At 57.8% G+C, this 64,035-nt stretch overlaps 6 protein-coding genes across 20 annotated transcripts; 4 read left to right on the top strand and 2 right to left on the bottom strand.

Annotated features, from left to right (window-relative positions):
* The first annotated feature begins 279 nt into the window (after positions 1-279).
* Positions 280-8,997, top strand: HSD17B8 (hydroxysteroid 17-beta dehydrogenase 8). 8 transcript variants are annotated; one of them, XR_014173569.1, is made up of 9 exons: positions 280-398; positions 477-667; positions 765-881; positions 5,738-5,833; positions 5,974-6,063; positions 6,816-6,900; positions 7,371-7,413; positions 8,502-8,576; positions 8,701-8,721. XR_014173569.1 is itself a non-coding variant. In XM_081932752.1 (9 exons), the coding sequence occupies exons 1-9, from the start codon at positions 353-355 to the stop codon at positions 8,715-8,717; spliced, it is 750 nt and encodes a 249-aa protein (XP_081788878.1). In that variant the 5' UTR covers positions 280-352; the 3' UTR covers positions 8,718-8,997. The 8 variants fall into 8 exon arrangements, 6 of the variants coding, with proteins under 6 accessions (XP_081788878.1, XP_081788877.1, XP_081788882.1 ...); XR_014173570.1 differs by having other exon boundaries at positions 5,668-5,833; positions 5,978-6,063; XM_081932752.1 differs by having other exon boundaries at positions 477-661; positions 5,978-6,063; positions 8,701-8,997.
* LOC309381574 (uncharacterized protein) lies at positions 1,895-4,616 on the top strand (the record flags this gene model as incomplete). Of its 2 annotated transcripts, XM_081932733.1 has the most annotated exons (3): positions 1,895-2,974; positions 3,658-3,797; positions 4,075-4,616. In XM_081932733.1, the coding sequence occupies 3 exons, from the start codon at positions 1,895-1,897 to the stop codon at positions 4,112-4,114; spliced, it is 1,260 nt and encodes a 419-aa protein (XP_081788859.1). In that variant the 3' UTR covers positions 4,115-4,616. The 2 variants fall into 2 exon arrangements, with proteins under 2 accessions (XP_081788859.1, XP_081788858.1); XM_081932732.1 differs by having other exon boundaries at positions 3,658-4,616.
* A 9,942-nt stretch (positions 8,998-18,939) lies between the features above and the next one.
* On the top strand, positions 18,940-23,770 carry RING1 (ring finger protein 1). Its single transcript, XM_081939262.1, has 7 exons — positions 18,940-19,101; positions 20,039-20,214; positions 21,351-21,511; positions 21,615-21,830; positions 22,326-22,622; positions 22,868-23,036; positions 23,313-23,770. Exons 2-7 carry the CDS (start codon positions 20,137-20,139, stop codon positions 23,412-23,414), a joined length of 1,023 nt encoding a protein of 340 aa, XP_081795388.1. The 5' UTR covers positions 18,940-19,101; positions 20,039-20,136; the 3' UTR covers positions 23,415-23,770.
* A 1,543-nt stretch (positions 23,771-25,313) lies between these two features.
* On the bottom strand, positions 25,314-29,099 carry LOC309384187 (class II histocompatibility antigen, M beta 1 chain). 2 transcript variants are annotated; one of them, XM_081937411.1, is made up of 6 exons: positions 28,953-29,099; positions 27,818-28,102; positions 27,236-27,517; positions 26,353-26,469; positions 25,897-25,939; positions 25,314-25,535 (listed from the first exon to the last, which is right to left on the bottom strand). In XM_081937411.1, exons 1-6 carry the CDS (start codon positions 29,002-29,004, stop codon positions 25,511-25,513), a joined length of 804 nt encoding a protein of 267 aa, XP_081793537.1. In that variant the 5' UTR covers positions 29,005-29,099; the 3' UTR covers positions 25,314-25,510. The 2 variants fall into 2 exon arrangements, with proteins under 2 accessions (XP_081793537.1, XP_081793538.1); XM_081937412.1 differs by having other exon boundaries at positions 25,901-25,939.
* Positions 29,100-31,141: 2,042 nt separating this feature from the next.
* Positions 31,142-36,938, bottom strand: LOC309388816 (HLA class II histocompatibility antigen, DM alpha chain). The gene is made up of 5 exons (XM_081946490.1): positions 36,804-36,938; positions 34,683-34,949; positions 33,257-33,538; positions 33,032-33,160; positions 31,142-32,315 (listed from the first exon to the last, which is right to left on the bottom strand). The coding sequence occupies exons 1-5, from the start codon at positions 36,874-36,876 to the stop codon at positions 32,311-32,313; spliced, it is 756 nt and encodes a 251-aa protein (XP_081802616.1). The 5' UTR covers positions 36,877-36,938; the 3' UTR covers positions 31,142-32,310.
* A 5,230-nt stretch (positions 36,939-42,168) lies between these two features.
* BRD2 (bromodomain containing 2) lies at positions 42,169-52,433 on the top strand. 6 transcript variants are annotated; one of them, XM_081936239.1, is made up of 12 exons: positions 44,027-44,204; positions 44,575-44,875; positions 45,758-45,895; positions 46,412-46,553; positions 46,666-46,889; positions 47,074-47,448; positions 48,646-48,774; positions 48,882-49,160; positions 49,253-49,452; positions 49,648-49,967; positions 51,277-51,399; positions 51,511-52,433. In XM_081936239.1, exons 1-12 carry the CDS (start codon positions 44,176-44,178, stop codon positions 51,639-51,641), a joined length of 2,391 nt encoding a protein of 796 aa, XP_081792365.1. In that variant the 5' UTR covers positions 44,027-44,175; the 3' UTR covers positions 51,642-52,433. The 6 variants fall into 6 exon arrangements, with proteins under 6 accessions (XP_081792366.1, XP_081792368.1, XP_081792365.1 ...); XM_081936238.1 differs by having other exon boundaries at positions 44,575-44,896; XM_081936241.1 differs by lacking the exon at positions 44,027-44,204 and adding an exon at positions 45,264-45,344 and having other exon boundaries at positions 44,836-44,875.
* The last annotated feature ends 11,602 nt before the right edge of the window (positions 52,434-64,035 follow it).

Raw genomic sequence — 64,035 nt, 5'->3', positions numbered from 1 at the left:
ACTCTATTCTCCTATATTTTTCTTTTCTTCTATATTTCTATTCGATACTTTCATTCTATATTTCTATTCTATTTTATTCTATTAGTTTTTATTCTCTATTTCTTTTATTCTATATTTTTCCTTTATTCTACTTTTCTTTTCTTTTATTCTATATTTCTATTCTATTCTTTTATTCTATTCTATATTTCTAATTCTATTCGCACCAAAGGAGGGGGGGGGAGAATCTGGGCAGGGGAAGCTGCCTCGATTTGCGCCTGCGCGCGTTCCGCTCCGCTCCCTCGGGGGGGGAGGACAGAGGCCACCGAGAGCGCCCCCTAGAGCGTCTCCCCCTTCCGGGAAGGGGCTTCCGGCCATGGCGGCGCAGCTGAGGCTCCGTGGGGCGCTGGCGCTGGTCACCGGTGAGGGGCTGGGCGGGTGAGGGGCGGAGGGGGCGTCCAGGTGAGGAGGGGCCTGACGGGGGTCTCCCTCCCTCGCAGGGGCCGGCAGCGGCATCGGGCGGGCGGTGAGCCTGCGCCTGGCCCGCGAAGGCGCCTCGGTGGCGGCGGCGGACGTGGACGAGGCCGGGGCGGCGGAGACTCTGCGGGCGCTGCCGCCGGGGGACCACCAGGCCGCGCGGGTGGACGTGGGCTGCGCCGGGAGCGTGGAAGAGCTGCTGCGGAAGGTGCAGGTGGGTGGGGCCCTTGGGGGGGAAGGGGGAGGGGCCTGTGTCCCTTGGCCCTGCCCCCTCCTCACCCCTCCTCCCTCCCTCCTTCCTTTCTGCGCAGGCGCACTTCTCCCGCCCGCCCACGGTCTGCGTGAACTGCGCGGGGATCACGCGGGACGAGTTCCTGCTGCGGCAGAGCGAGGCCGCCTTCGAGGCCGTCCTGAGGGTCAACCTGAAGGTGCCCCTCCCCTCCCTTCTCCCACCCACAGAGACACCCCTCTCCCCCTCCTTTGAATAAAGGGGGAGCGCTAGGTCCTCTTCCTTGCAGACGTCTCATCACCCAGCCAGGGAATGGCATCAGCGCTCACTGGAGGTGGGAGGGAGGGAGGGAGAGGTTGGCATTTCCTGATGGTCCTGAGTGGTTCCCCCCACCCCCACCCACCCCCTTTAATCAGCCTTTGTCTCTCCCCCCAGTTATGGGGCCCTTTGGCCTTCCAGCCCAGGAGCCTCGGATGGATGGATGGATGGATGGATGGATGGATGGATGGATGGATGGGTGTGTCCGTGTGTGTGTGTTGGATGCACCCTTACCCACAGAGGAACCACGGGAGGGGAATCTATGCTAGTAAATGGTGCATTTCATAGGACGAGGATCCTTTGGAGGCCAATGGGAGGCTTTTAAGAAGAGGCTGGACAGCACTTCGTCTGAAATGGTCTGGGGGTCTCTTGGTCCGGCAGGGGGGGCTGGACTAGAAGACCTCCAAGGTCCCTTCCGCCTCTATCCCCATTCCTGTTTCTAATTCTATTCTATTCTATTCTATTCTGGTCAATTCTTATTCTTTTGTTCTTTCCTGTTCTTATTCTGTTCTACTTCCATGCTGTTTCTATCCTTATTCTCCAACGTTGGTGGAGACAGCAGTCATGCATGGGTTAACTCAGTCAGTAACCAGGAGACCTGAGTCTACCAAAGTGATGGCACCGCCTCACAGGAGGGTCCTCCCGCTTTTCACAACTCAGTTCCATCCGAACTGGCTGTGCTAACTGCTTTCTCCTCAACTTTAGTAGATCAAGAGCCACCAGGCCTCGGCTTGGGCCATTAGGGCGGGTGCCTCTGCTTCCTTCTTGAGTCGCTCTGCTCTCTTACGGCTGAGGCAACTCCAGGCGAGGCTTCCGGCCGGGGATTCTAGGACTCGCCAGGGATATCAACTAGATAAAGGCGGCCCTAAGAATACACTGCAGACGCTTCCTTGGATGCGGCCCGTTTTGCCTCCAAGGGCCACAGCATCCTCCACCTCCACCCGTCGCCTGCTTTGGCTCAAGCAGTGGCAGGCGGAAGCCCGTGCCAAGTGGAGGCTGCCCTCCTCTCCCTATTCTCCCTCCCTTCTCTCTGGGGCCCCTTTGGATCCTCTGTTGGTAGAGCCCAAGGGTGGGCGGAAGGTCTTGCAGCCGGCCACTAAGAAACAAGAGAGCCGCAGTCAGTCCTTTTATCGCAGGCAGCCCTTTCGGGGTCAGGACGGGGGTTCCTCCAGCTCCCGTCCGCAACGTCAGGCTTCTCTCTCCCCCCCCCCCCCCCCCCCAGGCAGGGCCCTTCCTTTTCCAACAGGGCAGGCAGGAACAGCCAGGGATTCCAGCCCAGAAAGTCATTCAGGGACAATACCAACCGATCCTACAAGAGGCAGAAGTGGCTGCCTGGAGGATCTCCCCATAGGGGGACGTCTGTCGACCTTCGCGGATCATTGGGACGACATCACCAACGACGCGTGGGTCAGGTCCACGATCAGATTCGGCCTTCTCTTGGACTTGCGCTCCAGCCCTCCCGTGCCCCATATCCAGGGACCCTCAAAAGAGGCTCCTGGTGGAGCAGGCCGTCCGTCATTCAGGCCATTCAACCTGTGCCTCCAGGCCAGGTGGGAAGGGGGTTCTACTCACCTCTTTATCGTGCCAAAGTCTTTGGGGGGCTGGAGAGCGATCCTCGATCTCAAATTCTTAAATCGATTCCTCAGGTACAGGAGGTTCAAAATGCACTCTCTCCTGTCAATCCTAGAGAGCGTGTGCAAACACGATCTCCTCACGTCAGTGGACCTCACGGAGGCTTACCTCCACGTGCCCATTTGCAAACAACACAGACGGTTCCTCCGATTTGTCTATTTTCAGTATCGGGCCCTCCCCTTCGGGCTATCCTCAGCCCCGAGGGTCTTCACCAATCTCCTGTCAGTCGTAGCAGCCCACTTACATGCCAGACCCATTCGGATCTTTTGCTGCCTGGACGACATCCTCCTGTTGCCCAGGTCTCGCACCCAGGCCCTGCGGGATCTTCAGGACACCTTGCAGGTACTTCAGGAGGTGGGATTCTCCATCAATCAGGAGAAGAGCCGCCTTGTTCCCACCTCTCGTCTAGTGCACTTGGGGGACCCTTATCAACTCCGCTCAGGGGAAGGTCTTCCTGTCTCGGGAACGACAGATCAGCCTCAGGGACTTGGCCTTCGAGGTACGGAGGAGACAGCAGGCCCCTCTTCTCCAGCTGTCTCAACTGCTGGGGAAGATGGTCTCTTGCTTCTCCATCGTCCCTTGGGCGGGGCTTCACAGCCGCTGCCTCCAGGGGTTTCTTCTGCCCTTCCAGAAGACCAACAGCAGCTGTTCCCTAGCGACAGTCAGGTTGACTCCAGAGGTCCTTCACTCTCTGCACTGGTGGATCTCCCTGGCCATCTCTCAGGGGTCCCTCTTCAGGGAACCACCTCGTCTTGTAGTTAAGACGGACGCGAGTTTGACGGGTTGGGGCGCTCACCTGGAGGATCAGATAGCTCAGGGTCTCTGGTCCGACTCCGATCTTCCCCACAGTATGAATTGGCTGGAGTTGAGGGCCATCCATCCACCTAGCTCTCCTTCAGTTCCCATCTTCAGTTTGCGGCACACACGTGCTGATTCGGACAGACAGCACGACAGCCAAGGCGCATGTCAACCGCCGGGGGGGGGCACGAGAGCGGTTTCCCTCATGGAGGTTGCCTTTCGCCTAGGGATCTGGGCTGAAGCCGACCTTCCCTCCCTCCACGCCGAACACATCTCGGGCTCCAACAACCCTAGAGCAGAGCCGCAGAACAATCAACCCTGCGGAGTGGACCCTCAACCGCCGCATCTTCAAACAGCTGTTGACCAGGTATGGGATGCCTGTGCTAGATCTCTTCGCAACGGCATCCAACAATCAACTGCGGAAGGGACGGACGCCTTGAGGTGCAGGTGGCCCCACGGTCTCCTGTGCTCCTTCCCTCCCTTCGCCCTGATACAGAGGGTCATTCAGAAAACGGTAGAGGCAGAGGCCGAGCTCATCCTGCTCGGCCCCCCATTGGCCGCACCGCCCATGGTTCGCGGACCTAGTCAACCTCTCAGTGGGCCCAGAGTGGCGTCTTCCCCTGATGCTGTCCCTCCTTCACCAGGGATCCATCCACCACCCCGACCTATCTTGGCTCCGTCTAACCGCATGGAGGCTGAGCGGGAGGTCTTGAGGGCGGCAAACCCCTCCGAGACTGTAATCCTAACTATTCAGGCTTCTCGACTCCCGGCCACTCATAGGATCTACGGATCAACATGGCAGACTTTCAGCACAAGGTGCCATCTTGTAAAAGGTTTAGCCCCTAAAAGCTTCGGTCCCTCAGGTTTCGGAGTTCCTGCAACAGGGACTAGATAAAGGACTTGCGTCTAACACCTTACGGAGGCAGGTGTCGGCCCTCTCCTCGGTTCCCTCTCTTCATCGAGATGAGCCTCTCTCCTTGCACCCTCATTAGGGCTCGTCTAATCTCTGCCCTCCTGTCAGTCACCAAAGCTAACCAAAGTCCTTGACTCTCTCACTGGACCACCCTTCGAGCCCCTGCATCACCTGATGTTGAAAACAACCTTTCTGGGGGCCATTACGTGTGCACATGATGGGTCTCAGAATTGGCGGCCCTTTCCATCCGTTCCGACTTGTGTACTTTCCACTCAGACCGCGTGGTCCTTCGACTTGATCCCACCTTTGTCCCAAAGGTCAATTCGGCCTTTCATCGGCCTCTGGATCTCACCCGACCGAACTTTTGCCCTCATCCCTCTCACGGCCTCGAGCGCAAATGGCCCAGGTTAGACGTCAGAAGGGCTCTTAAGATCTATATTGGCAAGACGGCCATCTTCAGGCGCACCGAAGCGCTCTCTCTGTCTTTCCATCCCACAAACAAGGGTCTGAAGGCTTCTCCATCCATGGTTGGGCGCTGGATCCGGTCCACCATAACTAGAGCTTACCTGGCGAGTAAACCTCACGCTTCCATCCAACATCACGGCGCATTCCACACACAGCGCGGATACCTCAGCAGTGTGGACAAGGCAGGTCTCGGTGGAGGAGAGCCGCAAGGCGGCCGCCTGGGTGACCCCCAATTCCTTTATCCGCCATTCTAAGACGGACAGATACGCGTCGGTGAATGGGGCGTTCGGACGGCGGGTGCTTCAACAGGTTCTTCCCTCTTCAAGCTCCTAGTCCAGTCTCATTCCCACCCAGGGACACGCCCAGCTTTGGTCCATCCCATGCAATGGCCGCTTTCTCCCACCACCGTTGGAGAATGGGGAGGGAGGTCGTCGGTTCTTGCCTGATACGCCCCTTCTGGAGGCTGGTGGAGACAGCGGTCAGTCCCTGTCCTAGTTCGCGGAGGGATTTCTGGAGCTAGGCTGGGGTTTCGGAGGATTGAAAGCAGTCGACTAACGCACAGCCATCTACTCATCTCCTTCATCACAAAAGCGGGAGGACACTCCTCTGAGGCCATGACATCACTTTGGTAGACTCCGTTCTCTCGGTTACTGTGACTGAGTTAACCGCTGACTCTACCTGCCTCCAGAAGGGGCGCATCAGGTAAGGACCAGCGCCCCTTTCTATTCTAATCCTATCCTATCCTCCTATTTCCAATTCCTCCTATTCTATTCCGTTATTCTATCCTTATTCTTACTTTATCCTGTCCTCTCCTCTCCTCTCTCCTTATCCTGCCGATCCCTTCCCCTTCCATTGCAAGGCCTGCAACAAAGCCAGAAAGCCCAGAGCCCACCAAGGACCTCCCTCTCCCTCTCCCTCCCTCTTTGCAGGGCGCCTTCCTGGTGACGCAGGCCGTGGCAAAGGCGCTGGTGGAGAGCGGGGCCGCTGGGGGCTCCATCGTCCACCTGGGCAGCGTGGTGGGGAAGGTGCGTTGGCCCTCACTTCCTTTTGGGGGGGGGACTGGCAGGGCAGTGGGGGGGGGAGGAGAGGCTGGGCCCCTCCCTGCCAGGTGGGCCCCCTCCCCACCTCCTCCCTCTCTCCCTCTCCCCTCTCTCTCTCTCCCCAGCCAGGTGGGGAATCTGGGCCAGGTGAACTACGCGGCTTCCAAGGCCGGGGTGGAGGCCTTGGCCAAGACGGCAGCCAAGGAGCTGGCCAGGTGAGGCTCCCTCTGGGGGTGGGGGGGGATTGGGCCCTCCGTGAAAGACACTCCCCCCATCTTCCCCCTTGACTCCTGCCAGGAAAGGAGCCCCTCCCCTCCCTCCCCCCCTCCTCTCCTTTACCTCTGCAGTCTTTGGCCAATGAGCCCTGACCTTTTATGCACCGGGGGTCCTCAACCTACGACCACAACGGAGCCCAACATTTCTCTGGCTAAGGGAGGAAATTGTTAAGTGATTTTTGCACCATTTTACGGCCTTTCTCGACACGGTCGTTAAGTGGATCGCTGCGGTTGCTAAGTTAGTAACCTGGTTGTTAAGCGAATCCGGCTTCCCCATTGACTTTGCTTGTCAGAAGGTCTCCAGAGGGGGATCACGTCACACACACACACACACACACACACACACACACACACACGGGATGTTGTTATAAATGCGAGTCAGTTGCCAAGGATCTACCTTTGCATCGTTAGTACCAGGTGGTTCCGAAGTGTGGGAAATGGTCCCAAGTCCCTTTTTTCAGCGCCTTTGTAACTTTGGTGGCTAAATGAACCGTCGTAAGTCGAGGGCTGCCCGTACTCCACGGGGTCTCCTTTCAGAGGGGGCCTTTGGGCGGGAGAGGCGAGGACAAAGGCTTGAATTAACGTTGGTGCTGTTGTGCGAAGTGGGTGGTGGGTGGGGGGAGGGTCCCCCCTGAGAGAGAATCACCATCCCCCCCTCCTCCTCCTCCTCCTCTTCCTCTCCCTTTGCCCAGGTACGGCATCCGCTGCAACACCGTTCTGCCGGGTTTCATCCGCACCCCCATGACGGACAAGGTCCCCTCCAAAGTCCTGGATAAGGTCAGCACCTCCTGCAGGACCTCTGTGCGTGTGTGTGTGTTTGAGAGGGAGAGAGAGAGAGAGAGAGAGAGAAAGGGACAGAGAGATAGAGAGAGAAAGAGGCACAGGGAGGAAGGGACAGAGAAAGAGACAGAATGAGAGAGAGAGACAGAATGAGAGAGAGAGACAGAATGAGAGAGAGAGAGATGGAGAAAGGGACAGAGAAAGACAGAATGAGAGAATGAGAGAGAGAGAGAAAGAGACACACAGGGAGAAAGAGAGAGAGAAAGAGACAGAGAGGGGAGGGAGGGAGGAAGAGTGGCAGAGAGAAAAAGAGAGACAGAATGAGAGAGGGAGAGACACAGGGAGAAAGATACAGATAGAAAGAGAGACAGAGAGAGAGAGAGAGAGAGAGAGAGAGAGAGAGAGAGAGAGAGTGAAGCTGGGGTCCCAGGGCCTTGTGGCCGATTTCCTTTCATTTCTTCCCCCAGTTTGCTGCGATGGTGCCGATGGGACGCCTGGGGGAGCCCGAAGGTGAGGCCCTCGTCCTGCTGCTGCGTTTTGGGGGGTGGGGACCGGGAGGGGAAGGGGGCCCCTGCTCACCCCCAGAGTGCCTCCCTTGCCTGCTGCTCAGGGGAAGCTGCCCCTCCCCGTCTCACCTGGGCCTGGGGAGACATTCGGCAGAGGTCTTCTCGGCCTCAGGCGCCCCCACCCATCCATCAGGGCCCCCCACCTCCCTCCCCCAAAAGAGGGGCTGGCGTCTGCTGTGGGGCAAAGAAAAGTGGGGAGAAGAGGCATCCCTGCTGGAGGGGCTGAGCCAAAGGCCTCGCTCCCATCTGGGTCCACGGAAGATGCTGAACAAAATCACAGAGGGAAAGGACCTTGGAGGTCATCTAGTCCAACCCCCCTCCCCCCCCCCGCGCTCAAGCCGGAGACCCTGCACCACCTCTGACAGATGGCAGTCCAGCTTCTTCCTCCAGGGATGGGAGCTCCCACGACCTCCGAAGGCAACTTCTCTTCCATGGGTTGATGGTTCTCCCTGTCAGGAAATTCCTCCTTACTTCCAGTGTGAATCTCTCTCCTTGGTCGCTTTCCATCCATTCCTCCTTGTGTGGCCTTGGGAAAACAGGCTGACCCCCCCCCTGCCTTTCCTCTCTGTGGGGCAGCCCCTCAAATATTGGGAAGGCTGCTCTCCTGCCTCCCCTGGTCCTCCTCTTCCCTAGTTCATCTGATGTTTGAGCCTCCAGTCCCCCCTGCACTCTTTCTAGAGGAGGGGTCTCCTCCACCCTTGGCAACTAGGAACTCTGGGAGTTGAAGTCCACAAGTCTTTAAAGTTCGGAGACCCCCCCCCTCTAGAGTCCCAACGGAGCTGGCAAGGCATTGTGGGAGAGGCAGACCTCGGAGGGCGGAAGCCCCTCGCCCAGAGTTTTTCCAGAAGCTCCTTCCTTAGGAATAATACTTCGGCTTTCCGGATCCTTCCGAGATCTTGCAGCTGGGATTGGTGGCTAGGAGAAGAGCCTGCTTGACCCACCCTGGGCATCTGACGTGGGCTCTGCCCTTTGCTCTCTTCACTTCTGGGGGCGGCTCACTCTGACACACACACACCCTTCTCCTTCCCCCAGATGTGGCCGACGTCTGTGCCTTCCTCGCTTCAGACGAGAGCCGGTATATCACCGGTGCCAGTCTGGAAGTGACAGGTAGAGCCGGGCTGGGAGTGGGGGGGGGGCAGGGGGGGGATGTGTCTGGTCCAGCATTGATCTTCCCAGCTCTGACCTCCTCTTCCTCCACCTCCTCTTCCTCCACCTCCTCTTCCTCCACCAGGGGGCCTCTTCATCTGAGCCTCTGCCGCCCCCTGCTGGGGAGACACGAACACACTTCCAGGAAGGACTCTGGGCCTCTCAGTGGATGCTGCCCTCCACGGACGGACCTGGTGCTCGGCCGATGCCCGTCACTGCCAGGGGGCCGTAGAGGATGGGCCCTGGACTTGTACGGGAGGGGGCCTCTTCCGGCCCAAGCTCCACCCCCCCCCTCCCCCAGCAGAGAGCTGCAATTGCCATTTCAGGAGTTGTTTTCTAATTCACCTGTGGATGGATGGAGTAAAGGTGCTTTTTAAAAGACGAGCTGGAAAAGGGGCAGAGTTTGTGTGGGAGCGAAGGCTGCGGAGGGGAAGCAGGTTCCTTCCCAAATCCAGGGGCAGCCGGGGAGCCTGCAAGCCACGAATGAGCCACCCACGGAGAGAGAGAGGTGGTGGGTGGTACGAGGGGGCCTGGGACTGGCAGCAGAGCCGGAAAGCAGCCTTTCCCCCCCCCCCAGGGGGGTCTCGGGGGAAGGCTGAACCGGGTCTAGTGCAAATGCCCCCCCCCCCCCAATTGACGGAAGAGGAAATGGGGGTCGTCCACCAAAGGCCTTTCTGGGCTCTGGGAAACTCCTTGCCAGAAGGACCCTCCCCCAGCGCCCCCCCTCTGGGCTCTCTTGAATATCGCTCACCGTCTCTGCCATCACAGCAGCCCAGCTCAGAACGTTGCTGAGGGATGCAAGCAGCCCGATGATCAAGACCCTTCACGAGCCCCCCCCTCTCCCCTTGGTCATATGTCCAGAATCAGCAGGCTCCCCCAGGGCTAAGCAGGCGTTGGGAGGGCTGGTGCCAGTGCCAGAAGGCCTCCCTGGTCAGCTTTCTCGGGCCGGGCTCTGCCCTGCGGTTCAATTTCAATTGGGGGGGGGGAGCTTCTGGGAGGCCCCGCTGGTCCTGGGAAAAATGGAGGAGCCTCTCCTGGGTCCCCACCTTTAATCTCCCAGGGGTGGGCTCTCGGGGGGGGTCTCCCCATGGGATCTACACTGGGAGGATTGGTCCTACTGGGAGCACAGCATGGGCAGTTTTTGAGCCCCCCCCTCCTCTCCCCTTCCGGCTTGGCTGGGGCTTTGCCATGTTTCTGGCCAGTTCATCATCGTGTGGGCACCTTTGCGTATGGGGGATACGCGCCCCGAACTGTCCAGTGGCCTTCCCCCTCCATGGCTTCCCACAGGTGGGGAGGAGAAGAGGGGCCTCTTGGGGGTGGGGCTTCTTTTCCCCAAAGGCTTGTGGGTTGGTGGTGAGGGGGGGGCAGGTGCCATCTGCAAGTTGGGGGGGTCAGCGAGCCCCCTCCTCCCAGGGATTACGGAGAGCTGGGCTGGGGATGCAGGCACACTAACCAGTGTTTGCCCAAAGGATTACTGGGGTGTGCGTGGAAGGACAGTGTGGGGTAGGGGATTAGCAGGGGGGCTCACAGGCCCCTTCAGTCCATTTGGGACTCTATCAAAGATTAAGGGGGGACGGCCTCTCTGGTGCCCCCCCCCCCACTCAGCATGACAGACCAAGCAAAAATGCTCCCCAGCCTTCACAGTGGCTGCGGTTATAAAACACGGCACCCTAATCGCCCCCCCTCCCCCACTAATCCAGGGAGCAAGAACGCAACACACAACTTCCCACAATGCGCTGCCCCATTTCCACCTGGGGCTTTTGGGAGTTGTGCTAAACCGGAGCTTCTGGAATTGGACTACACCTTCCATCACGCCCAGCCAACAGGCTCCTAGGAATGGGCTTCCGTGGGGCAGACCCAGTGGGCTGCATCAGAGGCCCCGTGTCGTGGGACCAAACCCTGGCCTTCCCATTTTCTGAACCTGTGTTTTTTTGGGGGGGGGGATCCCCTATCCCTGCCTGAAGGGGAGGAGGGAGGGAGTGTCAGGCCTGCCTCAGCTCAGCTGCTCAGGAGAGAAAAACCCTCAACTCCATTCGGTTGGAGTGGCAGGGACTTTAACTAAGGTCCAGGGGTTGCAGAGAGAAGTTAGTCCCAAGCGCAAGCTGCACTACTGAGGGAGGGGGGGCTCTTCCCTGGGAGCACTCAGGCTCTGCCTTGGCAGTGGGGGAGGGCCTTCCCGGGGGGGGGGGGACTGGAGGAGAGACCAGGGAGGGCCAGCTGTGGCCCTGGACCTCCAGTTGCCTCCAGGCACAGAATGAGGGGGGGGCAATATATACCGCAGGGTGGCTCTCCTGGGAAACGTCCTGAGAAACCCAACAGGCTGGGCAGTTTGGGGGTGGTCTTCAGTTTCCCCCCCCCCCCAGAAGCAATTCTGGGACCGAGTGGAGCACAGGGAGCTTCTTCCTGCGGAAAGAGGCGGCGGGGGGGTTTCTGGACCAGGCAAAGTTGGGGAGTCAGGAAGAGCGGCCATTTCTCTCTCTCCCAGGTCAGGCCCCAGAGGGGGGACCCAGAGCCTCCTTTCTCCAAATCTCTTAGGGACCTCCCCTCCCCCCGTTGCTCGAGGCGGCCCCACAGGGATGCCAGGACCTTCCCCCACTTGAGTCAAGGAAAGTTTCTGGAGGGGAGGAAGAGCCGCCTCCCCCAGGGGCAGAAGGACCCTTTCCCTTGCAACTATTCCCCTGCCTGCTGCTCCCTGGGGGGTGGGGGCAGTGGGAAGCAGTCCCCATCGTCCCCAGCAGAATGATGGGCATTCTAGTCCAATCCTTTCCCAGAGTGAAAGTGCCCTTTAAAAAATGGTTGCGCAGGGAAGGTTTTCGGTGGCTTCCTGAGTGCTTCACCAGTCGTACTTCCGCCTGGCACAGAGCTGGAAAAGGTAGAGGACGCCAGCCAGACCAAGGAGAGGCAGGCTGGAAGGGTGGGGGGGGGGGGCTTGTGTTAAGAAGGCCCTGTTCTGGTTCTGTCATCCCACTGGAACGGGATGTCTAGATAGGGAGGGGCTGTTCCCCTCTTCCCCCTCCTCCCCTCCCCAGAAGATCACTTTGGTCTCCTTGCTTGTTGGGAGCTCCCAAAATTGGGATATCCACCCACCCACCCCAGCTCCCCCCACCGCACACACACACACACACACTCGGGAAGAAGGCCTGGCAGTTTTCCTTTCTTGGCCGGGATGAATGGAGGGGGCGGGCAGAGGCCGGGGGTGAGGAGGTGGGGAAGGCGGGAGGGATTAGCCCGGGGTCTCTATTCTCTGCGCCCCGATTGAAGCCGCCGGCTCCCCATACCTCCCATTCACCGCCTCGTCACCCGGGGCAACCGCAGAGGGCATAAAAGGGGATGCGAGCGGGAGCTCGTCCGCCTTCCGCCCCCCCCAACCCCAAACACACCGGGGCCCGGGGTGGCTGCTCCCCAACCCCAGGGGGGTCCTCGGGCGCCCTCGCCTCCCCCCCCCGGGCCTTCCTTGGCACCCCTTCCCATCTCCAGGGCAACGGGCGACCCCGTCTCCCTGGGTGGCTCCGGGCCCCCCCTCCTCCTGCGCGGGGACGGAAGGCGGCCTCTCCCCTATTCAGCCGCTCGCTTCCCCTCCCTCCCCCTCCCCTCCGTCCTATTGTGGGCACAGCTGCCCAGGCCCCCCGAGAAGCCAGCCGGGCCAGGGGGAGGCGGGGAAATTCTCCCCCAAGGCGGGCAGGAGAGAAGGGGCAACTTTCCTGACAGCGAGACCCCCAGGAAGCAAAGCTGGGTGAAAACTGAGGAGGGGGCGTCCCATTTAAAAAAAAATCTGCATCCACACGGGAGAGGGGAAGCCCACCCCCACCCCCATTTGGAACCAGAGGGAATAACTTTCTGGGGCCCCTTCCCAACTTCCCATGGGGGGCGAGGGGCGGGCCTGAGCTTTCCCCGGAGTCGTCCGGGGGATTAACGGTGCCGGGAACTTGGAGAGAAGCGTCCGGGCGGCCGTGGCGGAGAGCGGGGCGCGGAACTCCGCGGGAGGCGAGACAGACCGAGAGGCTTCGAGGCGCCGCCGGAGAGGCGCGGGAAGGACGCTCAGGGTCCCACGACCGCCCAGGATGGCCTTGGAGCGGGGAGGCCGCCGCGCCCTCCTCGCCTCCCTCGGCCCCGGCCCCAGGGCGGCACCTGAGCGAGGCTGCCGAGGCGGCGGGGGCTGAGCGAGCGGGCTGAGCGCCCCAGAGCGCCGGGAAGGAGTCGCGGCCGGAGCGCACCAGCCGCCCGGCCACCAGGTCAGTCGCAGCCTCGGCGGGCGCTCTGGCGCGCGGAGCTGGACGGGGGGACAATTTGGGCAGCCCAGCCGGGCGGGAGGACTCAGAAACGGGGGGCGCGTGGCTGGGGGTGGGGTGGGGTGGGGGTTAGAGTCAGGAACCGGGCTGACGTCGAGGGGCTCCCCCACCGCTGCCCTTATTTGGGGGGCTCCGTTCCTCCTAGGAGGTTGCGGGTGACTTGGGTCCCGTGAAATAGAGACGGCTGCCAAGATCTGCTATTCCGGGATAGACTGCCTTTGAATGTGGAGGCTCTGTATAGGCGAGGGCGGCCTTTTGCCCCCTGGCTGTTGGCCCCGCTCCGCTCCTTCTTCCCTCCTCGGAATCCGCTCTCCCGCGTCCGGGGCTCTGGAACAAGGGCGGCCCGCGCCCGGTGGGGGCGGCCTCCTTCCAAGTCTGGGGGGGGGTCGCTCCTGCGGTCTCGGTCGCCCCTTCCCTGCTCTTCTGGAGCGCCTGGAATGTCCCGCCGTTCCTCTGGGGCCGAGCCGCCCCCGAAGCAGCCGCTCTCCCGGCTCCCAACCCGGGGGAGAGAAGGGGCCCCACCGGCTCCCTTGACGCCTCCGCCCCCCCCGCCAGGGGCAGAAGACGCCGTGCGAGGGATGGTCTTGTGCGGGGGGGGGGAAGCGGCGGATGCCGGTTCTGGTCGGGGGGGCAGGGAGCAGCCCCTGCAGGGGAGTTTGGGGGGGCCGAGGGGAGGAAGCGGGTGGGGCTGATCGTGTCATGGAAGGGACATTTTGAAAACGGAGCGCTCCAGTTCTTTCCCCTCTTGAGACGGGACGCCGCTTTCAGACCCAGGGGGATGTAGGGGTGCACCGAAGCTCTCTGACCCCCACAAGGGGAGCTGCCCCCCAACTGCCCACCTCCTTAGTTCTGCCCATAAGCAGATGGGCTGTGGCGGATGGTGCCCAGAATCCCTCTGGTGCTATCCAAGTTAAGGGACTAGCTGGGTGAGGAACACGTGACCGAGGGGTGTGTGTGTGTGTGTGTGTGTGTGTGTGTGTGTGTGTGTGTGTGGCTGGCCTGGTCCCCATATTCGCTGCAGAGACGCCTGTTATTTGCTTCCCTGGACCGAGCAGGGGCTGGACTAGATGGCCTCAAGGTAGGCTTCTCATTCTTAAGCTACGAAAATACTCTGCATTGGGCGACAACTCCCATATGCTAGACGATGGGAACTGTAGTCCAGCCCCAGTGGGATCCCACGGGCAGAGGAGAGGGGCAGCCGGTGGCTCCTTGCCTGTCCCTGATTCCCCTTCCCTGGTCCCCCCAGCCGCCCTGCGTGGGAGGCACGCGTGAGAGGAAACGATCCCAAGTACCGATCTTGCTAAGCTTCCTTTAAACCTGGTTTAGCTGGCCACCGCCGGCTAGTTAAAGGCCTCCAGGCTCCTTCCTCGGAGTCTGGCGCGGGCTGCCAGTCTCGGCGCGCGGTGGGAGGCCAGCCCCGCTCCTTCTTATCTCAGAGTTTCTTAGCGCGGAGCTGACGCGGGTTGGGGAAAGGCGCTTAGTCTGAATCAAGCTATCTTGCGGGTTTCTGCCTGCCGCTTTTTGGGCGGCCCTTCCGAGTCGCCTTGGTCGGCCGGAGGGGCAGGAGGGGAGCCGGTGGGAAGCGGCGCGGGAGAACTTTTCCCGGGACGGCCTTAACCGGGAGGATGACGTCACCCACCCCCTTCCCGCCCGGGTTTCTTTTCAGATATTGCTCCGTGCGCATTTGAAGGCCGGACGGAAAATCGGCGGAACTGGGGCGGCGAGAGAAGCTGCGACGGAGCCCGCGAAGGACGGCATCCCCGGCTGTGGATGGAGCAGCCAATGTAGGGCGATGTCGGGTCGGTGGGGTCCCAGCCAAGGTTGACATCCAGCAGGTTCTGACAGGTTGTGGAGAACCGGTAGCGGAAATTTTGAGTAGTTTGGAGAACCGGCAAATGCCACCTCTGGCTGGCTCAGCCCCCAACTATTCTCTCTCCCTCCCGAGTCCCAGCTGATCGGGAGGAAATGGGGATTTTGCAGGATCCTTCCCCTGCCAGGCAGCCGCCCCCAAGGCAGAGGGGGCCAAAGGCAGCCGCCCCCAGCCCCCTTGCAGTGCTCCATTCGCCAAAGCCATTTTTGCACCCCAATCCTCCAGGGGGTGAGCCCCTGCTTTCCCCAAGGCTGCTTCAGGCCCCTTTGCCCTTAAGGTGCCAGGGCAGAGGGATGCCAGCCTGGGAGGGAGGGAGGGAGGGAGGGAGGGAGGGAGGGAGGGAGGGAGGGAGGGAGGGGATGCGCCAAGGGGAGGTGGCCACCTGGGTCTCTGGGAGGCAGGAAAGGGAGCCGCTTTGGCCGTCACAGCTGCCTTCTGGGTGGTGAGTTTTCCTCCGGGCGGCCAGCAGAACCATCCCCACCACCATGGTCTGCCCAGCAGCTGCCTCTGCCCTTTGGCATCCCCGGGTTCCCCACGCTTTGCTGACCTTTGGGGAGGACAGAGGCCCATCTAGAAAAGACACACAGCTCAGGGCACACAGGTCCATGCAGCAGGGGTCTCCAACCGTGGTCACTTGGGACCTGAGGCTGGGGAATTCTGGGAGTTGAAGTCCACCAAGGCTTCATGGGGCCAAGGGTGTAGACCCCTGAGTTGGAGAGTTTCCTTGTTTCAGGGATAAAAACTTCCCTTTGGACACAGAGACCGGACAGGGCAGCTAGGAGGAAAATCAGAATGCGTGGAAGGAGAGAGAGAAGCCAAATTGATGTGGATTCCCCCCCCCCCCCCCCGCTAACATCATTAACATTTGCAAAATCAAAAAACGTTTAAAAGGGGGGGGGATTTCTGGCACAAGAGGAAGGGGTTAGGGGCCCAAGGTAAGAGACCCGGCCCCTCTGCTTCACACACTTTGAAAACAACGCACAGGACACGCATCCAACACAACACATTTAATCCGTCGCTGGATTCGCTCCCTTTCTGGTGTGGGGAAGCGTCCTAAACCGGAGAGAAACCTCTTCAGGTACATCACAAAAACTCTGCCCAATCGCAGCTTCACCCAAAGCCCTTTTAAGGGAGACCCAGACACACCGGGTGCCCAGACTCCCCACCGGACAGGACGGGAAGCGCACCACTGCAGGTTACGGGAAGCAACCTCCTTGTGGAGGGTCAGCGGGACTAGTGGTTAGAAGGGAAAATGGGATGTCCAGTCTAGAGAAAAGAAGAGTTAGGGGAGGCAGGATGGCAGGATAGCATAGTCTTTGAGGGGCTGCCCCAAAGAAGAAGAAGAAGAAGTGAAAGGAGCCAATTTACTCTCCAAAGCACCAGAAGGCGGGAGAAGAAGCAACGGGTGGAAACTAATCCAGGAGAGAAGCAACCTGGGATTTCAAGGAGAAACATCCTAACAGGGAGGACAATCAACCAGTGGAACAACCTGCCACCAGAAGCTGTGGGTGCTCCATCCCTGGAGGTGTTCAAGGAGAGACTGGACAGCCATTTGTCCTGGAATGGTACATCGGGCTTCCTGTCCGAGCAGAGGGTTGGGCTAGAAGACCTCCAGGGTCCCTTCCAAAACACTGTTATTCTATGGTCTCTCCCTGGAAAGAATCACACAGGTAGAATTGGGGGAAACAGCCCAGGGGCAACAACGGAAGAGCGCCTGCCTTGGGGGAGTGGGGGGCAGCTGGCTGGCACACCACACGGTTCCAGGGCCAGCCGGGGCCCAGAGCGCTGCTGAGTCCAATGGCCGCCTCTCGGCTCTCCCTCCCCCCCACAACCTGGAGCCTTGGCTTGTGATTGTCCAAACGCAATTCTTGTCTCTCCACCCAGAGTTGAGTCTGGACATCAAGAGCCGGGGTTGGTGGTCAGCGGCCCGAGAGGCCCCCGGGGGCCCGGCCCTCCGCAGGATCTGCAGTACAAGGATTCCATTTATTCTTCTGCTGGGGTGGGGGTGGGGTGGGGGTGGGGGGGCACTTAGGGCCTAGTTTTGAAAAGAAAGAGGCAAAGGAATCGTCCAAAGTGCCCTCAGTGGTGTGTCCGAGTGGGCCCAAGCAGCTCTTCTCCTGCCCCACACAGCGCTCCCCAGGCCGACCCAAAAGCCACCTTGGCTGCGACCCACAAGCGCTTCCCCCCTCCCGCTTTGGGCTTCCCCTCCTCCCTCCAAGGAAAAGGGGGTCCCGTAAGATCCGCCCTGCGGCTGCACTGCCCTTTCGTAGAGAGTTGCCCCCAAGTGGGGAATGGCAGCCCCAGAAGTTTCCAGGACCAGGACAACGTCGGGGCAAAGTGGGGCAGCCCCACTGGGAGGGCGTGGCTGTGGCCCAGAGAGAAGCAGAGCCTCTCGCTCTTCCCCGATGCCTGGCCTTCTGTGGAATGCTGGAAACTGACCGGAAGCTGTTCTCTGGGCAGCCTGAGCAAAGAAATGGGAGGATGTCCGTTCCCCCAAATCCCACTCCTCTAGTCGGGTGGTGGGCCCCTGTTCCTCCACAAGCAGAGAGCTTCTCCCTCCCCCCCATCTCTCTTGGCCTCAGCTGCCTGGTGTGTAAAATGGGCTGCAGGCCCCCTTCTCTCCCTGAATGGCTGGGAGGCCTTTGCATTTGACATTTCCCATGTTAAAAAAAATGGGGAGGGGGCTTCCCATCTCTTTGGGTGGGAGGGGGGGCAACAGAGGTCGATCCCCACCCCTGAGCCTCATTCAGCCTCCCCCCCCGTCTCCCGCCCCCCTCCCTCAGGCCCCTTCCTTGTGCCAGAGTGGGCAGGCCACGCCTGGGTGGTCCGGCCCCTTCAGGCCCCTGCCAGCCGCTCGCCCCGTCCAGGCCCACCGGCCGGCCCTCCCCAGCAGCCGGGATTCTCTCTCTGGCTGATCCTCCGCAGAGGAGAACAAAACTCAGAGGCCCCCCCCCACCCCCGAGGCCTTGAGCCCAATTGGTCGCTTTGCCCCCCACACACATTCACTGGGCCGGGGGGGGGGGTTTGAAGCTGGCCTTTAATTTATCCAAGGGTCTTTTCTTTCCTAATCTCCCCTCAAAGACTGGAAGGGGAAAACACACACAAGCCCCAATTGGGAGGGAGGTGGGCGTTTCTGCAGGCCCAGGCCAGTCCCTCTGATTCCCATCCAGCCCCCCCCCTTGCCCACCCCCACCCAGAGGCTGGCTCAAACTTGAGGTCAATCCCCCCGCCCCCCCCTCCACTCCTGGCTCTGTTGGGAAACGGGGAGCTGTGGGAGCCCAGATCCTGGAGGGAGGGCCCCCTCCCCAGGCTCAAAGGGGGAGGCTAACCCGCTTGGCTGCAGCCCTTAGAGGGCACTAACTGGCAGAGGCACTCCTTTGGGGGGGGGAGGGGCATTTGGGGAGGGGTGGTCACTCTCCCACCCAAGAAGCAGCCGGGGGCTTCTCCCCACTCGCCTGGCCAGAGGCAGAAGGAGGCCAGGCCCCCGTGGACACCCCCAGCCCCTGGGTCAGCCCTGCTTGGCAGGAGGCCTCGATGCACCTGGGGCACAGCCTGGGATCCCCTGGTGGTCCCCCATCCCTGCTCTGAGTTCGAGCTCAGCCAGGCGCTCTTGCCTTTTTCCTCCACTCAGATTAAATTGTTGGAAGGAAGAAAAAAGCCACCCCACTTTCCCCCCTTCTTTGGGGCAAACATGTCGGGTTCTTGGCATTTAAAACGGGGGAATAAAGTCAGGGCAGGCGGGGGGGGGGGGGCTGAGGTGGGCAGAGGTCGTCTCCCTCCCCCCGCCCACCCCGCGTCCTTCTTTCTTGGGGGAGACTCCCGATTCCTCCGAGGGAAAAAAATCTCCCCACTTAAAACCAATGGAGAGAAGCCCCCCCCCTTAACCCAAACTTTCTGGGCGGGGGGGGGGGCGACGCCCGAGCACCCCCGCCCTCCTCTGTCCACCCTCGGTCCGGGCCCCCCCGAAGGGCAGGAGCTGCCAGCCCCCCACTCGGGACGGGCCCTCCGCGCCCCTCGCCCACTGGGGGGGGAGGGGAGGGGGCTTCTCTGCACCTGCGGGTCCCGGCAGGGGGAGGCGGGGCCGCCCGCGGAGTAGCTGTCCGGGGGGGCGGGGCGACTTTGGTGGGGGGAAACACCCCCTCTCGTGACGTCACGGGGCGGGGAGGGGAAGTGACGCGCTCGGAGGTTCCCACCCTCTCCCGCCCCCGCTCCTCGTCCCCCCCCCGGCAGGGAAAGACGGAGCGGGAGGCGGAGGACGGAAGAGCCGGGAGAAGCCTCCCCTGCTGCCCCCCCCCCCACAGCCGCCGCCGCTGCCGCGGGAAAGAAGGTGTGTGTGGGGGGTCGCGGCGGGATCCCGAGGGCGGGGCTGCAGTGGGGTGAGGGTCTCGCCCCCCTTCCCCAGAAGGAAGCCAGCCTCTTTTGTTAGCGCTGGGGCGGAGCGGCGGGGACAGCGAGCATGTGCAGAGGGCGCCGGCTCCAAGCTGAGCTGCAGGCGAGGCGCCTCCTGAGCGTGTGCAGAGCGCCCGGGGGGAGGGGAGGCTGGCCGGGGCTGCAGGAGAGCGGCGCCCACGGGCGGGGGGGGACGGGGGTGGGGACGGGGGCGGAGAAGGGGTCCTCTGGGCGTGCACAGAGCGCCGCCCAGCCTTTCCCAGCCAGGGGACGCGGAAGACATCCCGGCCCGGCTCGGGGCAGCTGGGAGCAAACCGCAGAGGAAAATGTGGGGAAGGGGAGACCCTTTTCACCACCACCACCCCGCCAAAATAGATTTGGCGTTTCCCAGGGTCGGTTTTGCGGCCAAGGGGGCGCAGTTGGGACCCCGGATCCTTCGCTCGGCTCCGCTCCCGGAGGGGGGCTGTGGGGGCGCAGGCTCCTTCGATCGGGGGTTTCCGGGGGAGGGAGCCAAGAGCGCCGCCTGCTTCTCCGCTTCCACCAGCCCCCCACCCCCCTGGGCGTGGCTGATGGGGTCGCAGCCCCTGGGGTTCAAAAGCCCAAGGCAGGGGACCCATCCTTCCCGGCCATGGGGCTGATGGGTGAGGGGCGTCTGGCCTTAGCAGCGGAAAATCCTGCTCGGCTGCTGCAAAGCCAATCAGCCAAAAATCCTCTCCCGCTTCCCCCCACCCCCAGCTTAAGCCCTGCACCGGCCACTGTCCGGGCTGGACTAGATGACCTCCTGGGTCCCTTCCAGGTCCTGCGCCCCAGGAGTTTGGGGCTCCTTGGGGCCGTTGCTTGGTAGCTGAGCTGCCTGTCTCTGAATTCCTTTGCAGGGTCGTTCTCGGAAGCCGCAGACACGGTTCGTCCAGGGGGCTTCCCTCTCTGCTCGGCCCCCAGCACCACCCCGCCCCTCCTGGCCCCCAGCGCTGCCATGGCCGCCCCAGCCAACGCCCAGACCACCAGCAAGACCTGGGAGCTCAGCCTGTACGAACTCCACCGCACCCCCCAGGTGAGGGACCGCGGGTGGGGAGAGGACGGGGGGGGGCAAGTGGCAAAGGACTGGCAGGAGAAGGGCAGGGAGGCTTCAAGGCCCCTTCCAGCCATGGGGCCGCTTTCACTGGAGCCCCTCCTCTCCGGATGAGGGAGCCTTGGGGGGGGGGAGCACACAAATTCCCCTCCGTAAAAATTGGGAATGCCTTCAGGGCAGAGAGAGGGCACCGGGAGGCCCCACCCACCCCCCTCCAAACATTGGCATGTGATTGGGGCAGGGGGGCATCTCTCACCCGCGGCTGTTCCCGGCCTGGTCTCTTGATTGGCATGGCAGACACCCAGACACTCAAGCCAGGGAGGGCTTTGGAGGTTGCGACCAGGCCCTTGAGTCACACCCCAGAAGCAACCCATCAAAGACTGGTGTTAACTGGGATCGGTAGGGGTGTCAAACTCAAGAATGCTTAGATCTGGCCCTTCATGGCCGCCCTTAAAGCCATGAGGGAGCAGCCCACGGTGTGCCGGCAAATGTTGCCTCTCAACCTCCGTTTTCGGCTGGGATGGCCTCCTGCAACCCCTCTGCCAGCGAAAACAGAGTTCAGGAGGGCCGCACACGTTTTCTCTGCCCTCTGTTTTCGCTGGCAGAGGGGTGCAGGAGGCTGCCCCAGCTATAAACGGAGCTGAGGAGCCTTTTCTTGCTGGCAGAGGGTTGCAGGAGGCCGTCGCAACTGAAAATGGAGCTCGGGAGCCTTTTTTCGCTGGCAGAGGGTTGCAGGAGGCTGCCCCAGCCATAAATGGAGCTCGGGGGCCTGATTTTTCTGGCAGAGGGTTGCAGATGGTCGCCCCATAAATGGAACTCAAGGCCCGCGGGCTGGATCCGGCCCACAGAATGCTTAGATCTGGCCCCCGGGCCACCCTTGAAGCTGTGAGGGGGCAGCCCGCGGTGTGCCATCAAATGTTGCCTCTCAATCTCCGTTTTTGGCTGGGATGGCCTCCTGCAGCGAAAACAGAGTTCAGGAGGTCCGCCCGCATTTTCTCCGCTTTCTGTTTTCGCTGGCAGAGGGTTGCAGGAAGCTTGGGAGCTGGTTTTCGCTGGCAGAGCACTCTGGCCGCCACAGGCGCCCCAACCCTTGCCGACACCCCTGTCTCTCTGCACAGGAGGCCGTCATGGACGGGACGGAGATTGCAGTGTCACCCCGCAGCCTCCACAGCGAGCTGATGTGCCCCATCTGCCTGGACATGCTGAAGCACACCATGACCACCAAGGAGTGCCTGCACCGCTTCTGCTCCGACTGCATCGTCACTGCCCTGCGCAGTGGGTAGGGAGGGGGCCCGAGGGGTTGGTGGTGCGGCACCTCCAAGGGGGTCCGATGGTGCCACCCCAGCTCCTCCTCCTCCTCCTCCTCCTGCCCCCCCCTGCAGGAACAAGGAGTGCCCCACCTGCCGGAAGAAGCTGGTGTCCAAGCGCTCCCTCCGCCCCGATCCCAACTTCGACGCCCTCATCTCCAAGATCTACCCCAGCCGCGACGAGTACGAAGCTCACCAGGACCGGGTCCTGGCCAAACTCAACCGGCTCCACAACCAGCAAGCCCTGCGCAGCAGCATGGAGGAGGGACTCAAGATGCAGGCCATGAACCGGTAGGGGGAGCTGGGGGACCCTCCCCTCCCTCTCTGGGCTGCCCTCAGCATCTTCTGCAGCCGCCCCCCCCCCCAAACAAAAAAAATTGGGGGAAGCCTCTTTTCATCCGAAGGAAGCAAAGGGGAAGCACTTGGGGGGGGGCTCAATTCCTCGTGCGATTTTTGCCGCTGTGACCGGAAGTCGCTTCTGTTGTTGCCAGAAATATTTTGCGGGGGGGGGGGGCAGTTTGTCACCTGTTATTTGGGATTTGTTTTCTTCAGTGCGAGACCAGCCCTGCTAGAGGGGACACCCCCCCCAGAATCTGCAATGGCAGCACCCCTTGTGTTTTCCCTCCAGGAAGGGGCCTCGGAGGTCCTCTAGACCAACCCCCACTCTACCCAGGAGGCTTTATTCCATCCCAGTTCTCTTCAGGGGCGGCAGGGGGTGAAAGGGGAGACCTGGCGTTACAGTGCCCACTCCCACCCACCCCTTTTTCGGGCTTTGTCCTCCGCCAGGGGGCAGCGTGTCCGGAAGCATCCGCAGGAGTCGGACAACACAACCTTCAGCGGGGCAGAGGACAACTGTGACAGCCGGTCCCACCTCAGCAACGCCTCAGCCCCCAGCCAGCCGGAGGCCGGGCCCAGCTGCAAGCGCTCACGGGCCTCGGACGAGTCGTGCGCCGAGCCCGAGACCTCCCACGAGGGCGGGCAGGGCAGCCCCGAACCCGGGGCTGAGTCCGGCAGCAGCGAGATCGAGCTGGTTTTCCGGCCTCACCCCATCCTGGTGGAGAAGGGGGGCTACTCCCAGACCAGGTGAGCGGACAAGGGGCTCTTCCGTGGGGGGGGCCATTGCGGTTGTGGGGCAGCCTTTCGAACCAGGTAGAGCAGTTTATAGGGGGCTGGAGGTCTTTAAGGGGGTGGGGGCTTCTCCTGGAGCTGGTATGTGTGAACCCCACCTGAGGGGCATCTCCACTCCCCCCTGGCTCTGGCAGGACTGTAGTCCCCCCCCCCTCCGTCCTTTCCTCTTACCGTCTCTCCCTCTCCTCCCGGGCTGGCAGGTACGTCAAGACCACCGCCAACGCCACGGTGGACCACCTGTCCAAATACCTGGCCCTGCGCATCGCCCTGGAGGAGATCCCCGGCCCGGACCCCGAGCCCCCCACCCTGGAGGACGTGAGCGAGAAGCAGTACACCATCTACATCACCACGGCTGGCGGGGCCTTCACGGTGAGGCAGGGGCCGTGGGGGCCGGTGGGAAGAGGTCCCTTTATGGGGGGGGGGCACTTAAGCTTCCCTGCCAGTAGGATCCTCGGATGCTGCCGGTTGGGTTCGTGCAGCTTGTCTCGCTTTCCCGAGTCACCTGTTTCTCCCTGTAGGGAGATGAAGTCCCTTCTTCCTGGGAAGGTTGGGGGTCTGTGGGGGGGGAGGGTTTGGGCCGAGGGGCAGAAGACCCTCTTAAGTGACAGCCCCCCCCTTCCCCCCCGGTCTCCTTCCTTGGCTCAGACGCTGAACGGCTCTGCGACTCTGGAGCTGGTGAATGAGAAATACTGGAAGCTGAGCAAACCCCTGGAGCTCTTCTACGCCCCCACCAAGGAACAGAAGTAGCCGGGGTGGGGGCCCCAACCTGATGGACAGCAACTGGGGGGCGGTAGGTGGGGGGGGCACCCCTCTTGCCTTCAAGGTGCCTCTTCCAAAAGATGCTTCGTTTGGGGGGGGAGCTTCACACGCCCCCCCCCCCGAAGCCCCTCCCAAGGCCAATGGGGGGAAGGGCAGAGAGGCCCTGGCTTTTCGGTTCCCCCCTCCCAGGGAGGCCTGGGGGGGAGGGGGCTCCTGCCCTCCCTGCCCCTCCCTTCCATTGGGGGGGCGGAGGAGAAGGATGGATTGGGGGGGGGCGAAGTTTTTGTTTCCTGCCTTTTTACAGCTGTTTTTGTGGAACTGACGACAATATTTGCTCCTTTGAACCCCTTTCTTTGGCCTGCCTCTTTTTTGTTGGGGGGGGGGAAAGGGTTTCCTGTGTGGGCTGCGAAGCAGGCCAGACTCCAGGGGGGCTGAAGGGGGGGGGGCTGGTCTGCAGGGAGGGGTGGGGTTGGAGATCCAAAGTTTTGAGTTTTGGCCCTGGGCCTCCCATCTCGTCCTTAGCATTATCTCCCGTCCTTACCCTCAGGCTGCCCAGCTGTGGATGATGGGAGCTGCCCTGCCCTGGGAGTCGGGAGGGAGGTTAGCCTTGCCCTCTCTTGGCTCCACCGAGGCCCATCATCCTCAGCCCAGAAGTCATCCCTGCCCAAGGCGTGGGGGACCCCCGTGCTTCAGCTAAGGCGGGAGGGGGCCTTTGGCAGTGCAGCCCCCTTGGGTGAAGAGGGAGGGGCTCCCGGGGGGGGATGTCAGCTGGGCCTTCGTCTTTGGGGTGCCAATCCTCCTTCCAGGCCCTGCCCAGGTGTCCCCCAAGGAGGAGCTGGCAGGAAGTCTCCAGGCCCCGTGTGTCTTCCTTTGGGGGAGGCGGGCAATCCCCTCACTGTCGCCCCAGTCCATGGGATGAACGAGCAGCCTCGGTCCCTGGATGGGAGGCCAACAGGAGATCCAGAGCGGTTGCCTCCCATGGGGGAGGAGCGTTCAGAGAATCTGAGAAACAGCAACCGGATTTCTCCCCCTGCCCCCTCCCCCCAAGGAAAGCTCTGATATCCTCCCTCACCTATGCTGGGGTGGGGGCTGTCAGGTCATCTAGCTCCCCCCCCCTCTAAATGCTGCTTTTGATTCAGATTTAACGGTTGGATTTTCCCATTTTAAACCAGGCTCATGTTGTCACTCTCTCGGAAGCAGCCCAGTCCCGGCCCCTCTTTTTTTGGGGGGGGGCAGAGGGGGGGTGTCTTGCAGCTGAGGGAGCACGGAAGCCCCCCTCCCCCTCCCCTGCCAAGCTCTTCCTGCTTTGAAAAGATTTCATGTGGCTAGACCTTAAGAAGTGAGTTGCGGCAAGGGGGTTTCCTCGCTTCCTCCCTCTTGGGGGGGGGGTATTTCTCACCATGGAGGGAAGGGGAAGCGGAGGTGGCCTCCTCGCTTCCTGTTTTTTCAGGGCTGATGGGGGGGGGCAGCTTTCAGTAGGCTGGGGGGGGTTCCCCCTTGCGTGTGCAGCCCCCCCCACAACACCCTAGTCTTGGAAATGGAAGGGAGAAGGGGGCCACGGGGGGGGGGTGCTGCCCAGAGCTGAATCAGCCACATGGGGAGGGTGGGTGGGTGGGGCAACGGGACCTCCACAGGGGAGGATATTGGGAGGGGCTTCAGCCTTGGCCCTTCCTGTCTCTCTCCCCCCCCCCCCCGGAAGTTCAAGGTCCCTTTTGTCAAACAGCCAAATCCTCTCTCGGACGCCCCACCCCCAGGCAAAGCTAAGCTGCCCCCTTGCACCCATCTCCGCCCCCCCCCGCCCCAAAGGGTCCCCAACACCATCAGGCTGTGCAACTGGGTGGGTGGAAGCCGTCTTTTTATTTCTGGGGCCCTCCCCTGGGGGAGAAGCCAGGGTGCAGGGAAGATGCAGGGGGGGGGGCTGCACCCCGACATCTAACAAGCATGGGGGTGGAGGAGTCTCCGGGTGGGGGGGGCGGATCCTCATCCCATGGCCGGTGCAATAGCCCTGTGGAGGCGCCTCTTGGAGACCCCCCCCCCCCCAGAATAAAGTTGCCCTCGGAAGGAAGGGGAGGGGGCTGCTGAGCTCAAGGGGGGGAGTCCCCTACCGACCTGTGGAGGGGAAAGAAGGAGGGGGTGTCAGAGACTCTTTAAATTGGGGTGGGGGACCCTTCCATCCCCCGACCCCTCAGGAGGCCCACAGGAGCCAAACTTCATTAGGTTTTTGGGGTAGGACGGAGGTCTTTGGCTGGTCTCTGTGGGGTGGGACAGGAAGGGAGACAGGGAGGGGTCTTCAGGCAGGGTGTGCGCACCCCACAGCCCACCCGCCTCCTGACCAAGCAGCTGCTGGGCCTCTCTGTGGCCTTAGAGGCTTCCTGAGCCTGCCGGAAGGGGAAGGAGGATTGGGGGGGCAAGCATGGGTGGGTGGGTGGGGGCTCCCCAGTCTTCCCCCCCCCCCCGGCTGCTGTCAGACTCACCTTCATGGGGGTAATTGTCGCCTTCCAAGGGGTAGTACCCTGCAGGGGAGGGGAGGCAATGGATGGGTCAGGGGTTTGGGTGTCCCTGGTGGGCCCAAGAAGTTTGGGGAGGGGGGTCCCTGGCCCTAAGACACAGCCAGCCCTCCCCCCCACCCAGTCCCACTTTGCTGCTGCTGCTGCACTACAATTCCCATCATCCACATCCCCCCGCGGAGACCACCTCCCAGGGGCCCTCTTTTTCCACCTTGGGGATAGTTCCCCAGCCTCCCCTCCTCCTGTGCCCTCCATGGCTGAAGTCCCCTGCCCTTTGGGTTGGGGGGAGCCCCAGAGAGCCAGGGCCCCCGAAAGGCCCCTCTGCAGCACCCGCAGCCCCTCCCTCCCTCTCCCAGAGGCTTCTTTTGCCCACACCCGACCCCCTGGGTGGGCTCCCCCTCTGCCCCCGGGGGCCTCACCTTGAAGCCTTGACCGCTTCCAGAAGACCAGGCCGACTGCCAGGAAGACCATCCCCACCACCAGCACGGCAACGGAGACCCCAACCTTCACCCCCAGCTCCGAGGGGAAGCCTGGGGCTAAGCAGCGAGGCAGAAAAAAAAAAGGGGGGGGGGCTGTTAATGTTCCCCCTCGGACTCCTTTGCCCAACTCTAAGGCCTCCCCCCTTCCCGCCCCCCCAGGGGGCTTCTGCTGCTGGTTCCCACATTCAAAGGGTTGGGGTTGGGGGGGGAGGAGAGAGGGAGACCCCTCTCCTTGCACATTGTGAAGACCTCAAGATGCAAGGACTTCAGCTCCCAGAATTCCCCAGCTGCCACGCAGACTCAGCGCCCGAGGGAAGTGGCCTTCTCAGTGCCCCAGTGGAGGAGAGTCCCACAGGCTGTTCCCATTTCACCAAGATGGACCTTTCTGCGGTTTCTGAGGGGTGTGTGTGTGTGTGTGTGTGTGTGTAGTTTGGGGGGAGGGGCACTGCCCATTCCCTTGTCCGGAGGCTTTATTGCAAACCCCCGAGAGATGAGAACTCTGCACATGCACAGAGGTCCCCTTGAGGCCCACCTGCTGCTTCCGGGGCAGCTGACAGGAAGACGTGTCCCCCCCCCCCACGAGTTGAAATTCAGCAGGTTCTGACCGGTTCTGGAGAACAGGTAGTGGAAATTTTGAGTAGTTTGGAGAACCAACCAATACCACCTCAGGCTGGCCCCGCCCCATCTCTTCTCTGGCTCCTGAGTCCCAGCTGATTGGGAGGGAATGGGGATTTTACAGTATCCTTCCCCTGCCACGTCCACAGAACCGGTAGTAAAAAAATAATAATTTCACCACTGGTTTCCCCCCCCCCCTCCCACTCACCCCATTCTGCAGTGAGGGGCCCCTCCAGGCTGGAGTGTTTGACGGAGCAAGTGTAGCTGCCCCCCTTCTGGGGGTCAACCGGCAGCATAAGCTGTGCCTGGTAGCTCCAGTCCCCGTTACTGGCGACCCGCAGGGGTTCCAAGCGATCCTTCACGGGCTCCCCGTTCCATAACCAGGTGATGTTGACGTCCGCTGGGTAGAAGCCCCACACCATGCAGGCCAGCATGATGGGCTCCGGAGTGTTCTGGGGGGTAACCGGGGAGATGAGGACCTTCGGTGCAGCTGAGGAAGGAAGATGGACACAGGAGACCAGATTGCACCCCTCCCTCCCTCTGTGCACCCCACTGGTCTCCCCTCTCCAAAGCACCTTCCCGATTTCAAATGCTCATCAACTTCTCTGCCACGGTCTACTACTGTCTTTGTGGGTCAGATTAGAGGACCTCTAAGAACCCCTGCAAGCCAGGATCCTAGGTGGAGAAGCCCTCTCCTTCCGTTGGCCAAGACCTCCACCCCCCCCCCTAATCAGGCACTCCCTCTCCGGGACCCAGCGCCTCCCCCCCCCCCCCGCTCCCCCCCACTCACTCCGCCTGGCCCCGGTCTGCGCCCAGGGCGGCTGGCCCTGCAGCTGGCACTGCTGGTCGGCCTCCTCAGGCAGCTGCAGGGAGGTGTTGGTGAGCCACTTGGCGACGAGCCACCACGTGGAATCCCAGAACGGGAAGGTGCCCAGGCCGCAGGGCAGGAAGCCCTTTTGCTGGAAGTCGAAGCAGGTGAAGGGCATCTTGTTGAAGAAAAGCGTCCAGTTGCGCTGGAGGAGCCGCCCGTCGGCTGAGAGGAAGCAGTCCGTCTCCAGGTGCAGGACGAAGCCACCTGCGGGCGGGGAGGGGAAGGAAGCGGGGATCAGGGCGCGGCTGCCAGCGAAGGCCCCCTGCCCGCCCACTCAACGGCCGCGGGGCCCCGAGGGAGCGGTCTTGGAGGGACGGCGCAGCCTTCTCCCGGGGAATGCCCAGCCGTCCTGGTCGGGGGGGGGGGCGCGCCCGGCGAGAAATCCCAGCGCCCGGAGAGGCGGGGGCGAGCCGCGTCCTTCCGCCACCTTGCCCAAAAAGCGAAGTCGGCCAGCGGGCCCGCCTTCCTCCGGGGGATAGCCCGGTCCGTGCGATCCTCGCCCGCGGAGGATGGGAATCGTGGCCCACCAAGACGCCCGCCAGAGAGAAGCTGGCAGGCAGAGACGCCGCCTCCCGCCTCTCCGTCTCAACCCCGGCGGTTAAAAAAGAAAGCGAAACCGGGGCAGGGAGAGGCTCGTCCGATGAACTCGGTGGCCAGGAAAAGCGCTCTTCGCATGCCCAGAAGACCCCCAAACCCGCACCCCTTGGGACTCCCGCCTCCCAGGTTGAGGGCGCCTCCGCCTCAGTCACCAGATTCCCCCGGGTGTCCCCAGTGCTACCTCGGAACACCTCCGGAGGACTGAATCTCACAGGGCATGGAGGTTTACCTGGCTCCGCGGCGAGCCCACCTGCTGCCCCAGGGGGTCTACCGGCGGGCGCATCGCCCCTTGAGGTGCGGTTGGGCGGAGAGCCCCCCTCGCCCGTGAGCCCCCCTCCCTCCGCTCAGCCCCCTCCCCAGGGCGGTTGCTGCGGAAAGGGACCCGTGGAAAGGCGCCTCGGGGGTCCCGGGGAGGGGGGGGCGGAGGGGCGCAGCCCCCCTCGAGGCGCAGCCTTACCTGCCAGCGGGGCGCTCAGCGCGAGGATCAGCAGCAACCACGGAGGGGGCATCTCGACGGGCCGCGGAGGCGGAAGGTCCGGCAGACTCTCGGGAAGGGCCGCCCGGACGAGACCCCGAGCGAGACTGGCGCGCCCTCCCCCGCCCCTCCCCCGCCCCTCCCCCAGTCCAGCGTCCTCCCGCCGCGGGCGCCCAATGGCGAAGGCGGACGCCGGCGCGTCATCAGTCGCTGGGGAAGCCCGAGTCGTCCGAGCGCCGGAGAGGGAAATAGTCCCGAGACGCTTGAAAGCAGTCCCGACGAATGATGGAATAACAGGCTTGAAAGGGACCTTGGAGGTCTTCTAGTCCAACCCCCCCTCCCCGTTCAAGCAGGAAGCCCTATATCATTCGGGACAAATGGCCTTCCAGTCTCTTCTTCAAAACCTCCAGTGTTGGAGCACCCACAAACTTTCTGGTGGCAAGCTGTTCCACTGGTTAATTGTTCTTACTGCCAGGAAATTTCTCCTGAATTCCAGGTTACTTCTGTCTTTGGTTAGTTTCCAACCATTGTTTCTTGTCCTGCCTTCAGGGACTCTGGAAAATAGGCCGACAGCCCCCCCCCGCCCCCTCTTGTTTGTTGCAGACCCTCAAATATTGGAACGCTGCAGACCTGTCACTCACTCACACACACACACACACACACACACGTCCTTCTTTTCATTGATCCAGGCATGCATACATACTCCTGCAACTGTAGTTTGTGTGTTTTAGACTCAGATTTCAGTTCCTGTCGCGTGGGTGGGGGTGGGGGTGGGGTTGCCCCCCCCCCCGCCTCATGTGACATGACGCGTGAACACTGCAGGATTCTCCCCCCTCCCCCCCCCGTGAACAAGCACCAAGGCTCCTGGCATCGTTCCCCTCCCGCGTCCCCAGTTGGGGGTTATGGGCCTTGTAGTCGCAGGAGGTGGGAGGCGGGAAGCAGTATCCCCTTTCCAACTTCCGTGGCTGACACCTGAGCGGGGCAAGGGAAAGGAGAGGACGGGGCGGGAGTCGTAGGGAAGAAGAACCCAAGCCAAGCGGGGCGGAGGGCAGCCGGCTTCGGACGCTGCAGCTGAGGTCGGCCATGAGGAGTTTCGGGATCCAGAAGGGTCCCTTAAAGCCCCTTCGCGCCCCTGACCCAACCTTCAGCCCTACCTTCCTTCGCAAACCACCATTAAACACACGTAGGCACGTAGGGGCAGAAGAGGTCATCTAGTTCAACCCTTTGGGATTTGGCGATTTGTAAAATTGAAATCCCGCCAAGCAAGCAAGCTCGCCCCTTCTCGGGGGTGGGGGGGCGGCACCGGGGGCCGGGAGAAGCGCTGGAGGAGGAGGCCGGGTGGGGGGGGGGGAATAGAGGCCCTTTTAGGGGCCCATCTGCCCTCCCTGTGAGGAGACGCGCGGGGAGGAGGAGGAGGAGGAAAGCTTCAGGAAGCACCCGGAGCATCGCTGACACCCGAGACCAAGCGAAGCCCTCCACACCTCGGTGGTTTTAATCTCATCCGAAGCGGGGGAGGGGTTGGGTTGATTAGAAGCCAAAGCAAGGACGCCCCTCCCCCCTCCAATCTGGGGCGCTGGAAGGGTTTGGCCCAGGACAACCAGCTCTATCCAAAGACCGAAAAGGCCCCTTTCCCTCCCCCTTCCCCCTCCCCCCTCCGGCTGAGGCCTTCCTCTTTTTCAAACCCACAGCTTCCCCCTCCCCCACCAGATCCCGGCCTGTGGGCCCTCCCCCTCCCCCTCCCGAAGTTTCACTGCCTTTTTTCAGCCTCTGAAGGGCTGGTGCCCATCATCCCCCCCCCCCCACCTCGTCAGGACGCTCCATCATCCCCAGAGCCCATGTGGTAGAGCCCACTTCATTGGTTGAGATGTCAGGGAGTGATGGGCTCCGGACTCCCTTCCCCTGCAATCCAGCCCAGGACCACCGACTCCATGATGCTGTTCCACTTCTCTTCAAAGTAGCAGATGTAATCACTGTTGTTTCTAACTACTACAGCCCCCCCCTCCCCACCCGCAGTCTCCCCGCTTACACCCCCCCCCCCTTCCACACCCAGTGGGGGCAGAGAAGGTCCGTCCTTTGGCCACCTCAAATCTTCCAGGAAATGGCAATGGAGATACACTTAGAGAGAGGCATAAATAAGATGAAAACTGTTTGCGTGTGTATGATGAGAATAAGGATGTTTAATGTTGGCGTGGTATTGTTACTAGAAGATATGAAGAAGAAAAACGGAGAGAGCTCCATAATGTTTAAACGCTCAATATACGATAATACTAAAGTTGGGGAAATCGTGTTAATATGGACGTGAAAGATGTGGCAAAAGAGGAACAATGTTGCACAGAGATGTTTGCAGCCGGACGACACACGTCAGAAGGAAAGATGGGAGGTTTATTTTTGTAACTGAAAAATAATAAAACTCTTTTTTAAAAAAACAGAAAGAACGAACGTCAAGCAAATGAATCCACACACACACACACACACACACACACACACACACACACACGGGAGTCTTTTGCAAGCGCTTGGAAACTTTTAATAACTGAATCAAACTCTTTGCGTATTTAAGCTAGGGGGGGGGGTGTCTAAACCTGTTCCCAAGTTTGCACACCCCTGATTTAACCCCACCGCACAGCTTTTGTAGCCTAGTACATTTTCCCCTCCGCTTTCTCCTTCTATCTACTTTATAAGCCTGGGATGCAGATTTATATTTTGCACCAGAATTTCTATTCTGGCCGTTCTTGGCAAGGAAGATGTGCCCCCCCTCCCCCCCACGGTTTCACTTCTTCATGGCAGCCCTGGGAGGATGGAGGCCGAGAGGGTTTCCTGATTTCCTCCCAGCGAAGCAGGGGGGGTGATGGGAACCAATTTCTGCCACCTTCACCCCCAAAAGCACACCTGAACCCATTTCAGTCCCACCAGTTTCGATTGTTGTTGTTTTTTTGCTGCAGGTGTGTGGTGTCCAGTGGGGGGGGGGAGGGGGGAGAATCAATTTAACCCGAGAGGGGGCAGATCCCACCCTGGTGGCAATGAGGCCCAATGAGGCAGGGAACGGGGTGGGAGGCAGTGTAGTGGCAGAAATGGGGTTCAGTCTGCAATCTGCCTCCATCCTTTGGGGTGATTCAGGTGGGGCCCCTCTTCCCCCTAACCAGGGAAGTCTTCTGTGCTGCTGGTGGCTGGGACTGAGGGCCAGAGGAGGAAACGCCTCCCCCCAAAGTGGCCTTCCCTGCTCAGTTTGGGGAGGGGGGGAACTCCAGGGGGGGTCTTCCCAGCGAGGCTTCCGGGTCATGCTGATCCATGGATGGGGTGGGTGGGTGAGGAGAGGAGGGTCTCCTTGCTGGGGGCACCTTCAGTCTAAAAAAAAAGAAAAGAAGGGTGATTTCTTTCTTTTTTTAATTGAAAAAGTTTTATACAAACACATTTTCCCCTTTTAACCCCCCCACCATACAGTTTAAATCCCATACAGATACTATGCCCCCTCCCCTCCCCCCAACCCCCCCTAAAAAAAGGAAATTCAAATATTATACCAATTATTTTACCCCCTCCCCTCCCCCTGTCTAAAAGTAGATTACTCATACACATATTGTTCCCCCTCTCTTCCCAACAATCACAATATAAATTTCTCTTAGAATAATAATAGCCCATCAATCCCTTCTTCTAAACTAATTTAACATATATAAATCATAATATAAATTTCTCTTAAAATAATATTTCATTAATCCCATCTTCTAGTATATTTATACATATATATTACCCCACCCTCCACCCTAACCCACCCCCACCTCCCACTCAAACCCACCCCCTGACTTCCATTATACACCACTCTAATGAAAAGAAGGGTGATTTCAACTGCAAAAAGTGGGGGCCTGCTTGCTCTGCCCCCCCCCCAGCCAGAAGGACCCTGCTTCCCCCCTCAACTGGCCTCCTCTCACACACACATCTCCTAAAACCTCCCCCCCCCTTTAGCTTTGCTCCTCATTTGGAGAAGCTCTGCCCAAGTGAGCCAAGCCGCAGGTGGAGCAGCGGAGAGGTTCCCAGGCCCTCCCTCCCTCCCTCTCTCCTCCACCTACCGGAGCTCCGGAACCTGAAGGAGAGGGCCAGCAGGACGACCCCCATGATGATGAAGAGCCCTCCCACCGCCACCGCAAGGCCGCAGAGGATGTTCTCCAGGAGCTTGGAGGCCACGGGGTCTTTGGGGACTGCAAGAGAAGTGGGGGGTCAGGGGTCAGGTAGGGAGGGGTCTCTCAGAGCAACCCCAGAGGGGAGGGGAGGGGAGGCGGGAGGCTGTGGCTCACCCCAGTAGGCCATGGTGTCGAACTTGCCCCCCAGGCCTTTAACGGTGCAGCTGTAGATGTCCCCCTCCTGGGGTGTCATCTCCACGTAGGAGAAGACCTGGAAGTCCAGCTCCTGGACTGGGAAGACTGGGGTGGAGGAGACACCCTGCGTCAGCTCCTGGCCGTGGAAGGCCCAGTGGATTCTGGCCACGGGAGGGAAGATGTTTCTCACCGAGCAGACCAGGACGTTGGGCTGGCCCAGCACCAGGGGACGGAGGGTGAAGACTTCCACTTGGGGGATTCCTGCGGGAGACAGACGAGTCAGTTCCCAGGACGGACGCAGGAAAAACCCATATCAAGAAGACCGTGGAGGGGCCCCATCTCTAAAAGGCCTTCTGGCACAACACCCCCCCCCCCCGCTTAACCAGGGAGGGTTGGACTAGATGACCTCTTAATGTCCCTTCCAACTCGGTTATCTATTCACACTTCCTCCCACATGTACCTAGGCCTTAAGGGTGGGCAGCCTGTCCTCTCCCCCAGGTCCCTTCCCTCCCAAGGGGAATCCGGGAGGTTCTCTACCACGGAGGCGCCCCCTCCAACCAGTCCCTCCCCAGAGAGACTAGACCGCCATCAATCTCCCTTTGAGGGGTGTTCATTGTGGGAACGAGGTCGCCATGGTATGTGTGCAGATCAGTTTTCCTGATTGGAACACATATACGGAATTTGGGACTGAAATAAATTGAGTATTGAATACGGGTTGAGCTGGATGCCCACTGGGAGGGCCCCATCTAGAAAGCTGTGTCTGCAAAGTAACAGCTTGCAGAACAATGCATAACGGGGAGTTTCCAGGCTGAGGAAAGTTATCTGCAGCCTAGGGAACACATAGTTCAAGCTGATTAAGATACCCACACCGAAAGCACCGCTTGAGCAAGAGGAAGCAAATATGGTTATGTAACCAATGATAATTCAGAATGCTTTCCCCGAGGAAAAACCGTGCGTTTGTCTTCTTTTCCCCTGAGTGGGCCTGCCTTGATGCGCCCCCCCCCCCCGAGGAGACCCGGGAAATACCGCAGTTCATTGCACCTTGATTGGCAGGGATGATGAATGACACCTTGCGGCTGCCCAATGACCTTTGGCGGTGCAGAGTTGTAGATGAACAAAAGAAATAAAATAAAGGAAGCGGCCATAAATCACCAGGTGTATCCAATCTTGGGCCTTCAACCCCCTGGGTCCCGGCTGGGGAATTCTGGGGGTTGAAGTCCACAGGTCTTCAAGTGGCCCAAGATTGGATACTCCAGCATTAAATAACTCCATCCCACCTGGAAACCGTTTTGGACAGTTCTGGCTGTGAGAGGGAGAATCTGGTAAGGGAGCCTCCAATGAAGGGGTTCCGTTTATCCTCCCACACTTCCTCCCCCTGCCGTGCCCCCCCCCGCCAGCGCCTCACCCGTGGCCTCCGGGAACTGGAGCGGAACGTTCAGGTCCGAAAACTGGGTGAGGAAGGGCAGCACCGCGTCGCAGACTTTCTTCCTGGCCTTGATCTGCGGCTCGGAGAGCTGCGTCTCCGGCTGGAGGTCGGGCAGGCGGGAGCGCCAGCTGGAGCGGGGGAAGTCGTACCAGAAGAGCAGGTCGTCGTCCAGCGTACGAGCCAGGCCGTAAAACGGGGAGTCCTTTTGACAGAAAAAGACCTCCGAAGAGAGGTGCGCGGGCTGCTCTGGAGGGGGCGAGAAGGAGAGGAGGAGGAGGAGGAGGAGGAGGGGCCGGACGGACACGGGCACACACGCACGGGGCAGTCTGGACACAGCGGGTGGAGCGCCACGCGTGGCTGGCGCCAACAAGGGCCTTTCGGGAAGCAGCAACTCCCGTGACCAGGTCACGGGAGACCCCACGCGTGTCTCATTTCGTCCACTGTGGTTCAAAGACACGCGGGGGGGGGAGGCAAAGCCGCCGCGACGGTGCCCCCAAAGCTCCGCCACCCACGGCGCGGATCCTAAACGGGCATCGCTTCGACTGGACTTTTCTGACCGCGGCTGTGGGTTAAGAGAGCCTCTGCGCAGAGTAAAGGGAAGAAAACGGTGGCCGGGGGGCGGGGGGGGGACGAGATTGACCTAACAAACCCCAAATATAAAAGCGGCGTTTGTCTGAGCCAGTCCCGTAGTGCTTATCTTAAAGAGTTCCTTTCTCATTGTATATTTCCTTAACTATCGGCCCGCAAACCCCCTTCCTCTGCCCCATGGGATGCCAGGCGCTGGAGACGGGCAGAGGGGGACAATGCCAGGATGTTGGGGCGTTTGGGGCTCCCAGAAGGGCGCCTTCCTCTGGCTGGCAGGTGTCTCTCCCCCACCCCGCATGGGCCGGGGGCGGTGGCTGCGGTTTGGGGAGTCCCAAAGCCCCTGAAATGGGCGGGGAGGGGGAAAGGCCTGTCTGGGACTGCTCTGGGGACACCCCCCACCGCCCCCAATTGTTCTCTCTTTCCTCGACCTTCCTTCACTCCCTTCTCCTTCCTCAGCTGCTGGGCAGGAGAAAACCTGGGGGGGCTGCAGTGACTGGCTCCGTTCACACAACAGCCTCTCTGAATGTAACCCGCATTCTGGCTGTGCAGGTCGGCCTGAAGCTAAAGGGCCCCTGCTCGCTTCACAGGCGTCAGCAGTTCCCTACCATCACCACCCGGCGGGGTCTTCTCACCAACCCCGGGAGCTTGGGGGTCGTGCGGAGGCAGCTGGACGTCGCCTGGGCTCCGAGGGAAGTCCGGCGAGCGAGCCTTCGGACGGGACCTTCTTGCAGGGAGCTTGGCTGAAGGAGGCGTCCTTTTGAGAGGCTCCTTCGACGCTCCCTGGGCCTCCCTCGATGTTTCCTTGCAAGCGTTTCATGGCCCAAACTAGGCAACACCATCAGGGCTACCCGAAGGAGCCCTGGAGACGTTACCTGGTTTTGGGTGGTGGTCATGAAACGCCTGCAAGGAAACATCCCGGGAGGCCCCGAGACAGGCGAGGACTCAAAAATTCCCCTTTATTGAAACTTCCTTGTCTTAAAGCGAAAATGAAAGCCGGAAGAGTCCCTTCGCCGTTCGGCTGAAGGGGGGGGGGGGGAGAAGGAGGGGCGGGGGCCTCCTCCGAAATCGGAGACCAGCCGCTTCTCCTGTCCGGTAAGCGGAGTTTTAGCCCCCATCCCCCATCCCCCACCCCCACTCAAGGAGGGACTGGGAAGGGAGGCAGCAGCGGGCAAGGTGCAACTGTCCCCGGGGGGGGGGCGCGGTGGCTTCAAGCCCCCCCCCCAAGAGCCTCTCCCTAGGCGAAGGTCGAAGGGAGGGATCTCAGGAGCGCAGCCGAAAGTCCGCCCGGCCGAAGCGCTCCGGGGAGACCGTTCCCACGGCCAGAGAAGCGAGACCGGGCGAGGTCCGGTTGGTGGGTGGCGGGGAGCTTTTTTTGCCCGCTGAAGGAACGGGGCTCCTTTCGTCAGGAAGGAACCCAGGAAACGGCCCGATTCGGGGACCCGGGGCCGAGGGCACGTGTGAACGCGAGTCCTGCTCCGGCCGACGCTACCCAGCCTCCCCCCCCCGCGTCTTTACCTCCAGCGCTGGCCAAGGCCGCCCAGATCAAGGCCAAGGCCGGCAGCGCCCACCGGCGGAGTCCGGGACCCATCTTCTTCCCTCCTGTCCGCCCGCCCAACCGCCTTCTGGGGCCCCGGGAGAAGTCCGACGCCCCGCGCCCGCCGGAGCCGCCTCTGGGACCGCCCGCCCGCCCAATCCGCTTTCCTGGCGCGCCCTCGTCACCGGTTGCCAAGGGGAAGCCCTGCAGTTTCGGCTCCCAAGTGGAGATGGCACCGCTCCACTCCGCCCCGCTGGCTCGGGACTCCGCAAGCCGGGCCGCCGGTGGGGGAGGACGAGGGAAGCGAGACCGCAGCGATGCCAGAGCGACCCGAGGGGCCAATTGGGTGGGCGAGGGGAAGGCAAGGGTGGCTTGGCCCAATCTGGGAGAAAGGTCCCGGTGGGGAAAGTGGACGAAAGGGCCCGGAGGCTGTCCCCGGAGATGGCCCGGCAGCCCCACCTCAGCCTGCCAGGGACGGTCGCCTGACCTGCGGCACAAAGGCAGGGAGGGGGCAGCAAACACCTTCGACAGCCGGACTCCCCCCCCCTCCATCCGCAGGCCAGAAACAAGCCTGGCAAATGTCCACGGGGACAAAGCCGCAGCTGGATAGGAATTAATGGGGAGCTTGGGAAACGTCCTGGTCAAATGTGGGAAGAGCCCAGAGGAAGCGGAGGCCGAGGGGGCGATGCAGCTGCAAAACAACTGGATCCTTGGACATCAGGAAACCATTGAGGGGGGGGGGTTGCCCAGGCAGCAACCGGAGACACTCATGAAGGGCTCTGGCGGGGGGGGGGCACTTGTGGGGAGGAGGCGGGAACCTCGGGCTGGGGTGCTGTGTGTCCCCCCCCCCTGCATCCATGGAGGGGGAGAAGGCTCATTTTCTGGGTGGCTTCCCCCTTTCTTTCTGGATCTGGCCCTTGGGGGAGGGGGCAATTGGAGGGGGCCTCGGCTTTGGCCCCTCCCACAGTTTGTAGCCTTCTGAATCCAGCCCAGGGAGTTCCGAGACGCCCCAGGAAGACGGAGAAGATCCATGGAAACCCCCCCCCTCACCCGGCCATCCTTCAGCCCTCCCCTCCCTTAAAGGAGGCTTCCACATCAGGACTCAATTCATTTCTGACAGCTACACTCTGGTCTGGGGCTGCTGCTGCCCCCTCCCCTTTCTCCAGGCTGCCCAGGCAGGGAAGAGGGTAACCAAGGGTGGTTTCTCTTTTGCATGATTGTTTATTAATACCACCACCCTCATCATCATCAACATCATCATCCTGGCTGCCCTGGACTTGAGTAAGATGGGCGAGCGAAGTGCTGGGCTGGGGGAGCTGTGTCCCCTTCAGGAGGCAGCCCTGAGGAGGGGGTCTCCGCCCGATCAAAGCATCCAAGGGGCGATGGCGGTGGCAAAGTACTACCTAACCCATACCTTGCATCCTGCGGGTAGGCCGGTGAGGAAGCCGGGCTGAATGGCCTGGGCGGTCGAAAGCCCCGTTGAAGGGGGGGGGCGAAGCCGGGCTGAATGGCCTGGGCGGTCGAAAGCCCCGTTGAAGGGGGGGGCGAGGGGGGTTTAATTTTGATATAGAAAATAATTAAAAAGGACTCCCTCCAGTGTGTGTGTGTGTGTGTGTGTGCGTTTTCTCCCCTCCTAGCCCTTCCCCATTTCCCTCTAGGGCTTTTCTTCAAGTGGTGGTGGTGGTGGAACGGAGAGGGAAGGGGGTCTCCCTCTAGGTGACAAACATGGAGGTCTCCCACTTTTTGGTGGGCAGCAGCTGGGGCTCCGAAGGGCTGACCCCCCTGGGTGGGTTGGAGGGCCAAAGCACCCCTCCTTCCCCCGTGAGCCCTCCCTCTGAGGCACGAAGGCCTCCCTTCTGGGACCTAGAACATAAGACTGGAAGGGACCTCTGAGGTCTTCTAGTCCAGCCCCTTCCCGGGCAACCTCCAGGCCCTTTCATTGTAGGGCTCTGCCTCCCCCTAGGGATGTGTGTGTGTGTGTGTGTGTGTGTGTGTGTGTGTGCCTTCTGTGTTGCAGAGGGAGAGCCTGGAAGTTGCTCTCTGGGGGGGGGGGGTTAAAGAGGTCCCCTTGCAGAGAGAAGCCTAGAGACCAAAGAACACGGAAACCTCTTCACCCTCTCCCCGGCAACTGGTATGGCTACAGGTAGACTCCTCCTGGGCAGGGAGGCTCCTGGGTGAATTTGCCTCTGGGTTATGCCATTTCAGGAAGGAGGCTCCAGGCCCAAAGGGCAGCTTCCCTCCGAAGCCAAGGGGGGGCTGCCTCCCAAGGGGCCTCCTCTCAGCCTGGGGGTCCCCTCCCACTCCCGGATGGGGGCAACTCTGGCAACAGCTGCCCAGGAGAATCTGCCAGGGTCTTGGGGATATCCCAGGGATGCCTTTCTTTAGAATTCATTTAGAAAACCCCTGCAGAATTTGGCATGGTGTCTGGGTTAAAAACATGACAGAGACTCAAAGAAAGAGACTTGTAAGTTTAGCAGGTTTTGAAATAGTTTCTAAAGTTAAATATTTAGGAATACAAATTTCAGAATCAAATACAAAACTTTTCTCAAATAACTATGAAGTGTTGTGGCAAAAGATACAGAAAGATCTTGAAGCGTGGAAAAAGTTACAATTGTCTTTGCTTGGAAGGACTCAGCAATTAAAATGAACATTCTACCTAGATTTATCTTTCTATCCCAGATGATTCCGGTGCTCAAGTCAGATAAAACCTTGTTAAATTGGCAAACAACATTAAATAAATTTGTTTGGAAGGAGAAAAAACCGAGAGTAAAGATGAAGATTATGCAAGATACTCGTGAAAGAGGCGGCCTTAGACTCCCAAACCTTCGATTATATTATGAAGCTGCGGTACTAACGCATGTAGCAGATTGGTTTGGGAAAACAAAAACGGAACTGTTGAATATAGAAGGTCATGACCTTGTCTTGGGATGGCATGCATATCTTTTTTATGAAGATAGGGTGGATAAAGTGTTTAACAATCATGTTCTCCGAAGTGCCTTGATGAGAATATGGAAGAAGCACCGGCCCAATTGGGATTATAAAATACCGCTTTGGTTGGATCTTGCAGACACCATGGGGATTATGAATATTAAGTCACTTGGGGGTTGTTTATATAAAGATGTGCTTATTGCTGATGGGGGCGAATGGAAGTTAAAAACTTTGGAACAGCTGTTGGAAGAAAGAATTACTTTAAATTGGTTACATTACATACAGCTACAGAAGAGATGGGAAGAAGATCGCAGGGTCGGTTTTATGGATAAAGAAGTGGAATTGATTAAGCAGATAAAAGAGACTGGTCCAAAACAAGTTAAAAGAATATATAATGTACTGTTAGAAAGAGACTCAGAAAGTGAATTGGTTAAGGATTGTATGATTAAATGGGCTCAGAATTTTGGTGAAGTGGTTATGTTGGAAACGTGGGAAAGAATATGGGTTCAGAATGTTAAATTTACACAGTCACAGAATTTAAGGGAGAATTTTTATAAAATGTTTTACAGATGGTATTTAGATCCTAAAAAATTATCATGCATGTACCCAAATGTTCAACCAAAATGTTGGAGATGTGGGTGTCTAGATGCTACCTTTTTTCATGTGTGATGGACTTGCAATAAGGTGAAAGCTTTTAGGATAAAAATATGGTGGGTTATGCAGAATGTATTTAAGAAAAGAATACAATTCACTCCGCAAATGTTTTTATTGGGTATAGCTAAGGATTTTACCAAAGGGGAAACAAAATTGGCCTTGTATATGGTCACAGCAGCTAGGTTGTTGATTGCGCAACATTGGAAAAAAGATTTTTTACCGACAATTGATCAATGGATTCAGAAGGTGGCGGGGTTCGCTGAAATGGCAAAAATTTCAGCTTTTTTAAAAGCTCAGAAACAGGAGGATTACACACAGGAATGGGTAAAATGGATTGATTATATAGAGAATAAATACCAGACTAGGAGTTATTATGTAGCCTTTAGGTAAGAATGCTTAGATTGATAGATGATCAGAGTAAATAGTATATGGGATGTTTGGAATTGTTAGAGTGGTATGCAGCGGAAGTCAGGGGGGTGGGTTTGTGTGGGAGGTGGGGGAGGGTTAGGGTGGAGGGCGGGGCAATATATATGTATGAATAAATTAGAAGATGGGATTAATGAAACATTGTTATGCTAGGAGAAATTTATATTAAGAGTTATAGATGTTAAATTAGCTTAGAAAATGGGATCAATGTGTTATTATTAATCTAAGAGAAATTTATATTGTGTTTGTTGGGAGGAGTTACGAGTAATCTATTTTAAGATGGGGGGAGGGGAGGGGGCAAAGTATTTGGTATAATATTTGAAAGTGAATTTTGGTGGGGGGGTTGGGGGGTATAGCATTTGTATGAGATTTATATTGTATGGCGGGGGGGGGTGTGAAAAGGGGGAAAATCTGTTTGTACAAAACTCTTTTAATAATAAAAAAAAAAGAAAACCCCGAAGCTGCTCCACCTCCAGCCACCCTCCCCATCACCCTCCCTCCAAGGCCAGCCAAGCAACAGAGACACAACCCAAGGCAGCCCCATCCAGCCCCCCCACCCCACACACAAGGCCTCAGCCCGGGCCCTCTTCTCACCCTTCCCATCCGCCCGGGGTGGTGGTGGTGATGGTCAGAAATTGGAGCCCCCAAACCCAGCCATGCTTGGCTATTTATGCTGCACATTTTATTCCGGGAGTGGGGCTCTGGGGAGAAAGGGCAGCGGGATGGGGGGAGGCCCTATTTTTGGGCTGTGTGTGAAATGGGGAAGGGAGCGATGGCTTTGGCGGAGGGGAATCTGTCCCAGCGGATGGGGAGCTTCGGGGTCCAAGCGCCTCCCCCCCCCGGCCTCCCCCTCTGCAGCGAAGCGCCCCTCCCTTTCCAGCCTGGGGGGTGGCTCTCCGTGGGGCAGAGAAGAGAGCCTGCTCCCCCCCCGAAGCAGAAGTTCCACCAATAGGTGAGCTGGAGGGGGCACCAGAGGTCACCTAGCCAGACCGGCACTTCCCTTCCCGTCCGCCCGACAGCCAAGGCGCTTCTCTGGAGGGCGCCCTTGGCAGCCGGCGGGGTCAAGCCGGGACACGGCGTGCCAAAGCGCGAACCCACCTGCGCATGCTCAGAGGCCCCCGGGATAGCCCCCTCCGCAGCCTGCCCCCACCCCCGGACCCCTCCCCCGGTTGCAGAGCCCGCCCACACCCATCAGCCCCCACGGGACCAGGACTGGGAGCCCGGCGGCGGGCTGCAAAAAACCGCGACTGCGCACGCGCCCCGCCGCTCCCGCACCGGTGCGCACGCGCAGCCGTAGATTGAGGGGGGAGTGAGGCGGGGCATGCGCAGTCGGCATCTTCGGGCGTCGCGGGAGCCATGCTGATTTTACGCCCAAAGCGGGACTCGAACGGGGGCGGGGGCCGCCGGAAGGGAGCCACGCCGGCGGGTCGTTTTTTCGGGACTCGTTTTAGTCGGCGGTCGACTGCGCGGCGGGGGGAGGCGGAACGAACGGTTCCCCGGCAGCATCCGGGCTTTTCGGAACGACGGCCGCGATGAGGTCACGTGACGGCGGGGTCCAATCGGAGCGCGGTGACGTGAGACTTCCCCGCCCGCCCATGGCGGCCGCGGCAGCGCTTGGTAGGATTTTCGCTTCACTAGCTACATGGAGGACCTGTTTTTTCCTCCCCTCTCGCTCTTTCCTGCCCCGGCGGCGCCGTCCGGTCAGCGGGGGACGCGAGTTCGGGGCCTTTCGCCTCGCGGGTCCTCCCGCTCCTGCCGGCCAATGGCGACGACGCCCGGCGGTCACATGACGGCCCGGCGGCCGCCTCCGCAGGGGAGCTGAGGTGGTAGGGGAGACTGAAGGAGAGCGGGGCCTCGAGGAGGAGCGCCCAACCTGAGGGGGGGAATTGATGGAATCAGCGGAGGGCCGGAGGGAGGGGTGATAGAATCAGTGGCCATTCCTCCCCCTCCGCTCAAGATGGAAGCGCCCGTAAAAGCGCTGCGTCATGGCGAAGCCCTTCAGCCCCGGGGACCCTCCCCGACCGGAAATGACTCAGGCGCGCCATTCAGTCGCCCTTCCCCGCGGAGCGTGCCGGCTTGCGTTGGAAGGGGGCCTTCTAGGTGAGGGATTGGACCGAGGCGTCTCGGTCCAGCACCCTACGGCTCAGAATCTTTTGTGCGGCAGCTGAGGGGGAGCCTCGGGGGTTTTGCCGGGAGGCGCCGGCTGAGGCGAGCACTGCCCATTTTCCCGCCTGACGCTTCATTTTGCGGGGTAGGGACTGTTTCGAAGGGAGGAAGGGGACCGTTGCCGTCTCGCCGCCTTGATTCTCCGCTGTCCAAAATGGCGCCTCTCCCATATCCCCTCCCTTCCCCCCGCGGTGAGCAGAGAACGACAACAGCCAACGGACGCGCTCCTATTGCCGCCCCGCCCCCGCTCGGCGCGCGGGCCAATCGGGAGAGAACGAATGGCAGCGAAGCCCAATGCGCGAGCCGACCGCCGGACTAGGGGGCGCTGGAGGGGGCGGAAAGCGGAAGAGTGATTGACCCCAGTTTCGGCCAATCGCGGAGCCCCATCGTCCGCTGTTCCGCCCCATGCGATCTGTCGAGGCTGCGAACGGGCGTGGATGGGTGGGATGGTGACGTCAGCCCCTGTCTCGGCCAATCGGGGAGCTGCGAGCGTCTATATAAGGGCGGTCGGAGGCAGGCCGATAGGCGCCATTTCGTTGTAGCGAAGGAAGGATCCTGCTCTGCGCGCGAGGGAGCCAGCGCGATTGCGGGGTAGAGGGGGCGGACTCTATCCGGAGACATCGTCGCCGGCGGGCCCCAATCGCCAGCCGTCGCTGTAGCCACCACTCGGATCCTCCTCCCGGCTTCCGTAGCGGTGGCCGCCCCCGACCGTCCCACCCTTCAGGGAGAGCCCGCCGGCCGAGGCGGAGTGCGGCTACCGTAGTCCCCCTACAATCCACTGCCATCCGCGCCGTCGCCCGCCACGATCGGCCCGCCTCCCGGCGCTTCCGGACGCGGCGGCTACCGGGACTCCGCGGCGCCCCGTATTTCGTGCCTCAAGGCAGGCCGGCGTCCCCCGAGGCCTCGCGAGCGGGAACTCGCCTGCAGCGCCGCGCAGCTGCGGAGGCCGCCATTTTCTGAGCTTTTGCGCCGCTCGGCCGAACGAGGAGCGGCAGGAGGAGGAGGAAGACCCGCGCGCCCCGCCATGCAGCGGCCCCTCCTCGCGATGCGCCTGTGAGCCGCGAGCCCAGCAAGGTGGGGGGCTCCCCCGAGGCCACGGCGGCGGCGGCGGCTGCAGCGGGACCCTCCCGGGAGAGAGCAGGAGGAGCAGGCGGCGGCGTCTGGGCATCGGCGGCGGGGATGCTGCAGAACGTGAACCCCAACGGCAAGTAGGTACCGGCAGCCGGGGACGGACGGAAGGAGGGAGGGAGGGAGGAGCGGCGGCGAGGGACGTCTCGCTGCCGGCGCGGCTGGGCTGGGCCCGGCGGCGGGATTGCCTAGCAACCGGGCGCCCTCCTGCAAGCCTGCCTGCAGCCTCGCGCATACCATCGCGATCGGGAGGCTCCCGCTTCGGAAGGGAGAGAAGGCGGGACTGGCCTCCCCGGCTTGATCGGGCAGATCGACCCGCTTCGCTCCCGCTGTTCTGTGGCGCTGCGGTGCCGGGCGGCGTTCCTTCCCTGGCGGCGGCGGCTGCTGCGTTCTTGGCGCTCCTGCCCGGCTCCTCCTCGCTCAGCGGCCGTCGTTCCCGTCTTCTTGCAGGCTGCTGGGCGAGGGCAATGCGGGCCTGGTGGGCCTGGCGGTGGAGTCGACGCCGGGGAAGCGGATCCGCAAGCCGTCGCTGCTCTACGAGGGCTTCGAGAGCCCCACCATGGCCTCCGTACCGGCCCTGCAGCTGGCCCAGGCTAACCCGGCCCCTCCTGAGGTCTCCAACCCCAAGAAGCCCGGCCGGGTGACCAACCAGCTCCAGTACCTGCACAAAGTGGTGATGAAAGCACTGTGGAAGCACCAGTTCGCCTGGCCCTTCCGCCAGCCGGTGGACGCGGTCAAGCTGGGGCTCCCGGTAACCGGCCTTCCTTCCCCGGTAGGGGGGTTGTGTGGGATGGGGGGGGGGCATGGCGGTGCTTGTTGAATGGTTCCTATATCTCCCTGTGTGGCTGAGGCTGGGGCAGGGCTTGGGGCGGTCAGGAGTGTGGCGCTGGAGTCAGGTCCATCGTCTGCTGCCGGTCGGCTTTTTGGTCTCGGGCTCTGTCTCCCCGCCAGGATGCCATTTCCCTCAGCAGAGTGACAGTCAGTCAGGGCCCTTGCAAGTTGTTAGAACCCCGAAAGGCTTCTGGGGGGCGCCGGTCCTCCTCCTCCCTCATGTCCCTACAAAGGCATGGATGAGAGGATGCAGCTGCTTCTGCGCCATTCCCCCGTCTAATCTCTTCTGACCTGAATGCGTTTTGCAGATTCCCATCCATGACTTTGTAGAAGACATCAAGCGGGGCCCCCAAATTAACGGTCGGCACCTAAGGAGTTAAAGCCCAGAGGTAAAATCTGTCTAGGTTTCTGCTTGCCAGCTTGTTTTTGCGCACCAAGGAGATTTTGTGGCAGGGCAGTCCTTTCGAGTAGGGTGGTCCTTGCAGGGGTTGGGTGGGTAGGAGCGTTTTCAGATATAGGCCATAGATGTGTCCCCAAAGCGCGTGTTTGTGTGTGTGTGTTTCATTGTATTTTTGCCAGACTCTCGCCAACTTTGAAAGAGCCAGGCAGGGCTTCCGTCATCCTCGTGTGTGTGTGTGTGTGTGTGTGTGTGTGTGTGTGTGTGTTACACTAAGGCTGCTTATTTGCAAAATTTGTTAGACAGTGAGGGGGGGGCGGGGGGGCACTGGGGGTCTGGCTGCGTGAGGAGCGGCTGCGGTGTCCCTGATGGCCGGGTCTTGCGTGTCCCCCTCTCTGCCTGCAGGACTACCACAAAATCATCAAGCAGCCGATGGACATGGGTACCATCAAGCGCCGCCTGGAGAACAGCTACTACTGGAGTTCGGCCGAATGCATGCAGGACTTCAACACCATGTTCACCAACTGCTACATCTACAACAAGGTGAGCCTGGAGATGGAGGCGCCTGTACCCGTCCCTGGCTGCTCCTGGACCTTCAAGGGTCGAAGCTGCGGACTCGGGTTGACTGGTTTGCTTTAAATCCCGTACGCCAGGCACCTTAACCAAATGCCTTGCGTACTGTGAGTTTGTCCAGTGGGTCAGTTCTGCCGGAAGTTGCTTTCTTCTTCTAGCGCAGGTCAGCTGTGGGAGGCTGTTTTCCTGTTGTACAGGGGTCTGGCTCAAGCTTAGTTTGGGAATCCTTTGAGAATAAGAACAGTAACCTCAGAGGGGCCGATTGCTGAATCCCCATAGGCTGTTCTTTGGAAAACCTCTGTGGGCACCGCTGTTTCTGGAAGCTCTCAGCTGTGCAGCTTTAGCGCCTTTATAGCTAGCTTCATTTTAAAGTTATGTCTGAAGGTTTTCGGTAGGAAAGTGGTACTGAAGTGGCCACAGCATCCGTCCGCAAAGCTTCGCGCCATCTGCCCCTCTGCCTCGTTTGCTGACTGTTGCTCGTTGCAGCCCACAGACGACATTGTGCTGATGGCCCAGACGCTGGAGAAGATCTTTCTGCAGAAAGTGGCCCAGATGCCTCAGGAGGAGCAGGAGGTTGTCATCACCGTGGCCAAGAACAGCCACAAGAAGGGAGCATCCCGGGCAGCAGGTAACAGGTGCCGGAGGTCCAGGCACTACACACCACGGGGTTGGCGGAGGGGAGAACGGCCCCAGGGGATCTGTGGTGATTTCTGCTAATCTGTGATGATTTTCTTCCCCAGCCCTCCTGGCAGCAGCCAATGCCGCCGCCGCCGCCCAACAAGTTCCGGCCATCTCTTCGGTCTCCCACACTGGGTTGTTCTCCAGCAGCACCGACATCCCCACCACGATCATCAGCATCCCCCATCCCTCCGTCATCTCCACCCCTCTCCTGAAGCCGCTGCACTCCACAGCTGCCTCGCAGCCGCTGCTGGCCGTCCCTACGCCCACGCACCCGGTGACCAAGGTGAGCTCGGAGCACGATGGCGGGCACCGGGGTCGGCTAGGTAGGAAGCCCAGTAGGTGGCTGCTGTTTGGACCAGGGGCTTTGGCTGCTGTCTCCAGGAAGAGCAATGTGTGAGGCCCAGTCAGCACCCCCAACTTACAGCGCTCCCTGGGAAATCAACAAAGCCGTTTGTTGCCATCCACAGAAAAAAGGCGTCAAGCGGAAAGCGGACACCACGACTCCCACGCCCACGGCCATCATTGCCACCAGCGGGGGAGAGTCTTCCCCCTCCGCTGCCATCTTGGAGGCCAAGGCGGCCAAGATTCCCGCCCGGAGGGAGAGCGGGCGCCCCATCAAGCCTCCTCGGAAAGACCTGCCGGATTCGCAGCAGCACCAGACGTCCAAGAGGGGCAAGCTCTCCGAGCAGCTCAAGTACTGTAATGGCATCCTCAAGGAGCTCGTCTCCAAGAAGCACGCGGCCTATGCTTGGCCCTTCTACAAGCCTGTCGATGCCTCCGCGCTGGGGCTCCACGACTACCATGAGATCATCAAGCATCCGATGGACCTCAGTAGCATTAAGGTGAGCTGGAGGGTGGGAAAGTGCCTGGAATCTGGGGGTTCCCTTGAATTGCTTTGACGGGGGGGGGGGTGAGAAGAGTCCTGGGATAAGGGAGCCCCAGATGGCAGCAGGGAATCTCTCCTTGGGGTAGAGCACAGGGAACGGAGCCAGGCGTTCAGCAGTTCTCCGGATGGCTTCCTTTTCCTTGCTTTTGCTTCGCTCCTCTTGGGTGAGGTAGAAATGAAAAAAAATGTTGATCACACCTTCTCCTACGCCCGTGATGGTGAACCTATGGCACGCGTGGCATTGCCCTGTCACGGAGCTGATTTTTGGCTGTTTTTCATGCTCCAGAGGGATAAAAACGGCCCAACCCACAAACCGGAATTCTGTTCATGAACTTCTGGTTTGCGTTTTTGATTGTTTTTCACATCTAGAGCCTCAGGAGGGTGAAGAATGGATCTGCCAGGCCAGCCAGGCCTGGTGGAAGTCGGAAAATGAGCTGTTTCTGGCCATTCGTGGGGGAGGGGGGAGATCACATGTGCATGCTCAGGGAACACGTCACTGGGAGGTCATTAAATTATGGGGGGGGGCAGGAGTACACACATGCGCGTCCTTTTGGCACCCGGGTGAAAAAGGTTCAGGGTCATTGTCTTAGCCCACCTTCATTATTTTTATAAATGACTAGGTTAGGGAACACAACACAACAAGACACGGTTCTCTCATTTTCCCCTTAACAACAATCATCATCTCAGTTCTGGCGCACATGCGCTCCGACCAGCTGGTTTTCTGATCGAAAAAACAGGCATGCCGGCTGGTCTTCGGGTTTCTTGAGCTCCAGCGTGCGCACATGCCTGCACCTTCTGGTTTGGGCATTGTGTGCCGAAAAGGTTGGCCATCCCTGGCACAGAGCCTATAGCAGAGGGGGCCCCCCAAGCATTTTCTCAGCAATAAAAAGGCACTTCCGAAAACGCTGCAATTCTGCTTGGTGTTTTTGCTTTTGGTGTGGGGAAGGATGACGGACACATGCAGTGCCACGTGTGTTTCCAGGGCTGAGAGAAACTGCCGGGTTGAGCTTGTAGGTGACGCCTGGGGGCTTTCTGAATGACGGCCTGGCTCCCTGGGCTCCACGAGTGCCTGGGTCACTTGGCTGGAGGTTAGGGACAACCTGCGGGGCTCTCAGTTGGGAATTTGTGCCCACATTGTGTTTCCCTCCCCCAGCGCAAGATGGAGAACCGGGAGTATCACGACGCGCAGGAGTTCGCTTCCGATGTGCGGCTGATGTTCTCCAACTGCTACAAGTATAACCCTCCTGACCACGATGTGGTGGCCATGGCCCGCAAGCTGCAGGTGAGCCACGGGAAGCCAATGGTGGTGGTGGGCCTCCTCGCGCTCCTCCCCGTTTTGGTGGTCAGAGCAATAATGGGGGGGGGGTTGTCCCCACGGTGGTCCTGCAGGACGTCTTTGAATTCAGCTACGCCAAGATGCCCGATGAACCCCTGAATGTCAGCCCCCCCTCGACATCGCTCCCTCAGCCGGGACTTCTCATGAAGTCCTCCACGGATGACTCCTCGAGTGACGAGGAGGAAGAGGAGGATGACGACGAAGAGGGAGACGACGACGAAGAAGAGGGGGATGAAGATGAGAGCAGCAGTGAGAGCTCCTCAGATTCTGAGGAGGAGAGTTCGGACTCCGAAGAGGAGCGGGCCAATCGGCTGGCTGAGCTGCAGGAACAGGTGAGACAGCCCCCCCCCAACCCCCGGCCTTTGTGGGAGAGAGAAGAGAAGGGGGCCCTTGGCAATTTCTCCAACCGCCTTTCCTCCTCCAGCTGCGGGCAGTGCATGAGCAGCTGGCGGCCCTCTCCCAAGGACCGGTATCCAAGCCCAAGAAGAAGCGCGACAAGAAGGAGAAGAAGAAAAAGAAGAAGTCGGACAAGCGCAAAGCCAAAGCGGAAGATGAGGAGGGCCGCACTCACCCGGCCCAGCTGAAGAAGTCGAAGAAGGCCGGCGGTGGGAGCGGCGGGAGCAAGTGAGTAGTAGGGATGGCGCGAGGGGGACACCAGCTGGGTGATGACTCTCTTTCCCCGGCGGATCGACCATGGCGAACTCTGTATGTAAACAAGCCAAGACAGTCTGACAGCTGCTGTTCCCCCCCCTTTTGGCGGGCGAGGGTCGGTAGGATACCCGTCACCTGAACGCCCCTCTCCTCCCCCTTTGCCACCAGGAACACCAAAAAGTCAGGCTCCAAGGCACCGCCGCCACCTCCCCCGGTCCCCGTGTTCTTTGACTCGGAGGAGGAGGAGGAGAGCAAGCCCATGAGCTACGACGAGAAGCGCCAGCTCAGCCTGGACATCAACAAGCTGCCCGGGGAGAAGCTCGGCCGGGTGGTGCACATCATCCAGTCGCGGGAGCCCTCCCTCAGGGACTCCAACCCGGAGGAGATAGAGATCGACTTTGAAACCCTCAAGGCCTCCACGCTGCGGGAGCTGGAGCACTACGTCCTCTCCTGCCTGCGCAAGAAGCCCCGGAAGCCCTACAGCGAGAGTGAGTCTCTGGGCGTGGGGGAGGGCGGCAGGCCTTTTGCTCCTGGGGGGGATGACTCATGGCTGGTCTCCCACTTTTGTGGGGAGTCTGTTCTGACTTTGCCCAAGGACTATGTCTGCTATTGGGGGGGGGGGGGGGCTGGGCTGGAGACATCACCAGGCAGGCAGGCAGGCAGGCAGGTACTGGGGGGTGGGGAGAGCAAGATGTTTGCATGCCTCATCATGCCCGTTTCCCTCCCGCATTGGCTTTGGTTTTGAAAAACAGCCTGGATTGGTCCTCCAGTGGCTCCACGTTGGCGCTCGAGGGCTCCGAGGGGGGTTTCGGTGCTAGATGCAGGCAGCCCCTCACCTGAGTAGAAATGCCGCCTCCCTCCCTGGCGCAGACAGTCCTGATCCCCATGGAGGGTTTCCTGCTGGCCTTGTTTACGAAGGAACCTGGATAGGAAAATTACGGGTTACGCTTTTTTCTGCGTGGGGGAAATCTCAGATAACGGCTGTGGCCTTCCCCATCTGCTCTAGTTGGGGGGAGTTGCAGCCTTCCAGAGATTCCGCCGGATCCCTTAGAAAGCATCTGCTCTACAACCTTGAATTCCTCCTGGGAAGCCTTCCTGGCCTCCCCCCTCTTCCTCCTCCTCCTCCTCTTGTGGGTCTGTCCTTGAACTCCCTCCTCTGGCCAGCTGGGTTTGCCTGGGAGCCTCCCCCCCCCCCTCCTGGGCCACCCAGCTTCAGTGGGTCATTTAGGAGGGTGCTGGCCCAGCTGGGGAGGCGGGGCAGGAAACTCCCTAGGAAGACAGACAGACACAAATAAGAACTTTAATTTAAAAATAAGAACTTGGCTCTGAACTTCTGATTTCCTTGGAGGGTCCTGGTAAATATATTTGTCTGGTGGTGGTGTAGGGTTTCCTGCCTGAGCAGGAGGTTGGACTAGAAGACCTTATTAATTCCCTTATTAATTTTATATATAAAATTCTAAATAAAAATGTTGTTTTAGGCAGGGATCAGTTGTGTCCCCTTCCATCCCTCTTCCTCCGTTGCCCAGATGTCCCCGTGGTTCTTGCAGTTGTTTTCTCTGGTGTGGCTGGTTTTGTCGGGAGGCTGGGTGGCTTCCGTTTTGCCCTTCTCTTCCCAAGATTTCGCTCCCACAACGCCTTTTCAGGCCTGGAGACTCGGATCGCTGGGCTCACATTTGACAGTATCAGTTGCTGTGATTTCTATAACCATGGTTAAGATGTCAGCCAGATTTGGGTGGGTTCATAGACCATGCAGCCTGAAAATAAGAGGAGTCCCTTGACCAGAATTCTCCTCCGCAGCCCTGAAGAAGCCGGTGGGCAAGACGAAGGAGGAGCTGACCCTGGAGAAGAAGCGGGAGCTGGAGAGGCGCTTGCAGGACGTCAGTGGGCAGCTGAACTCGGCCAAGAAGCCGCCCAAGAAAGGTCAGTCGGTCTCCAGCGGCCGCAACAGCCGCCTTGGCCTTTGGGGGCACCGCCTGGTCCAGGGCTGACCTTCCTCTCCCTCTCTCTCTCTCCCTCCTTCCCCTCCTGCAGCCAATGAGAAGCCGGAGTCTGCCCAGCAGGTGCCCATCTCCCGCCTGAGTGCCAGCAGCTCCAGCTCCGACTCCAGCAGCTCCAGCTCCTCCTCCTCCTCCTCGGACACAAGCGACTCCGACTCCAGCTAGGCGGCCGTGGGGCGAGCGAGGAGAGACAGGCAGGCGGGAGGGAGGCCGGAAGAGGAGGCCGGTTCCGCAGGATCGGAACCCGGAAGAGCGAGACGAGCGAGGGGCTGCCCCCCCCTCGGGATCAGCGCGGGAAGGCTCGGCCGCTGGCTCCCCTCTCCTCCCCACTGGACGGCGGTGGGGCGAGAGCTGGTCCCCCACCCCGTTTGTGCTTCGGTTGGAGGGGGGGCCGCTAGGACTGTGTACAGGTTGCTCTAGGAGGGAGAGGCTGCCTTGAGCTCAAAAGGGCCTTTTTGTGTAGCTTTTATCCGGCATTTAGTGAGTTTTGAGTTTGGTGACGCTCCTTCTCTGGAGGGACAGAGACGGCCTGGGACGGGATGAGTCCTCCCCTCCATGCTCCAGCTTTTGGAACCCCCCCCTCCTCTCGGGTGGGGGAGGGGAGGAAAGTTGCCTCCTCCTCTCACTTGCTCCTTGCCCCCCTCCCCCCAAGCACTCGAGGTTCTTTATTTATTCCCCCTTCTCCCCCCTCCCCCCCCCGTTGGCTTCCCTGGGACCCGGAGTGAGTGCAACCGTGTATGTCCTTGGCACAATTGCCACCGCATGTCCTTTGCCCCTCGGGGGCGGCTGCCTTTCGGAAGAGGAGGGGCGGCCCTCTTGAGTTTTTTACGTTGACTGTATATTTTTTCTACCGTTTCTTTTATTCCCACTTGTTCATCTTCTAGGGCTCTGTTTCATCTTACTGTATGTTAAAATCTTCTGGTTCTTTAACATGTAAATAAAAAAAAAAAAGGTACATGCCGGTGTCTGGAGGGCTGAGTGGGGGGGTGCAGAGGTTGAAGGTTGAGCAATTCTGGGAGTTGAAGTCCTCAAAGGCGACTGGCCTGATGGGGTCTTTGGAAGGGGGGGGTGAGGGGGGCAAAAAGGCCCTAACAAAACGGCTGTGACAGCCGCGTTCCCCTTCCCGTCCTCCGATGCATGCGCCTTCCGTGCAGGGGAATCCCACTGCTTGGGGTGCTGCATAGAATGTTTATATGGGTTTCCATGCCGAAACCTGGTTTTATGTTGGAGCGATTCTGAGGTTTTATCTGTGCGGGGAAGGATTGGAAAGCGTTGCCATCTTCCCCTCCGTTTCTGTGCCCATCCACTTGCAGCCCCTGCCCTGTCATGATTCGGCTCCACTGAATCATTGTGCTGCTGCCCTTCCTCTTCCTCCACAGGTGGGTCCATAGGGCCCATCCTGGTCATCCCAAAACAGATCACCCCAAAGGGCAGCTGGACTTCCTTTGTTTTTTCCTTGAAAAGATTTTGCTTCTCGTCATTCCTCAGTTCAACTGAAGTTAGTTCCCCCCTTTTTTTAAAAAAAAAGCACCTTTGGGACAACCACGACCTGAATCACAGGCAAACATACATTTAATTTTCCAGATTTTTTTGGGGTGGTGGTGGTGGTGGTGATGGCAGTCATTAAGCAAACCCCTTGTTAGCTGTGGGGGGGGTGGGCATCTTTGCCAAAATCTAGGAGTTAACAGTTGCAGCCACAGGATTTTAGAACCAGACCAAATGACTGGTCGTCAATGAAGAAGCTACCTGTACAAAAACCTGTATGCCAGCCATAAATAAAGGGAGACTAGATCTATTTGGAGCTAATTAGCTCTCATCAGCTAGCCATACCCTTACTGGGATTTGAACCTGGGCTGTATTATATATTAGGCGGGAGTCTTAGCCACTAAGCCACAGGCTCTCCTTATCAGTTGAGCCAGGGAAATAGGTATGCATTTGTGTTGCAACCCCTGGTGTAAGGGTATGGCTAGCTGATGAGAGCTAATTAGCTCCAAATAGATCTATACTAGTCTCCCTTTATTTATTTATCAGTACAAATACAACACAAATATAAAAAGGCAACATTAAAAATATATATATATGGTTTTCTGCCTGCATGGTCGTCTTCTGTAATGAGCCGAAGGACAGAAGGAGGGAGTAGTGAGCTTCCTTCCATATTTAGGCACACCAGGGGTTGTAACACACATACATACATACATACATACATACATACATACAGGAAGTCTTTGGCTTACAGCCAATTGTTTCAGAATGGCACTGAAAATATTGACAACTGGTCCTCACATCCCGAGGATTAATATTTGGGGACTTGGGTTGCAGCCTCCCCGGGTCACGTGGTCCCCATCTTTTGGAGTTGTGGCAAGCAAAGGCAGTGGGGGGAGGGGACCCAGATTCCCTTGAGGGCCTGGGTCACTTAGCTGCAGTGGATCACTTAGCAACTGGCAGAAAACAATGTGGTAAAATTGGGTGTGACTCACTTAACAACCCCTTTCCTTAAAATCTAATGCTGACCTCAGGCCTGAGGTTCGCACAATGAGAGGTACAGTCAAGCTTTCTTTCAATGGTGGCTTTCAGTTGGGTTTTTTTTTGCTTTTCTATTTAGGGTGGGCTGGGGGGCTCCAAGCTGGGCAATTTTTAAGACTTTTGTGGGCTGACTCCCAGAATTCCCCAGCCAGCCATGCTGGTCTGTATTTTTTAACTTAATTACGTTTCTTTCTTGAGACCATGGAATTGGTGACTAAGCAAATTTTATGAAATAAGTAATAAATGAGAGCCAGCTTGGGGGGAGGGGGGGCCACCAAGCCAGAAATGGACGCTCTCCGACTGCCTCAGGCACGAAGGCAGCTGAGGGACTTTGGGCCAGTCACTCTGCCTCGGCTCCTGGAAAGACGCAATGGCAAACCACTCGTGAGGAACCTTTGGCAAGAAAGCTGTGGGTGATCCAAGAATCGGACACGAATGAACCGCCCGACCATCAGTGAGGAAAAGTGGGTCGGTTCTGGGACCCTTTTTCAAATTCTGGTTGAGGTGCCAAATAAGGCCAGCAGGAGGGTGCTTCCAGAAGCTTCTTTGCCAGGCAGAGAACTATTGTTGCTCAGGTGCATTTTCCCGCCTTTTAGGCCCCTCCCCCTCAGGCTCTCCTGGCCTATGTGGTGCAGGGATTTTTCCCGCCTTTTCAGGCTCCTCAGAAGCAGCTGGGAGGTTTGCCCGCCCTTTTGGCTGAGGCTGAGGGAAGAAGGAGCTATGGGGCTCCTGGGGAGGAGGCCTTGGAGGGGGGGGGCTCCCTTAGTTTCCAGCAGGAGATGGACTCTGACCCAAAGTCTCCCCTCTCTGCCATTAAGGCCATCTGGAGTCTTGGAAGGCCCGGTGTGTGGGTGGCCTGGTGCTGACCAACACAGTTTGAATTGCAATTCCTACCTCCCTGCCTGAGGAGGAGGAGGAGGAAATGCCTTGGGAGAGGTGGGGGCGGGGACGGCTCACCCTGTCAAGGCTGCACTGGGCCAGGGCTGACTCCCAATTATATTTTGGCAGACTTTGGATTCTGCAGGAAATAGAGAATTCTTGTCGATTTGAACAAAAGCCCAATTTCTCCCCACACACACACACCTGGGGAAGAGGCTGCCGCAGATTCAGGGATGTCTGCATAGAAGGAAACGCATCGGGCCAAAGTCTCCTGTGATTTGCAGCAAGATGTCATCTGGTGGAACCACAAGGGAGCAGAAAGACCCGGGTTGAAATGTGGATTTACTTGGGTAAAGGCCCCTCATCTTGCCAGTAGAGCTTTAAATCCCCCCCACCCCACCCGGTCCATCAGGACGAAATCCTTCCATCACCCATCACCACCACTCCCGTCCAGACCAGAGGAAGCTTCTTCGGACGAGAATTCATCTCCTTCCTCAGGGAAAACCAGTTGCCTTTTTGAAAAAGTGCTTTTGAGAAGATTTGTCCTCACCAGCTTGCAAAAAGGTGTTAAGAACACACAATCCTAGAACTGGAAGGGACCTTTGAGGTCATCTAGTCCAAACCCTTGTCCAAGGCAATAGCCCTTACTCTATCCTGGAGAAATGGTGGTCCAATCTTTTTTTTTTTTTTTTAAACCTCGGGTGATAAGAGCAAGCTGCTCCTTAGACTAATCTCTCACGGCCGGAAAGATAAGATAATAGGAACCCAAAACACCCAGAACTCCCGCTCCAAAATCTGCCAAACTTGGCTCTAGATATCAAGACTTCTCTGTGTGTGTGTGTGTATGTGCCTCTTTCCAAGCCTCCAGGAAGGATAAATAAATGGAAAGGAATGTCTAGGCCCAGCGACCTCCAAATTAAACAGCTGTCCCGGCTCTTTGCCAGCTGGGTGACAAGTCTCCTTGTTTCTGTATCATAAACTACCCCCTTTCCAAGGATAAGCAGAATATTTCAGGATGTGGAGCAAAAGTCGGTTTCCTTCCATCTCCGGCAATGAAATTAATATGGGGGTGAATTTGCTTTTCACTGAATTCAGTGCAGCATTTCAATTCGACATAAATGCACAAATCTAAAATGCATTATTATATATTAGATGTTGAGCTCCAGGAGGAAAGAATATACAGGTGAGTCCTGGGGTGGGGTGTAGGGGGGGGGGAAGGGTGTCTTCATTTAAGGGTGGCTCAGAGTTACAAATGGCCTCAGAAAGAGGGATTTGCAACCCACCCCTTGTCCTTAGGACTGTCCCACACAACACACAGCAGCCCCTTGTGATTGCAATTCGGGAACTTGGCAACTTGCTCATAATCTATAAGCAAGCACTTATCTACCGCTTCATGGTGCTTTACAGCCCTCTAGGTGGTTTACAGAGTCAGCCTCTTGCCCCCAACAATCTGGGTCCTCATTTTACCCACAACCTGGTAGGATGGATGTCTGATTCAAACTTGAACCGGTCAGGATCGAACTCCAGGCTGTGGGCAGAGTCTACCTGTAGTACTGTATTCTAGCCACCATGGCACCATTTGTGATGGTTGTGGCATCTTGTAGCCGCGTGATTGTGGTTTGCGACCTATCCAGCCAGACTCCAATGAGCAAAGTCAATTGGGGAAGCTGGATTCGCTTAATAACCATGTGATTTGCTTAATGACAGTAGTAAAATGGTTATGAAATCGAGATTTATTTATTTATTTATTTTATTTATTTGATTTGTTAGCCGCTCCCTCTCCACAAGGGACTCGGGGCGGCGTACAATAAATAAAAGCACATATATATATTACATTACACGGAGGAGGTAACAACCATTACAATACATAAAATAATAATAATGAGATTAAGAATTAAAATACCCCAGTTTAAAATTACTGATTTAAAAAGACTGTCAGGAGGAATAAGATGGAACTATGCTTGAGCCAGGCCAGATAATTGAAAAAGGTGGGTCTTGAGTTTTGAACGGAAGGAGCGGAGATCGGAGGTAATCCTAATGTCGAGGGGGAGGTCATTCCAAAGGGCTGGGCCCATCACAGAGAAGGCCCTACTCCTGGGTGTCGCCCTCTGACACTGTTTAGTGGACGGCACCCGGAGAAGTCCCTCTCTGTGCGAGCGGATTGGTCGTAGGGATGTATGGGGCAGGATGCGATCCCGCAGGTAGCTAGGTCCTGTGCCATGGAGCGCTTTGAAGATGGTAATCAAAACCTTGAAACGCACCCGATAGGCCACAGGAAGCCAGTGCAGCTCGCGCAGGAGAGGTGTTACATGGGAGTATCTAGTACTCCCCATAATCACCCGCGCGGCCGCATTCTGGACCAACTGTAGTCTTCGAGTGCATCTCAAGGGAAGCCCCATGTAGAGAGCATTGCAGTAGTCTAGGCGGGATGTCACCAGCGCATGAGTGACTGTGCGTAAGGCATCCCGGTCCAATAGGGGGCGCAATTGGCGCACCAGGCGAACCTGGTGGAACGCCCCCCTTGCCACGGCTGTTACATGGTCATCCATGGACAGCCGGGCATCCAGGAGGACGCCCAAATTGCGCGCCCGCTCCATGGGGGCCAGTTGCTCGCCCCCAATGGCCAGAGATGGAAGCAACTGGTTGAACCAGGGGGCCGGAAGCCACAGCCACTCCGTCTTGGAGGGGTTGAGTTTGAGTCTGTTGTCACCCATCCAGACCCGTACGGCTTCCAAACACCGGGACATCATTTCGACGGCCTCGTTGGGGTGGTTCGGGGTGGAAATGTACAGCTGCGTATCATCAGCGTACAGATGATATCCCACCCCAAAACCACGGATGATCTCGCCCAGCGGCTTCATATATGTGTTGAACAGGAGAGGCGAGAGGACCAACCCCTGTGGCACCCCACAAGTGAGGGGGCTCAGGGTCGACCTCTGCTCCCCTGCCAACACACGTTGCGTCCGGCCGGAGAGGTAGGAGCAGAACCACCGTAGAACGGTGCCCCTAACCCCCAGCCCCTCCAGCCGGTGCAAAAGGATACCATGGTCGATGGTATCAAAAGCCGCTGAGAGATCTAATAGGACCAGGATAGAGGAACAACCCCTATCTCTGGCCCTCCAGAGATCATCCACCAACGCGACCAAGGCCGTCTCCGTGCTGTGCTCGGGTCGGAGATCAGGTCACATGATGATTTTCTTCACCACCACATGGCTTATGCCCATCAAACCTTCAGCCCTGGTTGTGGTTGTAAGTCGAGGACTCTGTTAGGGAAAGACCTAGCATTGCAGTCGCTCAGGCGAGGCCGGAGACAACTTTTGTGGCTTCCCTTAACGTGAAAACCAAGTTTGACAAGAGGGAATTAATGCACATTCACATATTGTATTTCATGAAAAAGGAACACGGGGCAAAATACAAAACAGAATATCAAATCTGAAATCTTAAAACGTATATCTAAGTTGCAAATACAGGAAGTCCTCGGCTTATGACCACAATTGAGCCCAAGAGTTCTGTTGTTAAGTGAGACATATGTTAAGTGGGTTTTGCCCCTTTTTATGACCTTTCTACTCTCAGTTGTTAAGTGAATGACTGCAGTTGATTAAATTAGTAACTGTTCTGACCGAAGCTGCCCAAGAGCCTGAAGCAAACTCCTGGTCCCAACAAAAAAACCCTTTTTATTAATTGTGAATTCTGCTCATTCACCTCCAGCAAAGTCTTTCCAGGGAGGATTTACAGTCATAGACCTTCTCTGGCTTGGAGAGCTGCCAGGCCGATCTCTGCAGAACTTGGCCAGGAGAGCCAAAAAACCAATGAAGCGAAGTAATTGTTTCCTGCAAACTCCACTCCTCTTTCGCTCCTCTTTTATTTCCTCTGTGAGAGGCCATTCATCGTCCCCCTGTGGCCTTCCTCCCAAGTCGAACCCTGTTCTTTATCTGTTCCCTTCGTCTGGCAGCTCTGCGCATGCGCACCCTGGGAACAGGCTCCAGCTGTTCTTCTGCCTCACTGATGTCTGACTCCGAAGGCAGCTGATAACTCGCATACGGCCCTGGCCCCCTCTCTCCCTCCGACACAGAGCCCTCATCAGAGCCTTCCCCAGACTCCAGGACTGGCCCAGGTTCCTCCCCAACCTCCTCACTGACCGATTCTGCTGCTGGCTCCTCTGGCCACTGGCAGGCCACAACAGCAACCCGGTTGTTAAGTGAATCTGGCTTCCCCACTGACTTTGCTTGACATAAGGTTGCAAAAGGAGATCGCGTGACCCCGGGACGTGGAGACCGTCATAAATACGCCAGGCACCCGAATTTTGTTCACATAACCATTGGGGTGCTGCAACGGTCGTAAGTGTGAAACACAGTCATAAGTCACTTTTTTCAGTGACGTTGCAACTTTGAGCAGTCACTAAATGAAATGTTGTAAGTTGAGGGATACCTGGGTGGTTTTTTACGCAGCCAAGGAAGCGGCTTCACTACAGGCTGTGTTTTGACACTCCCGCCATTGTGTGTTGGATAGTTTTGTTTCTTTTGGCCCCACGGTCACAATTGGCGTATCTACCTTGAACCGGTGTGAATTCGGTTCAGTGCCATCCCTTTCTCACAGGGCTGATTCAAGAAGGAGAGGAAGACTGAAGCGGGACAGGGCGGACTCTTTTTTCCCAAGAGTTGAAAGAAGAGAAGGGCCAGGGGAGACAGGATAGCGGTCTTCCAATATTTGAGGGGCTGCCCCAGAGAGGAAGGGGTCCGCTTATTTTCCTTTGAAGGCCAGATGAGGAACAATGGATGGAAAGTGATCAAGGAGAGATTCAGCTGAAAATAAGGAGGGATTTTCTGACAGTGGGAACAATCAACCAATGGGACAGAAGTTGCCTTCAGGAGTTGTCACTTGAGGCTTTCAAGAAGAGATTGGGCAGCCATTTCTCAGAAAGGGTGAAGGGCCTCCTGCTTGGGCGGGGGGGGGGGTTGGACTAGAAGACCTCCAAGGACCCAATTCTGGGTATTCTGCTAAATGTTGCCATCCCAGAAAAGGCAGTAGAGGATCACTTGTTTGCCCTCCTTCCAAAGCGCTGCGCATGAACTCGGACTGACCTCCCTCCGGTTGAACATTACAAAAACCAAGGTTGGAACAATGTTTTTATTCTTGCATGAATGTTTGGAAAGAAGCTCTTCAAGGTTATTCAGCTGCTAGATAGTGAGAGGAACACAGACGCTTCTTGGGAAACCGTCAGTAGCTGGAAATTTACTTTGAAAGAATAAATAGAAATCTTTCTTTTTAAGGGGAAGCCTAGAGTGACCTTGGAGAGGCTCTCATCTTATAAAAGATTAATTAATTTATTTTTTTTGCTCCCTTTCGGTGGCAGTGCTCATTTTACCTCGTGAAAGCTCTGGTCTCACTCTTGTCTGCTTTTTCTTTTTTGATTTTTTCCCCCTCTTTTCTTTTTGTCAGTTTAAAGTGCACTGGACCAAGGGAAATTTTAACAATTTTTTTTCTTTCTTCTTTGCATAACATTTTTCAAAGAAGAGATTAAAGAACTTTTCCTTTTATTTTTCCTTTTCTACTTTTCTCTTACTTTTCTTGTTTTTTTTGGTTTTCCTGAATATTCTATATTTTTCCTTTTTTTCCCCCTTTTCTTCTTTTTGGCCCTTTTTATTGCCGTTTTAACTGTTGTATATTGTTTTACTTCTTACTCTTCGACCATCCTATGGTCAAAAATAAAAACACAGAAGGTAAGATGATCAGAAAAATAGCAACTGTTGGCACCGCAAAAACAACTCCCTCCTCTTCACCTGCAGGAGGTCAAAGATCAATACAGACGATGCTTCAACAGGAAAAGGATAAGGGAGTAACATTAGAGGCAATTATGCAAGGAATACAAAAGATATACGCAAGAGGAGGGGAGAGCATTGAAAATAGAACAGAGTCCATTGGGAAGAGAACAGAAGCGGTCGTTTCAAAATGATAAAATGACAATGTCAACAGCATATAAGGAAAATATGCATAAGATGTTTTACAGGTGGCATCTACCCCCAACGAGAATAGCAAGAATGTTCAAGAATAAATCGGAAAAGTGTTGGAAATGTTATCAGACACCGGGTTCATATTACCACATGTGGTGGACTTGCCTAGAAACCAAAAGATATTGGACTAAAATCCACATGTGGTTGGAGAAAATGATACAAAAACACATAGACTTTAAACCAGAGACTTTTTTTATTGGGAATCATACCAGATACATACAATAAAGGCTTGAAATACTTGATCATAAATATTTTAACAGCAGCTAGAATTGTATTTGCAAAACATTGGAAAAATGAGAAAATACCAATGCAGGAGGAAGTTATTTGAAAACTAATGGAATGTGCTGAAATGAGTAAATTGACATTTGAAATTAGAGAACAAGATGACGAGCAATTTTATAAGGTATGGGATTTGTTTTATCTGTGGTTAGATAAAAAAACCTGGAAATGAAAAACGTTTTATTCATGTTTTATTTGAAGGAGATTGGTGATACTATAAAGACATTTTGTTGTTAAATAGATTAATAACGATATAATGAAGGATTGGTATATATACAAATTGAATAATTCAGAATACTCTGTTTCCAAATGAAGGAATAACATTTGTGGTTGAATATATGATACATAAGGACAATAATGAATACATGTATATTTGATGAGCGATTGGTGATACTATGCATAATTGTAAGTAGTGATGTATATTATAAAGACATCTTGTCGTTAAATAGATTAATAATGAGGTAATGAAAGATTGGTGCATGTATAAATGGAATATTTAGAATATTTTTCTTTAAAATGAAGGAATAACATTTGTGATCGAATATATGATGCATAAGGATAATAATGAACTTAAGTATATTTGATGGATGATTAGTGACATTACGGATCATATTGTTAAAATAACTAGAATGAGACAGGTGATTATATAAAGACATATTGTTATTAAACAGATAATTAAGGATGCAAGGGAACAAGGTTTGTTTGAAATGAAGGAACATTAATTGTAACTGAATACATGATGTATATATAACAAGAGTGAGGTATTTAGGTATATTTGATGGATAACTAGTCTAATTGAAAACATTGATGCACAAATGCTTGTAACCAAACAACATGCTGTATGTAATTGACGAGGGTTTTATATGTTATGTGTTTTATTTATTTATTTATTTATATTTGATGCTTCTAGACCGCCCCCTCTCCCAAAAGGGACTCGGGGCGGTGTACAGTCCATACAGAATATAACAAAATACAATAAAAAAGTTAAATATGTACAGTTGGCATGGAGGAGGTTAAAATGCAATTAAAAGAACTGTACAAAGCTAATATAAATATAAGTTTTAAACCCCTAAAATAAACACAGTAAATTAAAAACCCCTAAAATAACCAGATATAATACATTTGCCAGGAGGGACAGTTGTGATTATGCCAGGCCTGCTAATAGGAACAGGTGGGTCTTCAATTTTTGCCGGAAGGAGCGGAGGTCAGTAGTGGTTCTAATGTCGGGGGGGAGGTCATTCCAGAGGGTTGGGCCCATCACAGAGAAGGCCCTACTCCTTGGTGTCGCCCGTTGGCATTGCCTAGTGGACGGCACCAGGAGAAGTCCCTCCCTGTGTGAGCGAATTGGCCGCAGGGATGTATGTGGGAGGATGCGATCCCGCAAGTAACTAGGTCCCGTGCCATGGAGCGCTTTAAAGATGGTAATCAGCACCTTGAAACGCACCCGAAAAACCACAGGTAGCCAGTGCAGCTCGCGCAGGAGAGGTGTTACGTGGGAGTACCTCGTACTCCCCATCACAGCCTGCGCGGCTGCGTTCTGAACTAACTGCAGTCTCTGGGCACGTCCCAAGGGCAGCCCCATGTAGAGAGCGTTGCAGTAATCCAGGCGGGACGTCACCAGCACATGAGTGACCGTGCGTAGGGCATCCCGGTCCAGTAGGGGGCGCAATTGGCACACCAGGCGAACCTGGTGGAACGCCCCCCTCGCCACGGCTGCCACATGGTCATCCATTGACAGCCGAGCATCAAGGAGGACGCCCAAATTGCGCACCCGTTCCACAGGGGGCAATTGTTCGCCCCCTATGGCCAGCGATGGAATCAGCTGGCTGAACCGAGGTGCCGGTAGCCACAGCCACTCAGTCTTGGAGGGGTTGAGTTTAAGTCTGTTGTCCCCCATCCAGACCCCGACGGCCTCCAAACACCGGGACATCACTTCGACAGCCTCGTTGGGGTGGTTTGGGGTTGAAATATATAGCTGAGTATCATCAGCGTAGAGGTGATACTCAACCCCAAAACCACGGATGATCTCACCCAGCGGCTTCACATATGTGTTGAACAGGAGAGGCGAGAGGACCGACCCCTGTGGCACTCCACAAGTGAGTGGCCTCGGGGTCGACCTCTGTCCCCCTGTCAACACACATTGTGTTGTTTGTCTTTATGTTAGATATTAACATATATCGGAGGAAGTCTCCTCTCTGGTCCGCTGCTACAGCAGGAAACAGGTATCGCTCTGATTGGTCGACAGGCGTACCCGAGTACTATAAAAGGGGAACCCTCCGGCCACAGAGCAAGCTGGATCACTACTACTATTAATAAAGAGCTGTTAAGTCACTTCGTGTCCGCAGTCTGTTCTCTCGTTGCCCAGATCTAACATTGGCGACGAGGATGGGATCGAGAGACAGATAGGACGAAGAACGCTACTTCAGAATCTCCGGATTTGATCCAGCCCAGGAATTCGGCAGAAATTCCGGCAGCCATCTCGGTCACCGCAGCGCGGCAAATTCAAACGAGAGAAAATGGCGATGCACACTCCCCCCGCTCCATTCGACCCAGCAAACGACGAGTGGGAAGCCTTCATGATTCGATTCGAGTGTTTTCTCGAAGCGAACGAATACACGGGGATCACCGACGCCCGGAAGAAAAACATCTTCCTCGGCTACTGCGGAAAAGAAGTCTTCAACACGGCCAGAGACCTCACCGCGCCTACTCCAATACAGGCAGTATCATGGACGGCGTTGCAACAGGCTCTACAGACCCATTACGCGCCAAAACCTTCCCGCCATGTTTGCCGCAAGGAATTCAACACGCGGAACCAGAAAGCGGGAGAATCAATCAATCAATATGTTGCAGCCCTGCATAAAGCAGCA

This window comes from Natrix helvetica (genome assembly GCF_964273705.1).
Source record: "Natrix helvetica genome assembly, chromosome: 1".
NCBI lineage: Eukaryota > Metazoa > Chordata > Lepidosauria > Squamata > Natricidae > Natrix > Natrix helvetica.
Note: the sequence above shows the minus strand (reverse complement) of the source record. Positions and strands in the feature narration are given on the sequence as shown.

Excerpts from the sequence above, each read along its gene's own strand:
- LOC309384187 (XM_081937411.1), bottom strand. The coding sequence starts at position 29,004 with ATGCCCCCTCCGTGGTTGCTGCTGATCCTCGCGCTGAGCGCCCCGCTG. Across the intron at positions 27,518-27,817 it reads GCAGACCGGGGCCAGGCGGA|CTGCACCGAAGGTCCTCATC; the intron begins GTGAGTGGGGGG and ends TTCCTTCCTCAG. Across the intron at positions 26,470-27,235 it reads GCCCCTCACTGCAGAATGGG|CCCCAGGCTTCCCCTCGGAG; the intron begins GTGAGTGGGAGG and ends CTCGCTGCTTAG.
- LOC309388816 (XM_081946490.1), bottom strand. The coding sequence starts at position 36,876 with ATGGGTCCCGGACTCCGCCGGTGGGCGCTGCCGGCCTTGGCCTTGATC. Across the intron at positions 33,539-34,682 it reads CCAGTTCCCGGAGGCCACGG|GAATCCCCCAAGTGGAAGTC; the intron begins GTGAGGCGCTGG and ends TGTCTCCCGCAG. Across the intron at positions 33,161-33,256 it reads CGACACCATGGCCTACTGGG|TCCCCAAAGACCCCGTGGCC; the intron begins GTGAGCCACAGC and ends CTTCTCTTGCAG.
- HSD17B8 (XM_081932751.1), top strand. The coding sequence starts at position 353 with ATGGCGGCGCAGCTGAGGCTCCGTGGGGCGCTGGCGCTGGTCACCG. Across the intron at positions 668-764 it reads AGCTGCTGCGGAAGGTGCAG|GCGCACTTCTCCCGCCCGCC; the intron begins GTGGGTGGGGCC and ends CTTTCTGCGCAG. Across the intron at positions 5,834-5,977 it reads TGGGCAGCGTGGTGGGGAAG|GTGGGGAATCTGGGCCAGGT; the intron begins GTGCGTTGGCCC and ends CTCCCCAGCCAG.
- RING1 (XM_081939262.1), top strand. The coding sequence starts at position 20,137 with ATGGCCGCCCCAGCCAACGCCCAGACCACCAGCAAGACCTGGGAGCTC. Across the intron at positions 20,215-21,350 it reads AACTCCACCGCACCCCCCAG|GAGGCCGTCATGGACGGGAC; the intron begins GTGAGGGACCGC and ends CTCTCTGCACAG. Across the intron at positions 23,037-23,312 it reads CGGCTGGCGGGGCCTTCACG|ACGCTGAACGGCTCTGCGAC; the intron begins GTGAGGCAGGGG and ends TCCTTGGCTCAG.
- BRD2 (XM_081936238.1), top strand. The coding sequence starts at position 44,176 with ATGCTGCAGAACGTGAACCCCAACGGCAA. Across the intron at positions 44,897-45,757 it reads TAACCGGCCTTCCTTCCCCG|GACTACCACAAAATCATCAA; the intron begins GTAGGGGGGTTG and ends CTCTGCCTGCAG. Across the intron at positions 48,775-48,881 it reads CCATGGCCCGCAAGCTGCAG|GACGTCTTTGAATTCAGCTA; the intron begins GTGAGCCACGGG and ends GTGGTCCTGCAG.